The sequence below is a fragment of the Amphiura filiformis genome, chromosome 2 (genome assembly GCF_039555335.1).
Source record: "Amphiura filiformis chromosome 2, Afil_fr2py, whole genome shotgun sequence".
In the NCBI taxonomy this organism is placed as follows: domain Eukaryota; kingdom Metazoa; phylum Echinodermata; class Ophiuroidea; order Amphilepidida; family Amphiuridae; genus Amphiura; species Amphiura filiformis.
The window spans coordinates 87,535,631-87,607,719 of record NC_092629.1 but is presented as its reverse complement, the minus strand read 5'-3'; the positions used below and the strand labels follow the sequence as shown (position 1 = coordinate 87,607,719).

At 37.7% G+C, this 72,089-nt stretch overlaps 2 protein-coding genes across 2 annotated transcripts; both read right to left on the bottom strand.

The window, feature by feature from the left end:
* Window positions 1-13,751: 13,751 nt before the first annotated feature.
* LOC140144345 (methyltransferase-like protein 27) lies at window positions 13,752-30,218 on the bottom strand. The gene is made up of 5 exons (XM_072166173.1): window positions 30,119-30,218; window positions 28,978-29,090; window positions 26,252-26,387; window positions 22,839-22,931; window positions 13,752-16,228 (listed from the first exon to the last, which is right to left on the bottom strand). The coding sequence occupies exons 1-5, from the start codon at window positions 30,216-30,218 to the stop codon at window positions 16,062-16,064; spliced, it is 609 nt and encodes a 202-aa protein (XP_072022274.1). The 3' UTR covers window positions 13,752-16,061.
* Window positions 30,219-48,122: 17,904 nt separating this feature from the next.
* On the bottom strand, window positions 48,123-49,441 carry LOC140144335 (probable G-protein coupled receptor Mth-like 1). Its single transcript, XM_072166163.1, has 2 exons — window positions 49,178-49,441; window positions 48,123-48,320 (listed from the first exon to the last, which is right to left on the bottom strand). Exons 1-2 carry the CDS (start codon window positions 49,439-49,441, stop codon window positions 48,123-48,125), a joined length of 462 nt encoding a protein of 153 aa, XP_072022264.1.
* Between the last annotated feature and the right edge of the window lie 22,648 nt (window positions 49,442-72,089).

Genomic DNA, 72,089 nt, shown 5'->3' with positions numbered 1-72,089 from the left:
AATGGGGCTGTCGGCCCTGTATCTTCGCCAGCCTCGTACGTCACGTGTTGCGCTTCCTATGCCGCCTGCCAATATTTGCAAATAGTATATCCCCGCCTACGTCAGAGCATGATGATACAGAGGTGAGCAAACGTCCTTCCCAAATTAAATACATGTACTATGTCAATGATTTTGTCATGGTAAATACTGTTCTCTTTGTCACTCAAGACAAGACAGACAGATATTGCACACTCTGTTGTAAAATTAAAATCATGTCACCGAAATATTGAACATCATAATAATGCGTTTGAATTTTCACACTAAAAGAATTGAAATTCATCGATAATTTTCATCAAATCATAAGTACATTTCCGTGTGTGCAGCAGCTGAATTCAACATTGCTTGAAATCAACAGTTTAGTCCATACAGTAAAAGTGGCACAATTGTGATTTTACCCTTTAATTGTTAACTAAACATATCTCGAGATTAAAACAAGTAAATTGAACAGAACAAACAGCATTTGAGATACGCCCTTGAAGTTGATGTAAGCATCTTGTCACAACGGTATTTTCTAATTGCCAAAGAGGGCGCGTTTCACTTGCACAATTTTTTTTGAGACAGGCTGTAGTCGTGGTAGTATGATTAGCACGTACAACACAGGTTTGGACATGTTATTATGTTATAACCCACATGTGCGATCATCCATGACGAACACAGTGTAAAGTCGCCAGACCAGTGCTTAAGTTCAACAAAGCTTACAAAAATCAATAGAATACAAATAAATACATTTTATGACCTTTTTAATTGTTTCAAATGTTTACTCTATCATTGTTTATATATCCGATATGTATACGATCCAGATGGGGACACACTTTTGTTTCCAATGGACATGTATTTGAATATTTTGTTAGAACATCAGAATATCATAGCGTTTTAGACTAGTTGATCGCCATATTTCTAACAATTTACACATGGAGGGAATGGTTGGAAACATCTAGACGACTATACCGACATACTAAACACAGACACAAAATGGCAGACAGTAGTAACCAAATTCACCAAACTAATACAAAGCCACACGAGGGTGGCTGGGGCTACATGGTTATCGCCAGTGTTTTTCTAATGTGTTTCGTAGAGTACGGTTTTTATCAAACTCAGACTTTCTTTTTCGTCGAATGGCAGCGAGAATTCAGTACTTCATCCGCAGAAGCAAGTGTGATGGTATCTATAAACAGCGTCGTCATGGGTGTTTCAAGTAAGATTTTAGATTGTTACACAATCATGAAAATACATAATGCTAATTTGTGACGTGTCATGTCAAAAGGAGACACTTTTGGGCAGGATCGTAAATGGAGAAATAGCCAAAAATCTTTTAAAGGCCGATATCTCAATTTCCAATTTTATAATACCATAAATTAAGAACTCAATATCTTCGCTTTTTCCGATGTCCGATTTCATTGGGAAAACGGCGTTGTGGAGCAAAATATCTCTATATTTTAAAAAGATATGTGAAAACCTCAAAATTGTCTCCTTTTGACATGACACGTCACAGTTAGTTAATTGGTCCTATTTCCCCAAAAAAGGTTAGATGTAGATTTTTGAAAATAATCTAAGTTAATGTTAACAAATATAAATATCCTTTTCATGACATAATCTATGTACCCTCTACTAGTACCCCTGTGAATGTCAAGTTCACAACCTACGTACTTAATCCGCATTGCACGCATTCCTGAGCAAGCTATTTACGTGACAAAATGCAACACGAGGTTCATTATTACCGTCGCAGCCACCGTGTATTTGGCGGGGCACTTGAGTAGTCCCAGCCATAGCATGGCAGATGCAGTATTTTATTCTGATTAATAAAGAATAGAACTTGTTCAGTTTTATTTCAAGAGTGCAGTCAGAAATGTAAAAACAAACTGCTGCGATTTCAAGTCAACAAAATCCAAACAAGGCCTAAATCCAAAAGATTGTTAATCATTTCACTATGTTGATAACATGAGATACAGCGTGCAGAACTGCTTTCACTAAAAACGTGTTCTTCTCTATTGACCACCTTCCTTTATTAAATTTTGTAACCACCAAGAGTCAAGAAGTTCTAAAACCGATTTCTTTTCAGTGTACAATATTGTATTTTTCAATATGTTTCTGAAAACAAAGGTGTGCGTGTGTTCAACTTTCGTTGTGCGATATTTTGATGGTTAGCCACTCTTGATACCCCTATCATCTTGCGCTCATAAGTTAAGTTGCTTGTAAGACACGGAATTAAAACTTAGCTAACTTTTACAAGAAAGATCAATAACATCTGAAAACATTACATTGTTTTGTTGTAACATCACAAAATGCGGTTCATTTTCTACATGTAACCATTTTATGGGCCACCTTGTATAAATAACACACACTAAAAAGACTTAGCGGTGGTGCAAATAATTATGTGTTCCCCGGTTTGGAAAGATGTTTTGGCAAGCTAAAAATGGAAGGGGATCATTTTTTTTGCTGGTCAAAAGAGGGAAGCAATTTTTGACAAGAACCTTATTATGTTTTAAAATGACAAGGTAATCTTATCAAATTTGATGAGTTTTTTGTAATTCTGATGAGAAATTCCGATTCATGTGGGAAATCTGTTATGTCCCATCCGAATAGTCATCATGGTCATAAATGTCAAAAAAATTGAATAGATTCTATTCATTTATGAGGATTTAATTTTTAGGGTGTAGGGGTAAGAGCATCCCCCTTGGCAAAGTGACACATAATAGGTGAGCCAGATAAGGGTAACACATTGCGTTTTTCTTTCAGGTCCGATCAGTGGTATACTCGCTACGATATTTGGTGCTCGTGCTGTAGTCATGACCGGTGGGTTGCTTGCGGCTGTAGGAATGATTTGTACGATATTAATGGAGTCAACTCTAGGAATTGTACTGACTTGGGGAGTAATGATAGGTTTGTACATGATTGTTGATTGCTATAATAACCATTTACAATAACTTTATTCCATAAATGACGATTTGAAACACTATATATATATATATATATTAGCATGATCGGCCGAGCAAATTTGCATTCAGCTGATAGCATTTTTTTCTCAATTTCTCGATGGTGCACTTATAGTTACATACCACTAAATAGGCCTGGGCGATACATGGAAATACGGCGAGTAACTATTTGTTTGCATCCCAGCAAACACAAAAACGTTTTAAAAACGTTTTTAATAAGTTATATTCTGGCTTTTGGTTTACATAAAACGTTTTAATAACATTAAAATGTCGGGTTATATAAAGGTCATGAAAACGTTTTAAAACGTTTTGTATGAAAACACACTACAACAATGTTTTTAAAATGTTTCCAAAAATGTTATTATAAACTATTTTTGCAAACATTTTGTGCCAAATATTTTGTCAACACTTAAATAACATTATGTTAAAATATTTGCACTCAGCAAACACAGAAATGTTCTTAAAATATTTTTTCAAAACGTTTTAATAACATTTAAATGTCGGGTTATATAAAGGTCATGAAAACGTTTTTAAAACGTTATTGCAAAATATTTTGGGCAAATATTTTTCGCAAAATATTTTTTCAACCTCAAAATAACATTCTGTTTAGAATGTTTTGTATCAAGTTTTCAAAATTGTTTTTGGAATGTTATTAAAACGTTTTATACCCTTTATATAACCCGACATTTAAACGTTTTCTCTAAAACATTTTTGTTTGCTGAGCAGTAGATTATCAAAAAAATGATTTTTAATGTTATGAAAACGTTTTATACACTTAATATACCCTTTATATAACCCGACATTTAAACGTTTTCTGGTAACCTTTTATAACCTTTTGCGAATGATGTCGAAAACGTTTTGTGTTTGCTGGGATGGCATCTGAAAAGACTGCATTAAAATCGCTGAAATTGATCAAGTTATATAGCCAAAAAAGTACTTTTTAGGGTTTGATGCTTCAAAATGGTATATTTTCTCTCATTATATGACATTTTTGTTGTAATCATTGTAATAGTACCACAATTCATACGCACGGCTTCAGTTTTTAGTAAATATTCGCCCTACCATATTGTAACTTTCAGCTTCGAGGGCGCACTGCCATTTTAATGTGTTTTCGGTTCAGTGCGTAAATTAAAACAGGAAAAGTCTCAGGTCAACCTATGTTGAGTTTTTGATCATTTGGCATCTAAATCATATAGTTTCACATGATATTAGTGGCAGTTAACTGTGAGAGTTCTGAACAATGAGAAAATTCCACCCGAAATTAGCCATTTTCCCATTGAAACCCGTGTAATACATAATTTGTGGTATTTTACCTATAATGACGTCATAGAGGAGACCTGTTGCTATCCTTTGATACCAAATAGAACAGTACTAAACAGTATAGAGCGTTTGGTGTGCAAATATAATAGGGGGTTTGCAGTAAAAATACATTAATAAGACAACTGTCTGTATGACATCAACCAAAGGCCAAACGTTTTTACATTTATTCATGGTTGCATGTCTATATATAGCATCAGTCACGTGTCATCGAACACACTGATATCTACTGTGCACAGCAATGGTCATCTAACACCAAACACACACTGCTGTCTACTGTAGATAGCATCTTTAATATACCATCAAACACGCACTGCTGTCTACTGTAGATAGCATCTTTAATATACCATCAAACACACACTGCCGTCTACTGTAGATATCATCTTTAATATACCATCAAACACGCACTGCTGTCTACTGTATAGCATCTTTAATATACCATCAAACACGCACTGCTGTCTACTGTAGATAGCATCTTTAATATACCATCAAACACACACTGCTGTCTACTGTAGATAGCATCTTTAATATACCATCAAACACACACTGCTGTCTACTGTAGATAGCATCTTTAATATACCATCAAACACACACTGCTGTCTACTGTAGATAGCATCTTTAATTACCATCAAACACACACTCTGTTTACTGTAGATAGCATCTTTAATATACCATCAAACACACACTGCTGTCTACTGTAGATAGCATCTTTAATATACCATCAAACACACACTGCTGTCTACTGTAGATAGCATCTTTAATATACCATCAAACACACACTGCCGTCTACTGTAGATAGCATCTTTAATATACCATCAAACACACACTGCCGTCTACTGTAGATATCATCTTTAATATACCATCAAACACACACTGCTGTCTACTGTAGATAGCATCTTTAATATACCATCAAACACACACTGCCGTCTACTGTAGATATCATCTTTAATATACCATCAAACACACACTGCTGTCTACTGTAGATAGCATCTTTAATTACCATCAAACACACACTGCTGTTTACTGTAGATATCATCTTTAATATACCATCAAACACACACTGCCGTCTACTGTAGATATCATCTTTAATATACCATCAAACACACACTGCTGTCTACTGTAGATAGCATCTTTAATATACCATCAAACACACACTGCTGTCTACTGTAGATAGCATCTTTAATATACCATCAAACACACACTGCTGTCTACTGTAGATAGCATCTTTAATATACCATCAAACACACACTGCTGTCTACTGTAGATAGCATCTTTAATATACCATCAAACACACACTGCTGTCTACTGTAGATAGCATCTTTAATATACCATCAAACACACACTGCTGTCTACTGTAGATAGCATCTTTAATATACCATCAAACACACACTGCTGTCTACTGTAGATAGCATCTTTAATATACCATCAAACACACACTGCTGTCTACTGTAGATAGCATCTTTAATATACCATCAAACACACACTGCTGTCTACTGTAGATAGCATCTTTAATATACCATCAAACACACACTGCTGTCTACTGTAGATATCATCTTTAATATACCATCAAACACACACTGCTGTCTACTGTAGATAGCATCTTTAATATACCATCAAACACACACTGCTGTCTACTGTAGATATCATCTTTAATATACCATCAAACACACTGCTGTCTACTGTAGATAGCATCTTTAATATACCATCAAACACACACTGCCGTCTACTGTAGATATCATCTTTAATATACCATCAAACACACACTGCCGTCTACTGTAGATAGCATCTTTAATATACCATCAAACACACACTGCTGTCTACTGTAGATATCATCTTTAATATACCATCAAACACACTGCTGTCTACTGTAGATAGCATCTTTAATATACCATCAAACACACACTGCTGTCTACTGTAGATATCATCTTTAATATACCATCAAACACACACTGCTGTCTACTGTAGATAGCATCTTTAATATACCATCAAACACACACTGCTGTCTACTGTAGATAGCATCTTTAATATACCATCAAACACACACTGTCGTCTACTGTAGATATCATCTTTAATATACCATCAAACACACACTGCTGTCTACTGTAGATATCATCTTTAATATACCATCAAACACACACTGCTGTCTACTGTAGATAGCATCTTTAATTACCATCAAACACACACTGCTGTTTACTGTAGATAGCATCTTTAATATACCATCAAACACACACTGCTGTCTACTGTAGATAGCATCTTTAATTACCATCAAACACACACTGCTGTCTACTGTAGATAGCATCTTTAATATACCATCAAACACACACTGCTGTCTACTGTAGATAGCATCTTTAATATACCATCAAACACACACTGCTGTCTACTGTAGATAGCATCTTTAATATACCATCAAACACACACTGCTGTCTACTGTAGATAGCATCTTTAATTACCATCAAACACACACTGCTGTCTACTGTAGATAGCATCTTTAATATACCATCAAACACACACTGCTGTCTACTGTAGATAGCATCTTTAATATACCATCAAACACACACTGCTGTTTACTGTAGATAGCATCTTTAATATACCATCAAACACACACTGCTGTCTACTGTATAGATAGCATCTTTAATATACCATCAAACACACACTGCTGTCTACTGTAGATAGCATCTTTAATATACCATCAAACACACACTGCTGTCTACTGTAGATAGCATCTTTAATATACCATCAAACACGCACTACTACCTACTGTGAATAGCATCTTCAATCGGACACCAAACACACTGTTATCTATTAAACTGAGGACAGCATCAGTCATCTGACACAAACACACATTGCTATCTACTGCAGGCAGTATCAGTCCTCTAACACCAAACACACTGCTATCTACTGTATTCATCATCAGTCAATTTAATGTATTCCTTGTACAGTGACATTTCACAATAAAATGTCCATTGGAAACAAAGGTGTGAGGCCCACCATAGGTTTCTACAGTAAAATCCATTATTTTCATTTCGCTCTTGTAAATGTATTCCAAGAGATATTGACTTTTTACCTCTTAGTTATGTTGAAATAGTCATTTTTTTATATTAAGGAAAAAATTAAGTGAACATTTCGTAGAATTTTTTGCCGAATATTAATAATGCCTATACATTTGCAAGTTCCCAATTTTGCAAGGGTGCTCTAACATTATGACGTCATAGTGACATTATTTGTGGAATGGTACTTATAATGGTAGGAGACCCATAGCTATACATTGGTACCAAATATAATGGTATGACGTTTGTAATTGCAACTCCCCTTTGTAGTCCGTGTTACAAAATATGCCTCAGCAGTTCTAGGGTTAAAATTCTATCTACAGTAGATATCAGAGTGTGTTTGGTGTTATATTTGAGATGCTATCTACAGTAGACGTGAGTGAGGGCTTGGTCACCTTTGTTTCCAATGGACATTTTATTGTGAATGTTGCATCCGAACTAAGTGCGATTAAATTTTTATGAGCCTTTTTATTTTACATGTAAAGTCTATGGGGGTGACGATTAGAAATGGACGGCAATATTGAAAAACCCTCATTTTGGGCCATTTTAGACACTAAAATGCCCATAAAAAAAGAATAGCACTTAGTTCGGATGTAAAATTCACACACAATGCTACCTGAGTGAGTACAAACATAATTAAATACATTTCATTCGGGGGCTATAGCAAAAACAAAAATGTCCTATACCGGAATGGTTATGGAACAAAGGTGCTCACCCCCCCCCCCCTAATAATTTTTAATGGCCGGCTATACCCCCGGGTAATTTACTGAGGTAAACACCCGCGGACGAATAATCTTAGGCTCTCTACTGTAGACAACATAAGTCATTTATCACAAAGCACTCACTGATACATATATACTGTAGATCTTAAATCTAACACTAAACACATTGCTATCTACTCTAGATACATAGATACAGTGGCGTAGCGTGAGTCATCATATTTGGGTACCGACCATGATTGATGGTGGCGGAACCAGACTTGATTTGGGGGGGGGTAGGGGTCACACACGTTTGTCGGCAATTTTCCTATGGGATTTTCCAAATTTTCAAATCGATTTGGGGCACGTGCCCTATGACGATACGCCACGTCTAGAAAGCATCTTAAATCTAACACCAAAACACACTGCTATCTATTGTAATCTTCCGACATCAAGCAGACACTGCTATCTACTTTATGTATAGCATATTTAATCTAACACCAAACACACTGCTATCTACTCTAGATAGTATCTTAAATCTAACACTAAACACGCAGCTTTATATCTACATTCGTATCAAAACACTTGGAATATATAGACCTGCAACCATTATGATTATTACTCTTCCAGATACTTCGTCCACAGTGTTATCTATACTACATCATAGTATGATTAGCACGTACAACACAGCTGTTGATATGTTATTATGTTATACACCATATGTGACTGGACACCACGAATCAGCCGTAAAGTCGGCCCGGTCAATTTTGTTTTATTTCGTGTTTAGAAAATATATAGCATAAGCTTTAAAATGGTATGTCATTTGACTTCAAACGATATTCAGAAGCGGAGTTATGGTTTGTTGAACTCTGTTCCTTCAACAAAATTGTACCTATTTTTCATAATAAATTTCAAACATAATTGGCGGTCATTTCTAATCATCCCCAAGTCAACGAGGTTCAAGAATGTCCTTTCATTGTTAATTGTTGGTAATACAGTACATACCTAGGCAAAATACAATGCTTTCTTATCCACCACTTGAACAGGATTTAGCCAAAGCAAACAAAGGCAAGAACTATTCTACAATAATAGGTAGAAGTTTATTATCCTCTTTAGCAGTATGATTATTGATTGGTTTAAACAGTGCTTGATGAGATACTTGTCGCAACGAATTGAAATACCTATGAATACGACCTTCACGCACATTTTACACTCAGAATACAATTTGCCGAGTTTATGGCTCATTCGTAGTGTCCACTCACATATGTGACCGATATCCCCGATGAACCCAGTAAAAGGTCGCCAGTACTTATTCAGAGATATTGACCAATAAAGCTTACAAAAATCAATAGAAGACAAATTTATGACTTTTTTAATTGTTTCAAATTTTAACTCTATCGTTGTTTATCTCCGATATACGATCCAGATGGGGCGAGATTGGATAATGTTAAAAGATAACTAGAAAGGTCTTTAAGGTTAAATACAATTGATTTTCAAGGCTTGATTCCAGAGGGGCGTAATGGAAACAGCCATGCAGAATATATTGAAAACACGCGTACAATAGTGTATCAATCAGAACTAGGGCCACGGACAAACCGCGGCCCTGAGTCATCCTATATGTTGCAGGGATAGGGAGGGGGCGACCATGATAGGACCATAATGGCTGATGGGGGGGGGGGTGATTGTGGGCAGCCGTTTTCGGCAATTTTCCTTTGGATTTTCTAAATTTTCAATTTTTAAAATTATCCTGGATGATATCTGTCGTGAAATAAATCAATGCTTCTATAGGCTATAATAGGCCTAGTAGGCCTATTTATACCCTGATTATGCAATATATATGCCTACAACAATAACTACAACAACAATAACAAAACCAACAACCAATATTTTATTAATCTAATTTGTAAAAATATATTCAACGGGCAAAAACAATCAATCGCTGCAGTCAGAAAGAAAGAAAAAAGTGAGAGAAAAATAAAATAAAATAAATGGAATGGACCACATAGGGACTCGAACACGTACCAAAAATTTCCAGCTCAAAACTATAGTATTATATAGTCGGACGTAAGTCCGGAGCGCTAACCGATAGAGCTACTGAGCGACGTATGAAATTGATTGATCTCAAACTGACTATATAATTATGGAATAGTGCATAACAGGCTCTTATGATAAACAAGCTCATTACCGCTGTAAATGTGGGAGGTATCGATGGCGAAAAACCTCGTTTTTTGCAAAAGTAGCTTAAATTTGGAGTGAAATTCAAATGGTAAAGTAAGCGACAGACATTTGAGAAATAATGTAGGCGGTTAGAAATCAAAATTAACATTCCACAATCCAGATATCGATAATGTAACATAACAGTGTTTTGTGGTACAAGATTCTCGAAAATTGTTCCCAAAAACGGGCTAATAAAATTTAATCGGTACTGAATTTGGTTCTTCCCCATGGCAACATTATTTCTTTGGTCGATTTGTAGTACAATACAAAAAGGGAGAAAACAATCACTCGGCGTAGTTTTATACGGAGCGAACATTTGAAAAAAACTGCATGGAACGCGTTTTTGATCTTGTGAACATGGTGCGTAAAAATGATTTAAACGAAGGATTTTCAAACGGATTCTAAAAATTTGTATAAACACAAAAATAATGTAAAGATACATCCATGCACCAACATTCGACTCACTGCGATATTTGATTGCTGAGAAAACGCGGTTTTAGAGAACAACTTTATACGTCTTTTATACGTTTTTTATACGTTTCTTCGTGTAACCTTAAAAGGACAACGTCATGGATGAAGTTCGTTTTTCATAATTTTTACATTGACAAGTACTTAAGATGTCTTATAACAACAACAATAACAACAACAGTAACAACAATAACAACAATAATAATAATAATAATAATAATAATAATAATAATAATAATAATAATAATAATAATAATAATAATAATAATAATAATAATAATAATACCGGGCGCTCAACTCGATATATGCATGTAATGTAAAGTATATAAATGTATTTAATGTGTCGTTCTAATTGTTCAATAAGCCTTTTTTGAGTATGGTGGACACAAAAGGAGAGGGCGTACTTTGATTTGGGTAATCTTTTGTATGCTTTCTCAGCTGACAAAAGTTTACCCAAACCAAAGTACGCCCACTCATTTTGTGCCCACCATACTTCAAAAAGGTTTATTGAACTAATAGTGATACGGTATGACGATTCCTGATCGTGGAGTCAAATACAGTACAGTGTGGATCAAAATAAGGTAAACAGTTTCTGCAAGGTGTTCCGTCACAGTTCTCCTTCTGTGTTGAGGAGTACCATTTTGTGCCCACCGAGCACGCTGAAACCTTAATAGCCTGTATTTGAACTCGGTTCACAAAAATAGCCACAGAGTCTTTATTGATGATCACACGTCAGTGATTTTGCAGCCGAAGGAAGACCGTCAGATGTTGGAAATCCGGCTAGTGGCATTTTTCAAACTGTTTACTCTATCTTGATACGCACTGTAGAGAGACCAGGTGCAACTGAAGTATGATACGAATATAAGGCCAAAAAAAGTGTTTGCTTGCCCTCTGCCGACCTACCCAAAATTAACCAAAATAAGGGTCGGCTCTTTAAAAAAAAGTTTTTAGTTTATAATTTTAATGGTTTTTATTACTTATTCTGCGTCTAAATTTTATTTCAAAGATAAATTTGGCCAACAACATTTTTCTTCAGAATAAAATCATTACCATGATTATAACATTTATAACTGTCCATTCCAGCATTAATATTTCCAAAAAACTTGGTGTCACATGCCTGTATTAGTATGCAGTCGTTCTAATTGAATCAATTTCTATGGTGTATCTTGCGGATTAATAAAGGTCTGAAGTGAAGTATTGATGCATCTTTCCACATGACCAATGTACATTGCCTACAGGCCTGTACAGTATACTGAGTCCTTAAAAAAATATTTTTCCGACCGACCGACCCCCTCCAAAATCACATTGGAGGGCAAGCAAACGATTTTTGGCCCAATTGTGTGCTTTTTGTTTGTTTGCAGGATTTGGCTTTGCACTCGTCTACAATCCGTCCGTCGTTATGATTGGTCAGTACTTTGACGAACATTTCACAGTAGCGAATGGTGTGGCATATGCGGGAGGTTCAATCGGTCAAATATGTTATCCGTTAATGACAGGTGTCCTCATTGACAGCTTTGGATGGCGTGGAGCAGTATGGGTACTTTCAGCTGTAACGTGTCACCTAATAGTCAGCGGAGCCATGCTGAGGTCAAAACGTGCAGAAAAATTTGCAAGTGAAAGCGAAACATTTAATTATGCGCATAATAACGCGGCATTTGATCACATTGAACATGTTGATGCCGAACATGAATTGTCTACAATATCTTCAGGCATTCTAATGACGTCACATACCAAACATTTAGGTTCGCGAAAACAACACGCCAATAGTGTTGTTCATCAACCCGATATTAATGATCGAAAAGAAATGAAACTCTTTTCAGAACCTGACACCTCTGATAGTTCTGTGAGGACAACATCCAAATTTCAAGACACGGTAACCATAGCAATAAATGAATTATATAAGGAAACAACGTGTGAAAATAATGCAATACGCAGGCAATGGGGAACAGTTCTCTTGGTCCTGAAATCTATTTTAAAAATATTTTGTTTGACATTATGTTGTTTGTTTTGTTCATTTCTGGTATGATATTCTTCGCACCTGTTAGTCATGCAATACCTCGCGCATTGGAGGCAGGGATCAGTGAATCGGATGCAGGCTTCCTACCAACTCTGTTTGGAATTGGGACCTTTGTTGGGCAAGTTTTACCCCCTTTTATAGCCGATTTTCTTCATATTCAAAGAGGTTTAATCACTGCTTGTGCATTTGTAACGTGCTCTATTTTGAATTTTCTTAATCCATATTTCAATACTTATTGGCACCACACTGTTTATCAGTTTATCTACGGGACTGCTTCTGGGACTCAACTGGTATTCTTATATACAATTATTCAGGTAATCCTTCATGAGGAACACCGTGTAATGGGTGTGGGTTTTGCCATTTTTGTCGACGCAATTGGGGACGGAGCAGGTGTAATGTGCGCAGGTAAGTGTTGTATATTGGATAAAATGCTAAGCGTGTCATTACCATTTAACATACAATACAGTGGCGTAGATTTCTGACATTGGGGTGGGGGTGGTGTTGGAAAAACTTTCTTGAACTACTGTGAATCCATATTCACTGTATCCGTACAGTGGAATAAATTCGCGCTAAGCGCAAAACAGAATTTGCACTTTGGGGGCTAAAATGGCCAAATTTGAGACTAATTTGGTCAAAAACCTACATACAGGCGGCAACATGGGGGGGTGATGATTGTATAGACCATTGGGGGTTTACCCCCCCCCATCCCCGCCGGGATCTACGTCTATGATACAATAACATCTTGTATGTACAACATACACCGAAGTGCAGTCGTACTTGGTGGCAGAATTGTACAAATAAAACAATCTACCAGGGATCGCTACGTGGATGCTTCTGCAATGACAGGGCCCTGAGGTATGCACATCTAATAATGGTCGGGGTGACTAGCACGTACCACCACTCCCCCTACGTGGCAGGTAGTACTGGGTTATAAAGTCTGCACAAAAAGAAACTCAGCTGTTATAAATACGCCTAATAGCTTCAGAACTAATACTTGTTTCCACAATATTTTTATATAGAAAGAAGGACGATTTATTTACGCACATTTTGATACCCCATTTGTCAAATGTCGCTCAATATTAACAACACAGTAGTGCTTTTAAAGAAAAATACCCGAATTTAAAAGTTGCAGTTTACAGCGATCAATGTTTTTTACGCAAGCATTGTGGCACGTAACACCCTCCATTTATCTTCGCGCTGACTTCAAATCAATACAAATAGCTGCAACTTTTAAATTCGGGTAATTTTCTTTGAAAACACTGCTGTGATGTTAATGTTGAACGATATTGGACAAATGGGGTATCAAAATGCGCGTAAATAAATCGTCCTTCTTTCTATGTTGAAATATTGTGGAAACAATTATTAGTTCTGAAGCTATAGGCGTATTTATAACAGATGAGTTACTTTTTGTGCAGACTTTATATACGTCGTACTCGTAGTAGCAAAAAACACGTACCGGACCAAAATATCAGAAAGTTCTTGACCTTTGACCTGTAAAAAAGATAAAGAGTTGTAAGAGATGGCGCAATCTCTTCTTCTTTCATTATCTTATTCAAGTCAAGAGATTGTATGTTTTACTAAAAACAAGTGAGGACTTTATTGTATGGATCTTGATTAGAATCCTCGATATATCACAATCTTTATAGTCGTAACAGTAAAAGTAAAAGGAATGAATGAAAAAGATGCATATTTTAAGAAATAAAGGGTAATGCATTATCTTTACACCCAGGCAGTAAAAACGTACGCCGAACCCATTATTTAAACGTTTTTACTGCCGAGGGCACATTATTTGCGTGTAAAGGATAATGATGCACCCTTTATTTCTATTATATTACCAGAAAATAGTGCGATTTAAAGAGAAAATATCATTTTTGGCACAAATATTTAAAGTTGTTTACTTCAAGGTAGAGCGCGTACGCGTAGGTGACAGCGCGTATGGCGGAAATATTGCACGCGTAACCAAGCGTAATGCTGTGCGTAGAATATGTTACGGCGCTTGACCCATTATTGCAGAATAATGGGCTCTCACGTGACGTGTTCTAACAAATCACAGTGCGCGATTTTGAATAATAATGGGTCGTAAGAGTAAAAGAATTATATAGATTTGCGCACCCACGCACACATTTTTCCTTTAAATTCTAATTAGATTTTGTGTTATTTTCAGGCTGGATGGTTGATGTAACTGGTAGCTATAAGGCAGCCTTTTGGTTCTTCGCTGGATTAGCAGCTATTGGTGCAATCTTAATGATATATGTGACATTTATTAAAAAGACGTGGATTAACAGCTGTTTGTGCAAACGTTAAGGTGTTTGTTTGTGACATTTTATAGATTAATAACTGACTATAACTGACTAACAAAGTTTACGATTGGGATCCTAAAGCTGAATTTCTACTCGATCGCGAAGGCTTTTGCAGAAAAGCGATTCTCACGCATGCTCAGTGTTTACTTCCGTTTTCAGAGCGTCAAGCCTATCAATCGATACAAATCGCAGAAGCAAAAAACGACGTCGCTTTTGCGAGTTGAAGAAATCTCAACTTTCGAGCGATATCGCTTGACACCTGAATGCATTGTCAAAAATCATTCCCGACCAACTGGATCTATTATTTTGCTCATTAACTTACCTTTCTCGATTATCAACTTTCGGTACAGAACTAGTTTAAAGCAATAATTATTGACAACAACAGATTTCCTTAAAATGTATTTTGTAGCATTTAGGATATTTTAATTGTCGTCTGCAATCGCTATGGCCGTGATAAGTGTAAATGCAAAAGCGACAGGCGATGTAACGCTCCACAATCAAGATAATATGACAAAAACATCATATATATTAATTTGTAGGTATGCTTCCCGATAATTTTGAGCTGGCAGGTCTTTGCGAGCCGACGGCGTACCAAAAAATGGGATCTTTTGGAGCTACGAACATGTAAAAGGGTGTCTTTTGGAGCTGCGACCAGTCAAAATCAAGGGTCTTTCTTGGCTTTCTGGTTGACAATCGCTTAAAAAACCCAGAAAGGCTTTTTGAGCCGAAATTATTAAAATCAAGGGTCGTTCAGTGCTCTGTTTTCAGAATTCAGGTGTCATTGGGAGCTGCGTGGTTTTTTCCGGGGATCATACCCGTATGGTCATTATGTTTTATGCCATGCGAAATTCGTCGAAATGTCCCCTTCAAATTGCCAAACTACACTATAATTGGTATTGCATTTAGTTCTGATATAGACGATATTATTACGTTTGGTAGACAAACAATTTATACGTTTTCATGCGTTTCCGAGAGTTTTATTATAAATGTATCTTTACAGTTTCATAATGTATCTCGGTTCATCGTCACAACACTTTATACGCATACTGATGTGCCGGTTCGTTGAACACAAAATCTGGAATCAGCTCGTATGCCTCTTTTACCCATAATCCTTTGCGAACCAGTTCATCCAAATCGGCTTCAAATTTTCCATCTTTGAATTCAGCATCCACATCAAATATAATGGGGCCACCTGTAAATGATAAATGATGTGATCACCAGAGGAGGCTTAAAGGCATTCCTACAATGCACTATGATTGGGAAATTTGATCAATATAACCTAATTTTAAAGGCAAAGTCCCCATTGCCACACACACAAAATGGTAATTTTAAGACTGCAGCCAACGAGCTAATAGTTGATACTTTAGGACTGATATTTGATTTTCTTACAGGAAACATTCATATTGTCCCACTGCATTAATTTTATTCCTAAGTCTCGATGTTTTGAATGTTAAATAATAGGATGAAAACACCAGATATTTTCACACAATCCCAATGCAAGGTATGATCAACTGTACCACATGTGTACAAAAGCCAGACATACAAGGTCAGAAACCCCATTGTGTTGTGGGAATGTCTTTAAACATCCTCTGTGTGATCACCGTACAGGAATGCAGATTGTGATATCTTCCTCAATAGCAACGTGTTGTTATTTTCTTTTTATCCCTATCTTCCCACATCATGACATGACATAATAATTAATATCCTCAATTTTGATAGTCATTTCTTAGGAACGATAATCAAAGCTCACTCACATTTTGCATCCCTGTCACCGCATGGACAAATGGTATGCACATAATTATAAACAGTCGTATAATAAATAGGGCGAAGAGCTTTCTGACACATACGTACTTGCAGTTAGATTTAGAAATCCGTGCAATGATAATTAAAAATCCGTGCTTGAGATATCCCTTTACTTTAAAAGTTTCAACCAGACAAATGACCAGGAAATTAAAGAAGTTCCTCCACAAAGTAAAACTAATCGAGTTGGAAAAATTATGTGAAAAGAGGTATTGTTTTTTGTTATCAGTCAAACTTTAATTTTGCCAATCAATGATTGGATACAATACCGCTCTTGTCAAAGACAATAGTCTTAAAGGTGCGAGTGAAATATATAATACGGTGTCTGATCTCCGCCAAACTCCCCCTTTTATAATTCATCTCCCCAAATTTTCAGTTTTCCCCCTTTTGCGAAATGCTTTCCCCTTTTTCAAATATTTCCCCGTTTAACTTTCCCCTTTTCAAATAGTTTCCCCCTTTTCAAATAGTTCCCCTTTTCGACTTTTCCCCTTTTCAAATAGTTCCCCCTTTTCGACTTTCCCCCTTTTCAAATAGTTCCCCTTTTCGACTTTCCCCTTTTCAAATAGTTCCCCTTTTCGACTTTCCCCTTTTCAAATAGTTCCCCTTTTCGACTTTCCCACTTTTCAAATAGTTCCCCCCTTTTCGACTTTCCCCCTTTTCAAATAGTTTCCCCCTTGTCGACTTACCCCTTTTCACATAGTTTCCCCTTTTCAAATAAATACCCCTTTTCGACTTTCTCCTTTTCAAATAGTTTCCCCTTTTCGACTTGCCCCTTTTCAAATAGTTTCTCCTTTTCGACTTTCCCCTTTTCAAATAGTTCCCCTTTTCGACTTTCCCACTTTTCAAATAGTTCCCCCTTGTCGACTTACCCCTTTTCACATAGTTTCCCCTTTTCGACTTTCCCCTTTTCAAATAGTTTCCCCCCTTTTCGACTTTCTCCTTTTCAAATAGTTTCCCCCTTTTCGACTTGCCCCCTTTTCAAATAGTTTCTCCCTTTTCGACTTTCCCCCTTTCAAATAGTTTCCCCCTTTTCAACTTTCCCCTTTTCATATAGTTCCCCCTTTTCGAATCCCCTTTTCAAATAGTTTCCCCTTTTTAATTTCCCCTTTTCAAATAGTTTCCCCGTTTTCGAATTACCCCTTTACAAATAATACCCTTTTTATTTTCACCCATTTTGTAAATAGTTCCCCCTTTTTACAAATAATCCCTTTTAACTTTCCTCCGCTTTTCACAAATAGGTTCCCATTTTAAATAGTTTATCCCTTTTTAAATAATACTCCCTTTTTGTTTTTATTACTCCCTTTTTGTTTGGTACTCCCTGTTTTCCGTGCGTAGGCTTTACCAGTAAGCCTGGACCCTGGAGAGTACCGTGCACTCACTACAGCTCATTTCGCTACATCCATTATTGGAAAGGCGTTCTATATGAATTTGGATACCAACGTAGGTAGATTTATAGCCTGTTGTGCAAGCGCCGCTAAATTCAATGGGTTAGGGATCCGTCAACTTTTATGCACGTTTAGGGAGTGATCGTTATTTATGGCAGGGGGGAATGGGTAAATTTAGGGGGGAACACGAAATTTTTTTGTGGTCTTGAGGGGGGGACCTGAAATTTTTAGTTGGACCAGGAGGAGGGAGTGTTAAATTTTAAATGGAGAAAATTGGGAAAACAAGGGGGGAACGCGAAAATTTTGAGCGGACGCGAGGGGGGAAAGCGAAATTTTTTGTCGATATTTTTGCCAAAACACCCATTCCCCCCCTGCCGTAAATAACGATCGGTCCCTTATAGAGGGGCTGTACAAAGAGCAAATCCGATATGATTGATAAACCAAATGATGTTCAGAATGTTAAACGGGTGAAACTGGCATGCATAAATATTTATGCTGGTCAAATTCATAGCAATGATGTTTGAAAGTCTGTGAAGAACTTGTCTATAAACAGGGATATGTCAGAGACAACGAACAACTGGCTGCCATTGTTACAGAAGCCTAGATAATAAGAATTGTTTGTCTATATTATTCAAAAGGTTTTTTTTAAGTTAGCACCAAAGTTTAAAACAAGCGGTCTTAACAGTGAAATGACAATAAAAGCATACATTTATAAAACGGGCCTGGACAAAATGGGCATTGCATATTTATGACAAGTGTGGCTGTGTGATTTTATGCAACTTTATTTTTAAGCCAGTTCCGAGTAATTTTCGCTATTCTTTGTTTGTCAACAATTCCGTTAACAATAAAAATGTGCTTTCTAATCAAAGGCTCTATGGGGTATATTCAATTGACCAGACAAATGAACCAGGGACTTCGGTCAGTGGTGCACGCCTCAAAAATCCAAAAAGAATTAGTAGGCCCTATTATGTTAGATGGAGAATTAAGTAGCAATTAAGCCTAGTCTTTTTCAAGTCGAGACAAGTCCAAAATAATAACGATTAATAAGCCAATCGAATTGATTCGAATTCCAAACTCCTGGCCTTTTCCTGGGTCTATATTTAGTTGCATGATATAATTCAGATTATGATTTTTCTTAAATGTAGATCTATATCCTATAGAATTCATAAATTACACAATAAGTATCATTTTATTCATTTTATTTAGAAAAAAAGTAAAAAGGAGGATATTTACAAAACGGGTGAAAGTAAAAGGGGATATTTACAAAACGGGTGAAAGTAAAAGGGGATATTTACAAAACGGGTGAAAGTAAAAGGGGATATTTACAAAACGGGTGAAAGTAAAAGGGGATATTTACAAAACGGGTGAAAGTAAAAGGGGGATATTTACAAAACGGGTGAAAGTAAAAAGGGGATATTTACAAAACTTGACGGGTGAAAGTAAAAAGGGGATATTTACAAAACGGGTGAAAGTAAAAGGGGATATTTACAAAACGGGTGAAAGTAAAAGGGGGATATTTACAAAACGGGTGAAAGATAAAAAGGGGGATATTTACAAAACGGGTGAAAGTAAAAGGGGATATTTACAAAACGGGTGAAAGTAAAAGGGGATATTTACAAAACGGGTGAAAGTAAAAAGGGGATATTTACAAAACGGGTGAAAGTAAAAGGGGGAAATTTAAAACGGGGAATTATTTGTTAAAAGGGGAACTATTTACAAAATGGGTAAAAATAAAAGGGGGAACTATTTACAAAAAGGGGGAACTATTTGCAAACAGGGAAATTAAAAGGGGGAATTATTTGTAAAAAGGCGGGGGGGGGTAAGTAAAAATCGGGGAATTAATAATAAAAGGGGGCATTTGGCGGAGATCAGACACCGTAATATAATGTACTCAGCATAATGTAAAATTTCTATAGAATTCCGATCCCGGTCTTCATCCATGTTCTTTGGGTAATACATTCGAATTCACCGTAGAAGTAGTGATGTAACAGGATTAATTACTAGCGATTAGTGAAAACAATTTTTGAATGTATTGCCCAGCACTATAAGTAGGCTGCACTCATCCAGGGAACTTATGATGATAGCGGGAATTGCTCCTGACGTAAGAAAACACACCGTGACCATGGTGACGTGGTCCATATGTGGTATACCATGTCTATAATAATAACTGACCTTGGCCATCATACGGCAATATCATTGATATAGGCCAGCATACAGTAATATCCTTCCCAACATGCTTAGTAGCCAAGTCGGTAGAAGATATTATTCTTGTAATCCACACACTATGTACACATATATACATTTGGGCACATTTTATTATACGATAAATACGAATTTAGTAAACATGGTAGGCATATTATAACTTCGGGATATGCCAGAATATGGTACGGGTGGAGTTGAACCAGGTTGAACGTAGAGGGCTGGCTTATATACAGGCCTTGCCGTTTGAGGCGAGCGATCGCTCTCGCTCGCCACCGCTCGCCCAAACTCGATTTCTAGCGAGCGATTTTCCACTCGCCATAGACACTAAATATCACTCGCTGCGAATCTCAGCAATCAGCAATTGAATCAGCCAATTCAGCATTTATTCCATTCTGTGCCCTCTCCAAGCGGAGAAAATCACAAATCTTAGCGCGCTTCGCGCGCATTTCGACATAAGTTCATACATACCGTTTTAAGACCAAAGCTGTACTTGATTCACTACGAGAATTTTCAGAAAAATTCAGTGAACGGTTGAAAATCCATGCAAATCTGTGTTGGATTACAGATTTTTCTCTTTTTTTTCAAACGATCACGTATTTTTGTCTCCTAGTGATTATACCTAAATAAATGCTATTGGTGGAAATTCGACCACTCGCCTAGCATCATGCTAGCGAGTGATTAACCACTCGCCTTTAAAATCTAGACGGCAAGGCCTGTATATATGATGACGCTATCTGCGCATGGTCAAAGACGATTCCTTAGTAGCCACAGACCGTCCGCTGGAATTAGTTAGAACAGGAACCATTCGTCATAATGAACAAAATGGCTGTTGGTGGTATGTTTTCGCATCGACTGTGACCTTTAGTCCCCAACATTGCCCCCAATGAACTCACATTCTCCTGATTCATTTCCTGTCATGTCTGTGGGCAATCATTATCCGGTATTTAGCGTATATTAGCGTATAAATACTGCGAAATCTATTGTCATTGCAATATACCCTTTCCGTATTCAGCCACTATAAACCCCCGGGCTATAAACACGCTCATACGCTGGCGAAGTTATGTAATAATCGGATTAATTACCATAGCAATAGGTGAAAACAATTTTTGAATATACCGCGCTGCACTGGTACGTTCACGCGGTACCTCTGCTTTGAACCATCATGTTGATCACTCGCACCTGTAAGATTAGTATCTTTGAAATAACCGGTTTTGTATTCAATCTATGATACCTATTCTTTGATAATCAATGATGCGATTACTCAGTAGCGTAGCCAGCGGGGGGGCAGGTGGGGCAGAGTGCCCCCCCCCCCTGACAAAAAATGAAAGAAAAAGTGCCCTCTGACAAAAAAAATGAAAGAGAAAATCAGGAGGGCAAAGGAAAAGAAAAGGGCAAGGAGCCCTTTTCTAGCAAAATTCAGGCCCAAAATAGTGTTAAATACAAAATTTGTCCGCGCTACGCGCGCACATTGTAACAATAAAGCCCTTTTTAGCCGGATAATGGGCGAAAATAGTGTAAAATACCATTTTTTTTCGCGCTACGCGCGCACATCATCCCAATAAGGCCCTTTTCGGGAAGCTCGAAGACATACACTCTCTAAGTATTGTATGATGCAACTGCAATTTTTTTCGTCTGTGCCCCCAAAATTTAATTTTGCCCCCCATGACCAAGAAAGCTGGCTACGCCCCTGCGATTACTGCTCTTCATTTGACCGAGAAATTTTATTTTAACATGAAAAGATGTAGCTCATAATTTTGCTCATTTTAGCAATGAATTCGATCGGTTCCATGCTTAATTAAATCACTGAGTGAGCCTTGCATAACAATATCCAGCGAGTGACCAGGGTTCTGGGTGTATGATCAAAAACTCAACATAGGTAGACCTCAGACTTGTTCTTGTTTTAACGTACTGAACCGTAAACGGAATAGCTTAAAATGGCAGTGCGCTCTCGAAGCTGAAAGTTAAAATTAGGTAGGGCGCACATTTATTAAGAACCGTGCGGAAGAATTTTGATAATTTCAACAAAAATGTCATTTAATGACATACTGAAGCATCAAACCCTAAGATGTTTTTTTTTTTTTTTGATAACCTACTTTTTTTTTTTTTTTAAATAACATGTTAAAATGTTTGCAGTAGGTTATTAAAAAACAAAACAAAAAAAAAAAAAAAACAAAACTGTATTTTAATGCATGAAAACGTGTTATACTCTTTGTATACCCTTTTATATAACCCGACATTTAAACGTTTTCTGACAACCTTTTATAACCTTTTGGGAATGATGTCGTAAACGTTTTGTGGTTGCTGGGTCCCTTTTTAACTCTTGTCATCTGCTAACAATTCCACTGTATATATAAATGAAAATCTATATAGAAAACAACATGAATGTTTAATACTTTAATATCGAAGTCGACTCACCAGGTTTGACAATGCGTATCAGTTGTGGCATGCAGTCTAGATATAAATGGCCGCTCACAAGAGCTCCGCATAAAATTAAGCCGTCATAGCTATCTGAAATTGTATAATAAATAATTGACACATAATAATTTTATGATCCTCGTACCCTATGAATACAAGAAAGTGGAACATAATGCATACATCAGTGGCGTACATCAAAACATGTGAGTTATCAAATCTGATCAATTCCCTCGTTATACAAGTTATGAGTTTTCGTTTCTCTTTTCTTCAGAATAGGAGCAGAACTTATCCGCAATCACAACATCTAAAGCTGAATTTATACTACATCCCAGTCACCCCGATCTCACAGATAAGACCACAGAGATGATGCAACAGAAAGTTTTGTTCGTCTTTGCACCAACCCCCCCCTCAGACACACCCACACACACCCCAACGCCAAGAAAACTAGCTACGTCCCTGTTTCTCATACACTCCTGGAGATAGTTAATCATGCAACCTTGCCCTATAGACGAATCTAATTTCACGCATTCCTACACCTCAATGGCAGCCATAGCTGGGTCCTAAAATGTGAAATGATGTGGCCTTGGCGGGGATATTAAACTGCTTTCCATCACACCTGTTACACGTAGACAAAAGAATGGTGAAAGTTTGGGACACAATACAATTCAACATCGATTTTTAAGCGGATTTGATCCACCCAGTTGGGCAGTAACAACACCAGTTTGGTGCAGACGGGACCCAGTAATGGTCGACTGAATTCTGACCATCACTTGGCTCGTTGGATTCGTCTATATACATACGAACTCCTTGCAAAAAAGATCCGGCTTCCCATGCACGGTCCACACACCTCATATGCAGTAACCAACATGCTGATATGGAGACACGATTCATATGAAAAACTTTCGGGAATATGAATAATTAATAGCTTACACACTTCTTATGCACAACAATCAGTGTGTTTTTACGGTGCAAAAAAACTTATGCTCCACGCTCGGGATATGAAAGTTAAAACCCTATTTAAAAAAACGCTAACTTCAAAACTTTCTGTGACTTCGAAAAACCCGCGTTTTTTTTATTAAAGATACTCATTCTGTCTGGTTTTCAATGGGAAAGTAGCCAAATTGTCGCATGATTCAGAGGGGCTCGTCAATTAACCTGTTGCTCTTCATTTTTCCCACGGGCGGAACACGAATATTCATACTTTCAGGTTTCCGTAGATACACAACTATAGGATAAGAGAAAAGGCCCACGGTTTTTTTTAAATTTATTTATTTAATTTGAGCTTCTTTTTTTTTAAATGAGCTAAAGCTACAATCAAGCTGGACAAAATCACCAGTGCCCACATGAGTTGTCAATACATGTGCATGCAGTTAGGACGCGGGACTACCAATTCTTTAGAAATGCATAGTCGCGGTAAAAGTCGATCGATACATGTTAAAATCAGCACAATTCAGAGATACACCTTTTTGCTATGCAATTTATTTTCTCGGTCAAATATAAAGCAATATTTTTTTTTTCTTCAGTAAATATGTCAGTTAAAGACATAGTGCTTGGATATACATTTTTTTTAAAATCCTGGTGTTAAAATTCAAGCATCATATTTTGTCTTTTAGTGTGATATTTTTGATTTTTATAGGCCTTTAGTTCGCCCGTGAGCTTTTTACGGAATTCATTTTTTTGCGTCTCAAACTAATATAGTTTGCTAAAGAAAGATTTTTCCCACCTCTGTAAAGCACATCGTGTGGGTCTATATATTATAGTTTTGAAAAGAATTTCCGTTTTTATTTTACCCTTTTTCCCTTCATGCTCCGAAAATGTCAAACTCAGTACTTTATCTCCAGAACAACCAGCAGAAATAATCGATATTTCAATTGTTGTCAACCAGGTCCCTTTTCCATTGAAAACCAGGATTGCCTGACCAGCGATTTGGTAGCTCAAATCCCCAATTCTGGTAAATGAGGTGAATTTTGGAAATTTGCTCCCGTGATAGCCTGCAATTTCAATTTATAGGGGCTATGGATTCCATGATTATGAAAACCATTTTGTATGTTTGTTTGTTTGTTTATTTACCTAGGATGAGGTCCTTGGGAAACTCCACTGTCTAAACCTAGAAAAATTCTATTATTTGAGGGGATTTATTAGAGGGGATTTTAATTTTCTGTCCCTCCTATCTCCAGGTGAATTTTGAATGACCCCCCCCATCGCGGGTTGGCATTTTCATTACACCCTTCAGACTTGCGTTCGGGTTTGTGTAGGCCTATTTGTCATAATTTAGCGCTATAGGACCTACTTTCTAAATGTAGGCTATAGCTATAGCCGTGCTATATAAATATTATAAGGTACCGGTATGTAATATTATGTAGCCCTATGGGGGTGGGGTGGGTACTCAACACATTTTAACCATGACTTACAATGCAAGGCTCATTGTTGCCATAAATGATTTTTCCTTTAGGTCATTATAATAGGTTGTTATAAACTTCCATGTTTAAACTTGTATTGTTTTGGCTGCTTCATTATGACTTTCGGTGGGTTTAAGCAATTTCAAACAAACACAAACAAAAGGCACTATACCCAGTCACCTTCATGACAATTGAAACACTAGGTAATTTCTTTGCTATATTGAAGTTCTGGCAACACTGTATCCAGGCCGGGCACCCAGAGATATCGATCCACAATGCTAGTATTAGCCTAAGATTTCACGCGTGGATTTGAAAATTTTTCAGCTGGTAGTCAAAAATTATGGAATCAAAACGGAAATTCTGAAAAAACTATGATATATCGCTCACGGTGATGTGCATTAGAAAGTTGGGAAAAATCCTTCTTTAGCGAACTATATTACTTTGAAAAGCTAAAAAAAATCCAAAAAAAGGGCAGAGTTGAAGCCTATCAAAATCGAAAATCTTACACTAAATGACTGAATTTCACGACTAAGTTTAACACTAAGATTTGAAAAAAAATACAGTATCAAGCATTACAGTTTTTCCTGACATTTACTGAAAAAATTAAAATTATTGCTTTTCATTTGGCCGAAAAAAAAATTTTTACACTGAAAAGGTGTAACTCAAAATTTTGTTCATTTGAATACCAAATTCGATCGTTTGTATTGCCTTATTAAATGACTGAGTGAGCCTTGCAGAACAATAACAATCGGTAGTCCCGCGTCCTAACTGCATGCTGTGCGCGAAAGCGTGAAGAAGGGCCCATTATTATTATTATGGCACACACTACATGTGCGCTTGCCTTGTCAATCTTTTCGGAAAGTGGGCCAAACTTTTCCATATATGCAACACATAAATTGCCAAAGATCGCTGTGCAAAGTGTGCATGAAGAGATCGTGTGCACTGGTAGCCTGCTTCGCAGCAGAATGATGATGATGATGATGAGAAATTCGTTATAAAAATATCTTAGCTTACTATCTTGTATATCCAGTTTGTTGGTTCCGATGTGAGCACATATCAGACGTCTGTAGATTCCCCTTTCTTTGCTTAATTTCAAACTTTCCGTAGAAAAATCAACCCCATCTATATTTTTGAATCCTAGCTTTGTCAACTGTGTAAGTGTAAAATGAGAACAGGCATAATGATTATACTTTGATATGTCAGTATTTGTGTAAACGTAATCCATCCAAAATCAAACGATGCAATTGAAAAAGAAGTAGAAAAGTCGGGGGGCACTTCCATGACAGAAAGGCATCATGTGCCTCGGGATAAACCCCCTTTTCCAAACCGGCTTGTACCCAATGACCCCCTTTTTTGTGTTATGGTCCTACCTATTACCCAATGACCCCTTTAAAAAAAATTCATGTACTCAATGACCCACTTTTTCTATTTCCTGCTATACCCAATGACCCCACTTTTAATTCCCAAATTTAGGTGGTATTTGTGTTCTCCTCCAGAAATAATGAGATTTTTCACATTTCCAAGGTGGCCAAGTTGTTTTTACGCAGTTTGGCACTTATTTATGTGTACTTACTCTTTTGGCAATCCTGTACTCAATGACTCCCATTTTACTTTTTGTTACCCCAATGACCATCCTTTTTCCAAAGTTTCATACCGAATGACCCCATTTTTATTCAGGTTGTGTACTGAATGACCCCATATTTTTGTAATTGTACATTTGACCTGAATGCCCCTTACTTTTAACATGGCCGAGGCACATCCCTGCCATTTCAGATAGGGAGTGCCTCCCCCGGGAGAAAAGTTTCAAAAAGCGCCAACAATTTTGTTACTTTTTGAAATTTTGGCTCATGATCAGGATGAATATTGGTGTAAAACTGGTACCTTTCCCCACTTAATTTCCTTTGCCTTTCCGATTTTCTCTTTCATTTTCATTTTTTTTTTTTTTTTTTTTTTTTTTTTTTGTCAGAGGAGCATTTGTCTCTTTCATTTTTTGTTCCGTTTTGAAATTTTATATTTTACACCATTTTGGGCCATGCTCGGGGTGAATATTGGTGCCAAACGGGTTCTTTGCCCTTTTCTTTTCCTTTATTTTCCCGATTTTCTCTTTCATTTCTTTTTTTTTTGTCTGAGGGGCACTTGTCTCTTTCATTTGTTGTCAGGGGCGCTCTGTCCCCCTGCCCCTAATAGAAACAGTTTAACATATGACTTCTTTTGTTCCATGATATTTTTGCCACATACAAAATATATCTCAAACCATGGTGAATATGCATTTCTCAATGTCCCAAATTTAATAGTTTAAATACTCATTTATCAAAAAAACTGACACCAATGCACAATCTTCGAATAACAAACATCATTCTTCTATATTCATTTCACCCAGTGTCATCACCAAAATAGTACTATAATAATAGCCCAGTAGCAAAATCGCCTCCCGTATAGGACTTCCATGTTTATTTTGACTTCTCACCAAATAAAGTAAGGCCCCAGTTTATATTGCTAAATTCTGCATATCCAAAACATTTTGAGAAAATTCCACTAAAAGTAAAACAGATGTTGAAACCTTAAGTTGGTCTCATTTTCCCAGTTACATATTGGCGCGCGACCAAACGAAATTCCGAAAATACAACAATCAGTTTTATTATTTCTGTGCGCCAAGAAGACAATAATATAATGTACATTTTTTCAGAGCTTGGTGTTCTTTCATGTGGACTTGATATTTTAATGTGATCTAATAAATGGCACGATAAGATATAAAACCATACGAATGGCTCGAGTGTGCTTTTCATTAAAGATCTAAGCCACAATAACGTGATGCGCCAACGAGATCCCATTTTTTCCCGATCTTGTTACATGACCAACTGAAGGTTAAAATCTGCCTTGCTTTCATTGGGATAATGTTGGAACACAATTTCCCATTCACTGTGAATGTGTTAATAGTTTCACGAGGTTTTTGGTCCAAAATTCCATGAATTTTAACCTCACAAACCAAAATTATCAGGACACTAAAAATTTGGCTATAGTATCTTGAGGTAACATGCTAAAAACTATTTTTTTAATCTATGACCCATTTGTAATACCACATGCTACATTCTAAGCGACAATGACTGACAGAAATTTATAGAAATTGTTGCGCCATGTTAATTGTTTTTGGATATCGGAAAGGAAAAACGAAAAAAAGGGACATAAGATATTAACGACGTAGTTACTTGGCATCTCCGGGATTCGAACCTTAGACCGCTCGTGCCAAGCGCAATATCAACGACCGATAGCTACGGATCTTTTACTGGACCGGCCAACGAATACGTGACGTGCGTATAATATGACTTAGGGTAATCCCGTCATGGAATCACGCACGTGGGTGCATGCATGCGTAGTGATTTTGCTTTGTAACATTGTGCACGATATTTATATAGCAATAGGGTTCATATGAAAAGGTTTGAATACAAAAACGATTCTCTTAGGCCCTGTATCCATAGGCTGTTCCCTTGTGGCGTGTGCCCTTGTTCCGTGTTCACTTGTTCCCATGTGACCTGCCACACAGACAACGAACCTTTGTTTTGCTTAGCGGCCACTAAGCAAAACAAATAACAAGTCGAACGTGGTAAATCTGTTGAAAACTACTAGTATCCAAGCACAGATTTTGACCAAAATTTACGTTTTAAAAGTCAAAACCTCAAGTGTTCCTAACATTTTTTTCAAACATGATGATGGTAAATGACGATGATACATTCTGATCATACCTCGTGTGCCACAAGACCCGTTCCGCAGGCCATATCCATGATTTCTGCATCTTTGTTAGTCAGCAATTTTGCCATAGTTGCTGCTGCCCATCGAGGTCCAGTATAACCCTCTTCTGTTAAATCCTTTAAAGTATTTAACGTGGAAACAAATTTCGAGTAGAATGATTATGACGACAATGGAATGGCAATGTCAACTCACGTATGTGATAAAAAAAACCTGCCAACTTTCATCTTGTGTATATTGGACGAGCGCGGAAATTGCTCATTGAAGATGCCACTAAATTGATTATTCATTCACTGGTGACATCCTGCCTCGACTATTGCAATAGTCTGTTGATGGGAATAAGCATGGAACTGCAGAACAAACTTCAAAATGTCCAGCGCACAACAGCAACACTTTCAGGAATCGCAATTTTACCGTCCATCACTTCATAAATGAACTCCACTGGCTTCCCATCAAGCAACGCATTGATTAAACAATTCGCGCAATTGTATAAAGCACTTCACAGACAAGCTCAATCTGACGTCATTGATTTATAAATTTGAATTACTCAAAGGCAGCTCTTCATGATCAGATGGTGCCTTTCTTGTTTAACCAATAACTCGATGTGTTTGTTTTTGTTACCGAGAGTTTGCTGCTTATGCTCCAACATTAATTGTGGAATAAACTAGCAGTAGACATGTCACTGTGGCCACACTGTGCATGCAAGAATGACAGTTAATTGAAAAGCGCGCGCATCAAAGCTGGATATTTTTGGAAAATATCCATGTCACAAAAAGGGTTGTAAACAACATTTGCAAAGCTACATTAATTTTACAAAAAATATCCATTGAATTTGGACAAGATGTGAGCAGATAAAGAGTTTCCAAAACAACCATGGAAATACTTCCTTTGTATGGCTATGTCTCATGGCCTGTAGCAAACCCTATGCAGTGAGACTGGCAACATTTTAGTGACATATTTGAGAATCTAATACATCAGGTTAAAAGCACATGAGTTTTAAGCTGCTATACTATATTAACACAATCATCATGGATACTCGATAGTGGGTAGAGATCTAAGCACATTTATTTTTAGACAACACTAGGTTCAATTTGAGATAATAGATAATAGATGGTAGATAATAAAAGACAATCTTACCTTCTGGTAAAGTGGGAGCCCATTCATCATAGAACTGCTTTATTCCTTCCTCCGTTTGTGGGAAGTTTCTCTCTTTACAAAGACGAATTTGAGCCGACATGATGACACCTGAACTATGCAACTGTTTGCCTGTGCACTACGGCAATTTCACAATACACTTCTCAAACACAATAGTTGAATATGATTTTATCAGCAGTTTACAGAACGTAACATGACTACTCACTGCTTCTGTTATTGATATCCTTGCGAGGGCCTATTTTTCATGTAAAATGGAGAACTGTTTAATTTCGTGTCTATTTAAGTGTCGGATTTTTTCGTTGTAACTAGGACTTCCCAACTTTTCATTGAAGAACAGAAAGAAAAAAACTTCATCTTCTTGTCAATTTATGAAAATCCCTTGAAAAACAAAACATTAGTTGTATACCGGCCTACAATTCGAATTGCACTTCTGGCGTAGTGATTTAGTGTAGTATACAACCTTGAAACATTGACCTTTGTTTTTTTATTATCGATATCGAATTGATATTAAAGATATGGCAATTTTATATATGAATGTGTACTGGTTATCAATCAATTGAATACCTGGGTGGAAGAAGGGCCCAACTCCATTAAAACAGTTTTTGAGATATTAAGAAAAAACTTAATATTTGGAAAAGTTTTATAGACAGATTGTTTCATCTTCAGGGGACCTTTAATTTAGCAGATAGGCGAGGTCTGCTTGTTTTCTGTTGACAAGGGGCAGTCTTCAGTGAACGGCTCTTTTCAGAGCCACCAAAACTTACAAAATCAGCAGATAGGCGAGATCTGCTTGTTTCTGTCGACAAGGGGCAGTCTTCAGCAAACGGCTCTTTTCAGAGCCACCAAAAACTTACAAATTCAGCAGATAGGCGAGATCTGCTTGTTTCTGTAGACAAGGGGCAGTCTTCAGCAAACGGCTCTTTTCAGAGCCACCAGAACCTTTATATTAGCAGATAGGCGAGATCTGCTAGTTCTCTGTAGACAAGGGGCAGTCTTCATTGAACGGCTCTTTTCAGAGCCACCAAAACTTACAAAATCAGCAGATAGGCGAGATCTGCTAGTTTCTGTTGACAAGGGGCAGTCTTCAGCAAACGGCTCTTTTCAGAGTCATCAGTAGACAAGGGGCGGTCTGCATGTCTCATTCTTAGGTACTTTGTCCTGAAGAAGTCAGAGCTACTCCTGACGAAAGCTTGACAGTTCTAAACTTGTCCGACGGCGAACCCGCTAAAAACCTACTAATTGTTATGAATTCCCGTAAAAGCCTATCCCACAATTGGACCTTTAATACATGAACATACAGTATTACATGCATTCTAAATTATATATGATGTTTCCATGGCATCGGTACAGGTCTTAATACCAGCTGGAGTTGGGCCCTTCTTCCACTAATATACTGCAATTGCCAGTTCCGTAAGCAGAAGTGTTGTAAATAGCAACAGAAATTTGGTAATTATCCATTTATTGTACAAGTTATAAACATGTAATATGTTAGCAAGAAAGTTTAATGTAAAGCAGATTTCATGGATGAACGAAATTCCTCTTTAACCCAATATTTGTGGAAGAAAGGCCCAACTCCATGGAGTTGGGCCTTTCTTCCATAAAATCCATGATCAAGTGTACCTGAAAGACTATTTAGAGAGTGGATTTTGGCTCAACTTTCACACATAAGGAAGAACAGTCTGCTGGCAATAAAATGCTGGGTCTAACTCATTTTTGTAAAAAATTGGAGTTGGGCCCATCTTCCACTCATAAAGAAAGTACATGTTTACCCAATCTTCCTGTTCTGCTTACGTTGCAACATAAGTTAATAGCATACAAACGTGTTAAAAAACTGTGTTCAGCAACACCCCCAACCCCCTCCCCAACCCAGTTTTTAGATTCTTCATCCAAAGCACTCTATATGTTTGTAGACGAGGTTTTACGGTATGGTTAAAACATTTTTAAGTGTAAAGATTATTGTTCGAACATTTTTAATCAAAAGTCCATTTGCTGCGATTCTCTCAAAATCGGTCACTTTCAAATTCCTACATTCTCAATTCTGATGACTTTGTTGGATTTCTTATGTCATTTGGATTCCACATAATTATTTATATTTATTTATGTTCTTTACGACGTTGTTACTTCAATTTAAAATAAGCTAAATGTAGGCCTAATTCCAAACATTTGGTATGCCAAATGTAATATCTTTCCTGCATCTTTAAGAGTTTTGGAAGCATATTCATTAGCGATTTCCGATTTTGCCCAATAGTTTATCTTACACCATGTTTTCTATTCTTCTCACATCCCTTTCATAATAAAATCAAAATACAAAAGAAATCCACTCACAAAATAATATAAAACACAACAGTTTAGAGGGCGGCATTTGTCTTCTCTCTCATTAAAAATGACGGCCTCGCAAAACAATATAAAACAAAAGAAATCCACTCACGTAAAGTTTCTTTTGTTTTATTTTGTTTTGTAAGGCGGTCATTTTTTGGAGAGAGTAAAAACAAAACTTATGTTTATTGTTATTGGATTTTGTTAGTGGATTTCTTTTTTTAAAAAAGCACTCTCCAAAAAACGATGGTCTCACGAAACAATACAAAACAACAGAAATCCACTCACAAAATAATATAAAACATAACAGTTTATGTGTATAGAGACTGTATTGGGCGGATTTTTTTTCTCTCTCCTAAATATGACGGCCTCACAAAACAATATAAAACAAAAAGTTTCTTTTGTTTTATATTGTTTTGTGAGGCGGTCATATATGTGTATAGAGACTGTCGAGGGCATAATTTGTTTACTCTCTCCTACAAATGATGGCCCCGCAAAGCAATATAAAACAAAAGCTTTTAGAATATAAATCCACTCACAAAATAATATAAAACATAAAGTTTCTTTTGTTTTATATTGTTTTGTGAGGCGGTCATATGTGTATGGAGACTGTCGAGGGCATAATTTGTTTACTCTCTCCTACAAATGATGGCCTCGCAAAGCAATATAAAACAAAAGCTTTTAGAATACCATGCATGAATATAAGAAACATGTGGCGAGACTATAGAGGGCGGGTAATGTGAGTGAGGCACAAAATCTTCACACAACAATTACACCCTAAATCGTCACATAGCTGTAGATTTTATGTTACATTCTATGAATGAAAGCAGGGGTGTGTTTGCTTAATTTCTAAAATAAATATGATTGTTTTTTTAATTTGGCTTTTCAATACCAAATATGCCAATGTGGTACAAGTTGATCTATTAATAACTAAAAACTTGATCTACATGTATTAGGGAAGCACCATTATATTTTCTCCCTCAAAGGCGCTAATAGTTTTCAATTTTAAGTACACCTTTATGCAGCCTTGGTTGTGGGTTTATTTATTTGTTTTTCTAGCTGGTGCAGCGGGAAAAGATTTTGTTTTTTCAAACGAACTTCTACGAATTAGACCCTCTGGAAACCTTTCCTAAGGCTGCGATCACATACTTCTTGAGGTCACATTACATTATACAGCGTATATCATTCTAGAAGTAAAGTTACAAGTATTTGATTAGACGAAGGTTCAGTTTTAAAATTGGCAAACATGACCTATACTCGCCTGATCGAATCATACTGCAGTTACTGCCCGTTTTCCTATACACAATACACAGTCCCGGTACACAGTGCTCTCACCATTGAGGTGTGACCTCTACAAATAGTGTATGTTAGAAGTGGTGGGTATGCTCCACCGGAATTTTGAGGTGGCGGTTCTTTGAGAGCTGAAGGCGTACCGGTAAAAGGGGTCTTGTGGGGCTGAGAACATGTAAAAGGGTGTCACTCTTTTGGAGCTGCGAACAGTCAAAATCAAGGGTCTTAAAGGAAGTCTCTGGCAATCACAACATTATTCCTTATATGTTAGAAAATAATTATCAAGCACGAATCACATGGTTTTATTTAAAACAAACTCACAGTGACCATAAAAACGAATAAAAATATTCGTTTCTCAACACGCGATATTCAAAATTCTCGGGCGCCGAGTGCAATGACGTCCCAGTAATACAATGAAGGCTGACGACAATTGAACACAATAACCATTACGTCATTGCACTTAGACAATTTCGGCGCGGGAATTTTGAATATCGCGTGTTGAGAGCCGACTGTTTTTATTCGTTTTTATGGTCAATATGAGTTTGTTTTAGATAAAACAACGTGATTCGTGCTTGATAATTATTTTTCTACCATATAAGGCATAATGTTATGATTACCGGAGTCCCCCCTTTAATGGTTTTCTGGTTGACAGTCGCCTGAAAGAAACAGAAATTGGAAGAATGAGCAATTTAGGGATATTTAAGAGCTGAAATGATCAAAATCAAGGGACTGTCAGTTTTCTGTATTGGTCAAAATTCAGGGATCTTTGGGAGCTGCGTGGTCTTTCCGGTGGAGCATACCCGTATGGTCATTTATGTTGAGTGACCCCCTTCCCTCAACAAAACAGTTTTGTTGCCATGCGAGATTCGCAGAAAAGTCCCATAAAATTGGCTTGCTGCACTATAATTGATACCGCATTTTAATAGACAACCTTATTACATTTGCTAGACAACCAATGTATACGTTTTCAAACGTTTACGAGAGTTTTAACTTAATTGTTTCTTTACAGTCTCGGAATGTATCTCAGTCCATCATCATGATCATCACACTACTGTATACGTATACTGATGCCCCGGTTCGTTTCTCCAATAATCTGGAATAAGCTCGTATGCCACTTTTACCCACAATCCTTTGCGACCCAGTTCCTCCAAGTCGGCTTCGAACTTTCCATCTTTGAATGCGTCAACAGTTTCCCTGGAATCCGCACCCACATCAAATATAATTGGGCCGCCTGTAAATGATAGATAATGTGGTCACAGCACAGTGATGTTATAAATGATACCTTTCTCAGGAGCAAAGTTTTGTTATTTTCTTTTTCTCCCTATCCTTTTCTTCCCATATGAGATGATTTCAGATTCCCGATCACAATCAATTCCGATCGTCTCCGATCCCTTCATAACCGCGCGGCAATTGCCGAGTTCTTTCGATCTATTCATAACAAGTTCGAAAAGTTCCATGTGTGCATAATCATGATAATTTATATGCAAATTTGCATAGTCTCAATGTGATGCATTTTGCTGCTCTGTTCTCCTAATACTCAACTCTCGTCATCTGCTTACACCTCCACTGTATTTATAAATGAAAATCTAGAAAACAATATCTGGTATGATTGTTTAATACTTTATTATCGAAGTCGACTCACCAGGTTTCACAATGCGGATCAGTTGTGTCATGCAGTCTAGATATAAATGGCCGCTCTCAAGAGCTCCGCCTAAAATTAAGCCATCATAGCTATCTGAAATTTTATAATGAATAATTGACACATAATTGATTATAATTATGATCCTCGTACCCTATGAGTACAAGAAAGTGGAACATAATGCAGACATCAGTGGCGTACATGAAAAGTGAGTTTTCAAATCTGATGTCATTCCTTCGTTCCAACATTATGAGTTTTAGTGGGGTTTTTTTGTTCAGAAACCAAAAATTAGGGGATTAAAAAGAGGAGCAGATCTTGTCTGCAATCATTACATCTAAAGCTGAATTTATACCACATACCAGTCACCCCGATCCCACCGATAAACCGCAAAAATGATGCAATAGAATTTGTTTTTCGTCTTTGTCAGTATTTATGTGTAAACGTAATCCATTCAAAATCAAACGATGCAATTGGAAAAGAAGCAGGAAGTTTCAAAAATGGTCCAACACTTTTTTTTTTTGAACTTTTGGCTCACGATCAGGATGAATATTGGTGCAAAACGGGTACCTTTCCCACACCGACACCGCCTGGCTAATAATTATTTGGTGCAGGAGAGACACTAAAATGAATACACGGGATCGATACACGTGAATTGCTATGCACGATTTTGATATCAGACGAAAATCTTCGGATACCGGGTTAGAAAATGATGAATATCTCCGTAAATGATTTTTCTCAAGAAACCAGATGTGGTCTCATACTCTTGAAAATACGTGTTGAACAGATATGATGGTCGCTAGAATGCGCTTTGAAAATTGGCCGTGCGCTTTGAACTCAAAATCGGACCAAAACTCTAATTTTATATTGCGTTGGCCCTGTATGGACTACATCGTGTAGTACAGCTGCACTCACTACTAGGCAGTATAAAAGTCGATGACCATTGACCTCAATGGGGTATACAAGCTTATTCACGCACAACCAAGATCAATTACCCGCCTATTGTGAGTAGCCTTAGTCATGTCCCTCGACTAATTATTCGTCTCAAAGAGCTTCGAAGGTCTGAACCAAATGGCCAATTGTGGCTGTGGATTCAACCTACCATGGCGATTTCTGCCATGAAGATATAGGGTCAATGACACTGTGCCCCATGACCCATTTGTATTACCACAGAGTGCTTCGAGACACACAATATCCACACCGGCTCACGGTCTATATCCACGCCGTCAACCCTGTCGGCGGGAATTGTCGTGCTAACTGTTGAGTCCTTCTGAAAGGACTATTACCACATGGTACATTCTTTAGCGACAATGACTGACAGAAATTTATAGAAAATGTTGCGTCATGTTAATGGTTTTTGGTTATCGAAAAGGAAAAAGGAACCAAAAGGTAAAAACGATGAACAACGTAGTTACTTACATCCCCGTGATTCGAGCCTTAGACCTCTCGGGTGCCAAACGCAAGATCAACGACCGGTTGCCACTGATCTTTTACGGGCCCGACCAACGAATACGTGCGTATATATAATATGACTTTCGGTAATTCCGTCATGGGATCACGCACGTGGGATGCATGTATGCGCAGTGGTTTCGCTTTGTAAGGTTGTGCAAGATTATATAGAGTTAGAGTTGACGTTGATGGTGATGATAAATGACGATGATACTTTTCGACCATACCTCGTGTGCCACAAGACCCGTTCCGCAGGCCATATCCATAATTTTCACATCTTTGTTAGTCAGCAATTTTTCCATCGTTGCTGCAGCCCTTCGAGGTCCAGTATAACCCTCTTCTGTAAGATCCTATAAGTGTATAAAGTGGAAACAAATTTCGAATAGAATGTTTATGAATGACAATATCAGCTTAAGGGGGTACTACACCCATCGCATTTTTTTACGGGTTTTTTGCATTTTGTGAAGAAATGAGAAAATAAAATTGGACATAGTGGTATGCAAAATGAAGGGGCAAATCTTCTCGTTCTATTGGTGGCATCGGTATCAATGTAGCTTACATGCTTTTGAAGGTAGAAGCCAAAAGGTGGTACATCACTGATGTTTTAAATTCACTTCATTTTGGAAAGCTTGCTATCAACGGATTTCGTTAAAATTTTGGATATGTGTTGCTAACGCATTAGAGAAATAATGTTGATATGTAAAATGGGAATAAGTGGTTCCTGATGGCTTCATGAACTTGGTGATTTTCAGTGCTCCACATCTATCAAAAACGAACTGGTTAAAATGCTTCTATTTTCAATGTTGAGCTATATTTTGTATTTTTAACTAGCGACATTATTTCACTGAAACTTAATTAAGCCATAGGTGACATGTTACCACAACCATACTACAGCAATGTTGAAAAAAATTGCATTTCTCGTCACCTATACCCACCATATTTCGTAAGTGCGTTAAGCTTATATTTGCGATTTTGGTAACTATTTTACCTTTTGTTTTCTAACCCATTTCAACTAGGAACTCCAAAATTGATACAGTGATAGCATATTTTAAGCGGAGTCATATCATTTGTAACTTACCTATGATTGTCGCTATCCAAGGCAAAAAAATCAAATATTGTGTATATTTCCATAGAGTTCTGCACGATATACGGTAGCCGAATTTTGACACACGACAATTTTGACAAGTGTTCACCCACAATCCATTGCGTTATACGAGTTGCCGAGTTTTGGTATATATTTAGGTATTTTTAAGATTCCGGCGTATGGGGCAATCCCAATACGGAGCCATGGAGAAGGAAAAAACAAATTTTAGACAAGCCAAGACGGGCCGGGCCTGGGGCACAGGAATTTGGGAAAATTTGGCAGATCGAAGGGGGGAATTTTGGCGCACATTAAATGGGACACGACTGATTTTTAAATAACACGCACAAGGCTTTGGAATCACGTCACGGGTATGCCTACAGAATAGAAACGCAGTCAAAATCATGAAAAAAGTCCTGCACGTTATCCGGCACGCTCAGGCCTATAACGTAGGCCCTACGCTCGAATTTAGACATTGCCATCATCCCAGCAAAGTGTGAAAAATTAAAATTGTTTATAAATGTCTAAAAGTGAAGGATAAGTCATTTAAATTGTCATTTAATATTTTTGAAATGTATTTGGCATAGGATCCTAACAGCAGTAGGCCAATTGACAAAGTTGAAGCCCGATATAAATGTAGGTGGCCTATCATAGGCTTATCCCGGCTAGTAATCAGATTCGTGTAAAATGTCTGATGATTTTTTCCCGGGATGAGATTTTGTCTTTAATACTCAGCGTTTGGCTAAACCACTAATAGGCCTACTATAACAACAAACAGGGACAACAAAGGCGATTATGAAGGCCGGGGAAATGGTAAGATTATAAGAAATTCAGTTGGTAGGCCTACACCATTTGGAAATCCCCCAGTGAGCCCCTTATCATGCTTATTTCATCATCTAATATATTAATTAGGCCTATATGACTGCCCCGGGCTATAACCTTTAACTTTCATTTTTCCGTGTTACCTTTAAAATGTAGGCCTACGCCTATTATTTTGCGGAATTGTAGGCCTATAGGCCTACTCGTGCTTTTCACCGCTGATTAAGTTTATATTATCGCAACTCGCCATCTGGGGTGGTGAATTTCTTTCCCCATGCCAACAAATCTTTGTCCTCCCCACTTTGACATGCCAACCCCCCTCTATCGACATAGGCGCGGCCTACCAAAACATTGTCCCCCTAGGCCTACATGGCAACCGGTATACTTTTAGGCAGGCCGAGAAGGGGCAAGCAAGTTTTGGCACGTAGGCCTATATTATTGCAAAAGCCAAGTATTAATATACTCCTTTAAAATGCCTCTTCTGGCACAAAAGAAATACCGGTAGCAGAGTGATGCCACGTGCACATGTGCATTGACATTGGCCAATATCTATGGGGTGTAATAGGTCTACTATTATTTATTATTCACTTTTTCTACTCACTTTATTAGGGCCTACCATTTAAAATGTCTAAAATTGCGGAATTGTTAAAATGTCTTAATTTGCGGAAATGAGCAAATTTCTCATACGTTCAGTGCCGTACATAAGGGGGGCAATGGGGGAAGCTACCCCAACCCCCTGTGGAAAGTCCGCCCCCCCCTTTGGATGCGGTCGCCCTGAAGAATTTTACTAGGGTCTTTTTGTACTTTTGAGCCTATTTTGTTTTGTTAAAGATTTCCCCCTTGAATGAGGGTTCCCCTTTCACTCCTTTCCCCCCCCCCCCCTTAAAAAGTCCTAGCTACGCCCATGATCCCCCATGACGCCACTTCACGGGGAGGGGGGGGGCACAACATACATTTCTGGTGGGTATGCTCCTGGGGTATGCTCCCCCAGAATTTAGTAGGGTCCGGGGACTGAGCTCCCGGGGGTGCTGACGGCGTACCGGGGTAGGCCTATGCCGGAAAGGGATCATTTTTGGAGCTGACAATAAATATAAAAGGTGGTCTTTTGGAGCTGCGAATAGTCAAAATTGGGTCTTTCTTGGCTTTCTGGGTGAATAACGCCTGAAAAAAACCAGACATGTGAAGAATGATCGAGCGATGTAGGTCTTAGAGCTGAAATTGTCAAGTTTCCGTGTTTACGTATGCCTGCGCCTGCGCCTATAGCTCTATTTTGGTCACGGGTCTTTTGGAGCTGCGGAATCCAAAAATGGAGGGGGGGGGTCTTTCCGGGAGAGCATACCCGTATGGTCTTTTGTGTTAAGTTCCAACGCTTAAAATTCAATTTTAATAACACGACGGTCACAATCTTGATTTTATCAGGGATTTTACCAAGAGAAGGTGCTAGGCATACATGCTCATGTTTGAATCTGGCAACTTTGAACTTATGCGGTAGTCTTGTAGCCGTCCGGCCCTGTTCAGTTTTATACACGCATTTGAATAGGAATTGTTTTGCGCACTTACCTAATGTTTATGGAGCACATTTTCTTCATTAGTTTGTCAAGTTGATGTCAAATGTTCTATTCTATATTATTTGGCAATAGTGTTTTTTTTGCCTATAGTATGTCCAAACATGGTCCAATGTTGTAATTTGTTGTTTTTGATCGCAAAGGTCGGATATTTTTATTCCCGATTTAACTGTGCACCCGCCGGAGGGCTTCGCAAGGGTGCAGAATTCGGCGAAAGTTTGACGGTAATTTTGCCTTTTTGACACTAAAACGCATTCGATCCTTAATTTTATTTCAACAAAATTTTTGATTAGGTAGCATATTAATGAGGCGGCTACAATTTTTTTTACCAAATCTTAAAGAATTATTATTCTCAAATGTCTGACCTGTGTATTTCCTATTGGTAATACAAATTGACGTGTCAGCCCTAAACATACATAGGCAGGTCGTATTTTGGACTGGTAGCAAGTCTAATACTGTATGTGAATATCGATGAATGTTAGAAACGGCAGAAACCGGTTGTGACGGAGACTACGTGGTAGCGTCCTTAACAACCAGTCAACTTTAAGACAAATAGGTGAAAAGGACACTTTCACGATGTTTTTCATATTTTTTTTATTTCACATGATCAGTGCATATATCGCCTAGCTTGAAATGATAAAATATTTTTTTAGACCAATCAAACCAATATATGGGTGTAGTACGCCCTTAAGTAATTAGTATGATAAAAAACTGCCAACTTTCATCTTGTGAATATTGGACGTGCGCGGAAAATGCTCAATGAAGATGCCACTAAATTGATTATTTATTCACTGGTGACATCTAGCTCTTGATCAGAGCTCTCGTATCACGGTTGTTTGATGGGATCATTTATTAGTTTTTCAAACAAAACATCATGTATAACCAGCTTAAACAGCTAAAAGTGATATCGTGCTAATGTATACAGATACTTTTGAGTCGTTCTCAACTTTAATTTCCCCTCTTTTACAAAATTATTCACTTTTATAGTATTTTTTACAGCTTTTTCGGATATAAAATGTATGTATTTATGCCAAAATTGGTGGCGCTATTTAGTTACCGGAAATTACCCTTTCAAGCTTTCAATACAAATAATTCCTTTTATTGTTTGATAAAATATGTTTATAAAATTTCCTCGTTGCTTGTTTCACCTATTCCAGCTGTTTTAATGGCGGTATTAATCACCTAACCCTTGCAAATAAAGAAATATGATTTAGGATAAATAGCACCATCTATAGTTTGCATTTAGTTAATAATGAAGCCAATTCTATATACATCAAACAGCCGTGATATTACCTTAGAAAATCCAGTGATCCCTTAGTAAAATAAACCCAAGCAAGTGACTAGTAAAGAAAATGTAAGGCCAATCCCTGCCTGGCTAGTACCATGAGTACAGAGCTTGCCGAAGGCAAGCTACACTATCACTAGACAAGCTACATAAGCATGATAAGTCACCAACCAGCACGTCCCTGTCGCCAGCAAGTAGGACCACTATGCAGTATTACTGTCTACTCACAGATATTGACCCCACCCACCAACCGCCCAAGTCCACTCACCGAGGCGCCCGCCTACAGCAGGTCTTTACTATAGTGTCAGAGGGCATATGGCATGGTTTTTCATTTTTTCTTTCAATTGGATGGAAAATATGTTGGCTTTGGAGCAAAGCTAGTGACATCCTTCCTGCCCCGACTATTGCAATAGTCTGTTGATGGGAATAAGCGCGGAACTGTAGAAAAAGCTTCAAAATGTCCAGCGTACATCTGCAAGACTGCTCTTCAGGAAACGCAAGTTTAACATGTTTACCTTCAGATCTCATAAATGAACTCCACTGGCTTCCCATCAAGCAACGCATTGATTAAAAAATTCTCGCACTTGTATAAAGCACTTCACGGACAAGCTCCGTCTGACATCATTGATATGCTTCAAATTTGAATTACTCAAAGGCAGCTTAGATCTTCATGCTCAGATGGTACCTTTCAAGTTAACCAAAAACCCGATGTGTTTGTTTTTGTGACCGAGCTTTTGCTGCTTATACTCCAAAGTTGTGGAATAAACTACAAGTAGGCATGTCACAATGGCTGCACAACAATTTTGCCACACTCTGCATGCAAGATTAACAGTGAACTGAAAAGCGCGCGCTTCAAAGCTGGATAATTTTTGGAAAACATCCATGTAAAAAAATTGGTTGTACTTTTGCAAAGCTACATTATACAAAAAATCCATTGAATTTGGACAACCAGTTCAAACGATGCGAGCAGTTAAACAGTTTCCAAAACAATCATGGAAATACTTCCTTTGTTTGGCTAAATCTTAAAATCAACCAATCAGCTAAATCAGTTATAACTCAAGTAGCCTTGCAAACAGTACGTACGTGTCTGTAACATATAGGTATAGTGAGACTGGCAACATTTTAGTGATATATTTGAGAAGCAAATACATCAGGTTAAAAGCACATGAGTTATAAGCTGCTATACTATATTAACACAATCATCATGGATACTGGATAGTGGGTAGAGATATTTTTAGACTTCGTTCAATTTGAGATAATAATGGTAGATAATAAAAGATAATCTTACCTTCTCATAAGTGGAAGCCCATTCATCATAGAACTTCTTTATTCCTTCCGCCGTTTATGGGAAGTTTCTCGCATAACAAGCACGAATGTGAGCCGACATGATGACACCTGGACTATGCAATTGTTTGCTTATGCACTACGGCTGTGTGATTCATCCAACATACACTTCTCGAACACAATAGTTGAATATGATCCAAAATGAGCGTTTATTGCGTTTCGACAGTATTTTTTGTGGGACATGAGAGCACCTCAGACCTATCGAATCGCATTTTGAATACGAAGCATGTCTTTCTGATATCAAATAATTTTCATTTTTTAAAAATCACAATATAACTCAAATTTTATGACAAATTATAAAAATTTGATATTTTTCAAATTTTGATATATAACAGTCCTCGAAGTAAATTATATCAATCTAATGATATATTCTTAAAGTGTATGTAGTAGGGAGGAAAAGCCGACGGTCAATTGAAAATTTTGACCTTTCATATTGAAGATATGGATTTTTTTCCCAAAAAGACCTAATTTTTTTTGGTGTTTTTGGAAAAAAAATCCATATCTTCAATACGAAAGGTCAAAATTTTCAATTGATCGTCCGCTTTTCATCCCACCTACATACACTTTAAGTATAAATCATCAGATTTATTAAGTTTACTTCAAGTACTGTTAAATATCAAAAATATCAATTTTTAATGATTTGCCATAAAATGTGTATTAAATTGTGAATTTCAAAAAATCAAAATTATTTAATATCAGAATGACATTCTCCGTATTCAGAATGCAATTCGATAAGTCTGATGTGCTCTAATGTCCCAAAATAAATACTGTCCAAACGTTCATACCCCAGCCCTTAAGTGACCAACGTCTTGTATTATTTTGTTGCAACTAGGACTAGCCGGCTTCATAGAAAACTAAATTTAATATAATATCGTATCGTCGAGCAATTTTGGAAAAGCGAACAATGCTAACTGTTTTATTGAAGAACAATAAAAAAACTGCTTCTTTTCCTTCCTCTGCAATAATTATGAGCCCTGGGGGAGGTAAAATTGGGGGGGGGGGGCAAGACATTTTTGGCGAGCCCAAAGGGGAGGGGGGCAAGCAATTTTCGGCAAGCCGAGAGGGGGGGCAAGCGATTTTTGGCACGCATTCACTGGGCGCCTTTTAATAAAACGCTCTAAAAAGGCTTAGGAAAACGGTACGGAAACGCTTAAATATGCACATTTTCCTCCTCGCTGCGCTCGCAACATACATCTAGACCATTTTAAGTTTGGAATTTGGGATCCCAAAAATTTGGCATGTTCAAGGGGGGGGGGGCAAAAAATTTTGGCGGGCCGAGAGGGGGCAAGCGATTTTTGGCGAGCCGTTCGGAAATTTTACCCCCCCCCCCGGGCTGATAATTATTGCACAGCCCCTCATCAATTCATGAAAATCCCCTGAACGAGAACCAAAACATTAATTTTATACGGCCTAAAACTCCGATTGCACTTTGGGGTAGATATTTGGTGTACATACGTCCTTGAAACATTGACCTTTGTGTGTTTATTATTGATATCGAATTGATATTAAAGATATGGCAATTTATATGAATGTTTACTGGTTTATCAATCAATCATGTGTGCACTATTAATATTGGTAAAGAAAGAAAGTACATGTTGGCCCAATCTCCCATGATGCAGTCATGTCTACAGTAGAATTCACCACGACCTTTGCAGGACTTAAACCCCATTAAAAGCTATTAAACCAAGATAACACTCATTGAAAACAGCTCAACTATGTTAAATCAGATATTCTCTGGTTAAATCCACACTACACATGTTTCTGTTTTACCTGTGCAATGAGCAATGAGCTGGTATTATAGTTTCAGTTGGGTGAACGATTATAAAGCAAACGCAAGGTAACTGTGTGGGCCTTTGTTTACGAAATGAGACAATAGTCTGCATATTGTTAACTAGCATTGTGTGTTTATTATTGATATCGAATTGATATTAAAGATATGGCAATTTATATGAATGTTTACTGGTTTATCAATCAATCATGTGTGCACTATTAATATTGGTAAAGAAAGAAAGTACATGTTGGCCCAATCTCCCATGATGCAGTCTTGTCTACAGTAGAATTCACCACGACCTTTGCAGGACTTAAACCCCATTAAAAGCTATTAAACCAAGATAACACTCATTGAAAACAGCTCAACTATGTTAAATCAGATATTCTCTGGTTAAATCCACACTACACATGTTTCTGTTTTACCTGTGCAATGAGCAATGAGCTGGTATTATAGTTTCAGTTGGGTGAACGATTATAAAGCAAACGCAAGGTAACTGTGTGGGCCTTTGTTTACGAAATGAGACAATAGTCTGCATATTGTTAACTAGCATTCTTGAAAATGAGAAACATAATGGTTGCAGACTTAACACGGTTTGTAAATAATTATTTCATATTTTTTGGGGGTATCTGTCGTTTACATATCCTTCCTAAAACACCAAAGTGCGAATATTTCCAAACACCTAAATTAGCTAACATGTTACAAAACTATATTTTCTAGAATTTCAGAGAGAACTTTAAATATTGGCCCGTTATTTTTCACACAGTGACGTTAACTAGGCAATGCTGTATTACCTAAAACATACACTAAAACACCAAAGTGCGAATATTTCCAAACACCTAAATTAGCTACTACATTTAGGACATGTTACAAAACTATATTTTCTAGAATTTCAGAGAGTACTTTAAATATTGGCCGGTTATTTTTCTCACAGTGACGTTAACTAGGCAATGCCCATATACCTATAACATGCACTGTTTGTAGAGGTCACGCGTCAATGGTGAGAGTACTGTGTATTATGTATAGGAAAATGGACAGTAACTGCAGTATGCCTGTTTACGTTGTAACATAAGTTAATAAGTTAATAAACGTGTTGATTTTTTTAATTGCAGCAACACCTCCAAACCCCCTCCCCTCACCCTCCCCCACCCCTAGGAAACATAAATTGGGGTCAACAATTCACAACTTCCGTCGGTAACAATATTTTTGAAGGTACATTAAAAAGTTTCTGCTCATATCCCCCTACCCCGCCATCCGAAAACTTGGCTAAAACAGTTGGATTAAATTTTGATAATCCCTATGCAAACTAATTGGCCCATTACTCAGAATAGCAATTTGGCAAACATATCAAGGTATCATTTACAAAATTATCAATATCTTGAAAAGTATGGCTACAATTAATAAAATTTGGGGATCATTTTAAAGCTTATTATAAATGATAAAAATTTTTGTTCAAATCATGCATCATGAACTGTCAAAAATGTGACTTGTTCCTGGTTTTGTCAGAGCGGGTCACATAGAGGAACGACCTATCCTCTTTCACACAATGTAGAGGATAGTAAAAATATAAATTCCTATCGTTTATTCGATATTTATAGAATTCATAGCATTAAAATTGCATGCGAGGCCTGTACCTTGGACCAAAGCAAACGACAGTATCTGATAATACTTACCAATGTAGATACTATGTAGATACATGGGACGGCATAATGTGATATTTGTGCCGGGATTGAAAAGGGACAGACACCGAATTTAGAATTTTTTATATATCTTTCAATTTTGAATAATTTAATGACTTAAAATAAAAACATTCAACATATTCAAGAAAATATTATTTTAATGTGTTTTTTCAAGATAAGTACTTCCATAAATCATGGCATATAAATAAAATCTGTGGCAGGAACCCCTCCTTTTATTCTTTCACATGCGATTGTGAGCACACCAACCCACCCCAACCCACCCCCACCTACCGCCCATACCTAGTATCACACACACTCCTCCACATGGCCACACACATGCTCCAAACACACACTGCAAATCCTTCCCACATACACACCCCACACCCACCCCTAAATACTTGTGTGTGTGGGGTCCAGCATTATGTGGGTATAAAGTGGGCCAGTAGTTATTTGTGGGGTATCTTACCACACCATTCTTGTGGGGTACAAAAAACTTACCGCCAACAATTTGTGAGGAACGTGTTTTTTTTTCACACAGACCCACTTTACCCTCTCCCATACCTCTAAAATAGCATTTTTGTGCGTTTCAGGCCTGATGAGGGGTCCTATAGTATAAGCTACTTTATGGAAAGTAAACCATGATTTATACCCCACAGAGAAATTGTACCTATCACAAGCTATTGCTGCATCTTACACAATACTCCACAAGAATGCTCACACCTGAGCAACCACACACACCGACATCGCCTGGCTAATAATTACTTTGTCAGCAGAGATACTAAAATAAGTACCCGGGATCGATACACGTGAATTTGCTATGCACGAGTTTGATATGAGAAGAAAATCTTTGGATACCGGTGTAGAAAATGATGAATATCTCCCGTAAATGATTTCGTATAAAGAAACCAGATGTGGTTCCTTGCACATGAATATTTATTTTGAACAGATATGATAGTCGTTAGCTTGCGCTTTGAGACAGTAGCTTGCGTCTTGAGTCAAAAACTGACAATAATTCTGATTTATATGTGCCGAATTCATATAGCGCAGTGTATAGGCCAATCGTGAAGGTTGTCTAAAAGAATATGACCTATGGCATACCATGCTTGAATGACACACAGCGAGGTCAGTCACCGAGGCAATCGGGGCTAATTGTCAGTAGCCTTAGTCAGATGTCCTTCGGCCTATAAACTATTAAACAGGTCGATATGTATAATGGCCATGTGTGGCGGTGGATTCAATCTACCATGGCGATTTCTGCCATGAAGATATCGGGGCGATGTCACTGTGCCACACCCACCTACGAACATTTAAAGGGTAGATTGTGTAGTCCAACATTTTTGGATACAAAATACTATGCATGGCTGCCTCATGTAGTCCATGTGGGATACACAATAGGTGTTCAAAATAATACGCAATAAGGAAGATATGGAGAATTGAATTATTGAGAATTATACATGAACTTTTTGAACAAAAATTCAAAAGTCTGTAATATTACATAATATTAATAATTTTGATAACTCCGAACCGAAGGTCGCTGGTAACGACCAAAATGTCTCTATACTACTTTATCAAATACACGTCACTATACTTTATGACAATTTATCATATATATTTTGAACATTTATCGAAGCCCTAGAACTGACTCAGTAGTGTCTGGTACCATATCCCGTAGCGTCTGGTACAGTACCCTTTAAAATAGCACGCAAATTCGTTGATGAAGCAATATTTTATAACGTTAACATTGTAGTATAAGTTCATGATAATGATTTTGTATCTGATTTTGACAATTTAGCCTTGAGAAGGCATCTGATTCGGTGATTAAACCCGAACGCCATGAAGATAAATATCCCCTGCATAGAGTTGATAATGACGAATATCCAAGAGTAAGCTTTCACATCTGTCGCACCTTCGATGAAGCCTAGTGCCCATGTGAACCCCATCACACTGGATATCTGCAATGTAATGGTTAAAATATCACTTATATGACTAACATTTTGACTAACCCCAATAATACGCCACCTGCACCATTATCACCGTAAACACGAACACCGCTGAAAACACCACCACAGCCACCCCATCATCGTCATCATCATCGTCAACAACTGTGAATAATTGCCCGATTGAATATTCAATCAAAAAGATTGAATTTTCAATCTTGCCGTGCCGAATTAGGAACAAATCGTTTTCGACTTGTCGGGTTATTTGAAATTTACAAACTTTTTTTTCAATCAAAAGGAGTGATTCTCAATCTTTTATCGATTAAAGTTAGGGTCAAATCTTTTTCGATTGAATTTTCAGTAGAAAGGATTGATTTTCATTGTTTTTCAATCTTTTGCCGTCCCAAATTAGGGAGAAGCCACAAGTCCTTTCCAGTTGAAAAAAAAGATTGAAAATGTTCACTCTAAAACAGTTTGAAATCTCATTCCAAACATATGCAACACATGTCATTTGGCAGTATATTAGGAGTAACACTTGAGTAGATAGTGAAATAAGTCTCCAAAGAGAGTTAGAGTGAAAACAAAAAACATTTCAATCTGTTTTCAATCTATTTAGATTAATTCCTATCAATCGGTTATTTAAGAGAGAACAACAACAACAATAACGACAACAAAAACAACAGCAGCAGCGGCAACAACAATAGGGAATATATCCAAACTCGACCGGCGGTTACCGGTTGTTGAACCGCGTTCCATTGATTGTTTTTTATAACACACTAGAAACTGACTCCAACCGGAGGGAACCGGCGATGGACCGCCAGTGGAGTTTTGATTTCATCCCTAACGCAATATCTGCTATCACAATTTCTTACCTTTAAACACACAACAAGTTCCTCCCATCGTTTAGCATTTGAAGAATTTCGAAGTTTACGTGACATCTGACCAGCTTTCAGTAAAGAGTATGCCGTTTTGGTAAAGAATACAACATTGACACACAAATGTACACCGATAGGTAGACCAAATGCGAACAGGTTAGCAATACCGTTGGAAATCCAGCAAAAATCTCCAGAACCATACGTCAGGAGATTCGTAAAGAAATGGAATGCCAAACATGTGGAGACAATAGCAAGCGGCATGACCCAACCGATCAGAGGATGACCGACAAGATTCAGAGTGTTGTCTTCCGTTTTTTGCAAAGCTTTAAAGACCAATGTATTCATCAAATTACCAGCAATAATCGACATCCAAGTAAACGATGATAACCAGAAATAGTGGGACAATACAGCCAAAGAGATGCAAGCCCGTCGTGAAACGTCCAATTTATCGGAAATTAGAGATATTATCTGAGCAAAGAATAGGGATACACAGAGGGACATAACACCACGTCCATGGGCGTTCCGAATATCAGAAATGATACAATGAATGAGAAAAGTGAGAAGTAGGGTGAGAGAAGACAACACTATCCCGACTGTGTTCACAATATCTAAGGGTCCAGAAAAAGGCTTCCATTTCCTATTGCTACCTGTAGTATCTGGGCTCAACTTTAAGAGGTGATCAGATATATTGAAAAGTCTTAGATTAGTCTTTTCATCACATATTTGTGCTTGACCATTTGGTAATAAGACAAAACTATCTGAGCTATAAGACCTGCCGTTATAAGTCAATGAATAATCACCACTCTCACTTATATTAAATTCATCTGTATTTAAAGTCAAAAGTGGGCACTTTAAATATGGGACCTGTGTTCCACAAAACACTAACAAGTCCCTTTTGGTAGCCTTGGCTAATGGACTTCGGTAGCTGTACTTAGCATGGTACATCACAAAGTCGGGAATGATATATTCATCATTTAAATGGTAAACTGTTCCTAATTGGGTGTTGTTAACAAGAGTTACCTGCGAGGGTGCTACTTCGTACCACGTTTCAGAACATTTTCTTTTAGAATGAACATTTTCATCTATCCTTATGAGCTCAATCGGCATATTTGTATCAAAACATCGCCGTATTTTGCTTTCGTTCTGCGCTGAGAGCATCTCGCGTTCGAAGCTTTCTAACAATTTAACCGATTTTGTCCTACTAATGATAATAGATATTCCAAACTTCTTTACCCCGTTGTTTCCTAAGCTTCCTATTGGTGTAGACTTTACGGTAAGACCTACATGGTTCAAAAAAGTCGCATTAAGTGCTTCGGTTTCGTTTCGCGCGCTGCCCATTAGAACACGTAAAAAACAATCTCCGTTAGTGTTGTTATTCTCAAACAGTATTTCAGAAAATGTGTCATCAAAATTTTGGTGAGTAATTACCCATTGAATTTCATTTTCAGGTCGGCATTCTTTCCCCTGTAATGTAAAACCACGAGTACAACTCAATGCATAGCAAGCCTTTGTCAAGACATCATAAAACTCATTTTCTAAACAGTTTACAATTTGATCTTGTTCTGATTTTTCAATCTGTCCAGTAGTCTGAAAATTCCACATTCTAATCAATGTCGAATCAGAAACTGGATATATAAATTCTGCGGGGTGATGCTCGCACTCAAGAGTAATACTGTCATTGTCGCAAAGTTGGCAAAAAGGATTTTTGTATTCAATAACGTCATGTGTTGCGAGTATCGATTCGGCACATCTGACTGGTGCTTGAAAAGCACCACATGCTTCTCTCACTGTAGCATTTTCATAGAAATTAGGGCACTTTTCCCGTGTTGCAGGATTGCAAAATCGAAGGGTATTATCGGTAAAAAACTGAATTGAACCTGAATGTTCTAATCGTTTCATAGTTACACTAATCAAGTTAAGCTTAGATATTTGAATTTCATTGCAGACGGCACAGAAAATATTTTTGAATGAAAGCGAAGACTGGTCATCAACAGGCCAAAGAGAGGAAAGAGTAGGTTCTTCATCAAGCTCGCATCTCTTTTTAATGTAAGAATTTGTCCACGTTGAAGGGCATTTATTGACCAAAACGTAGTCATAATTCCATTTAAATGGATCTAAACACGAGAACAGATGTTGTTCCATTATCCGAGTTTCAATCTTGTCGAGCAGACTATAATTGTGGAGACAGATTGATACATAATCAAAACAACAATCAGAAAATACCTGACACAAATGATCGCAAGAACACGTTGGATTAAAATATTTTGACATGACTCCACGGTACAATTTTGTAGTTGCATTGCCACATCGATCAGAGCAGCTATGTATTTTCTCCAAAAGAATCACGCGAAGGCCAATGTAGCTTTCAACTGTGGAAATAAAAAGGACATGTTATAAAATAGAAGACAGAGATAAAAAAAAAAAGACTAATTTGCGTCTGAAGACAGGACAAAGGCGCATTTTTGGTCCGGTTGACAGGACGTCATACGCAAACTAATCTTTTCTGTGGTGAGATGTCGTGAAAAGATACAAACAAGATTTTAGATAAATAGCGCCACCATTGTTCAACTTTTTTTTAAATGACTTAGTTTTACCATTATGGTTTTACATGCCATCAAACAACCGTGCAGCATGTCGGTGAAGATAAACACGTAAGCCCTGTGGGCAAACATCGAATCCGCAATTGACGATCTTCATTGCTTAGAGGCTGCTTTAAATAACCCGATTTGCATTAACATTAATAGACGTGACAAGGAAAGACAAATAAGCTATAAATAATCCAAACTCAATTCCATTAGGGATGAAATCAAAACTCGAACGGCGGTTGACCCCCGGTTCCGTCCGGTTTATATTGTTCTAAACAATAGAAACCGGGCGGAACCGGCGGTCAACTACCGGTCGAGTTTGGTTTCATCCCTTACTGTATACAAAACTAAAGGTCAGTTCAATTGCTTTGCGGTGCAGCATCGTGCAGTATTTTGCAGTGCGATGCTGTGCGGCAACGCACCGCACCGCAAAGCAATTGCGGCGTAGTATGAACGAACCTTTAGTCCGATGAAAACTGGCGTTGGTGTTTGCACAACGCTCAGCAAACATAAACTTTTACCTTTGTGGCAAATAATGTCCCGTATCTCTGTGCTATACACCTCTGGACATATATTAGCTCTCATTACAAGAAGTGAAAACAATTTCCTCTCATCGTCATAGTCATCAATTAATATCAAATGTGTGTCATTTGTAGCAGTCATATTCAGGTACACGGATTCGTCATGTGGAACAAGAGGTCGTAGATAATCACAAAGGACGTTCAATCTCTCCGTGATAGATGATGAAATACATGATGTAAGCCAAGTGGTGGAATCATAAAGTGACATTTCGACATTGCCAGTAAATTTGTGGTCTTGGAAAATCTTCAAACCTAGTCGTCGGGTGACGAACCTTACAGCTTTAACATCTTCCTGAAGTATTTGCTCACGTGCTGTGATTTAGAAATACATGATATAACCGTTAATAGAATTTCATAAAACAATATTGCAACAGTTTCAAAAGAAAAATAATTTGTATTGGAAATGTTCTGAACCGATATGTTTTTTTGTTTGGCATCAAATTATAACTTTGGTTTGTGGTAGAAGTGCTCACATTTATTCGTGCATCGTGTGATAATTTGTTATATCATATTCGTCTTTTATACAACCAGTCACTACCTTAAAAACTCGATACCTAGCATATGTGCTTACTATCGAGCGCTTTTAAAACATGCAAATATGAAGAGCCCCATCCACAAAAGTGTAAAGGGTTTTGAACAAATCATCGATACATATAGTTATATACGACCAAGTAAATCTGCAAAATGTGTCTCAACCCCATTAGCTCAGTAGGTAAAGCGCCGGACTTTTGTACATTTTTTTTCCAAAGCGCTCGATAGTAAGCACATATGCGGTATAATATTTCACTGCTAAGTTGAGTTACAGGTTGTCCCTGAAAGAATTGTATCGTCGGAAACGTTACGTCACAACTAAACATAACCAATAACTGGAGTGGTTGAGGAATAAATCAGCTATCAGATTCTTTTTGAAGTTTTACATTTGAAATATAAATATTTTACGAAATTCCTTAATTTACAAACCTCTACACGGATTCAATCATCAATCAATGATTTGTATTCGGAGTGCTAATCACTGCGTATCATCAGCGCACGAGGCGTCTATCATATTGATAGATATTTGATTTCGTGGAACGGATTGAAAATCCCTGGTGGAAAATAAGGTAGTTCAGTAAAATTCTTTCATTTCAAAAACGGTCCGATCAATGGTCAAAATTCAAAAAGTAAATCATAGCTGATATATTCTTTAACCATATCGGTTATTTAGTTATGTTTGGTTTATGCGTTAAAATACACAAAAAAATCAGTTCATAGGGGCACGGTGGCGAAGCGGTACAGCTTGTACCTCGTAATCGGAGGGTTGCGAGTTCGAGCCCCGGCGCGGCGGTGCCATCGTGTTGTGCACTTGGGCAAGGCGCATTACCTCACCTGCCTCTCTCTACCCAGTGGTAAAATTGGGGAGCTGTTAGGAATATTGTCCATTGAGCACAGCCTAACGGTATGAACATCATTGCCTTGGGCATTGTATGGCAGCTGACATATTCTAATGACAGCGGAATAAATGTAAAGCGCTTTGATACATGTGAAAGGCGCTCTATAAATGTCAACATTTTTTTAACATTTTTCCCGACTACACATTTCTCTCAGGGACACCCTGTATAATGAAAATGCACGTCTACACCAAAAACTACAAATATACCTGTACCTCGTTGTTTCCACTGCCCACGGACATTGCACTGCGAAAGACTACTTTTATATACCTACTTTGATCAGCTGACTTCTATAACTTAGTTCACCTAATACGTGCGTATTTCGCTCGCCGCAGTATCGAATTGCGCGGGTAAAGTTACACGTGCTGAGTGTACACGCACGCGTACAGGGGCGATTTGTCGGCACGCTTGCGGCGTAATCGCGAAAAAGCATTGACGTCACTACCGAACTTGAGGTGAATCAAATTATAACAAAAATATCTGTGGTCAGACGACTAAAGAGAAACTACAAACACCTTCCAGTTTTTGGACAAACATAATAGACGGAGAATGGGACACGTACCCCTATATTTATGGGGTACGACCACCATAAACATATCCTAAAGAGACTCTAAGAAATCTACTTAGAGCAATCGGCTAGAATTACACTGCCCAACTTCATTTTAGCCCAATAAAAACACGCTTTGCTCGTACTGACCCACTAAACATCAAAATTCATCTTAATTTTTGAGCTAAAATATGAAATTGAAAATTTCTTCCGGGGAACCGGTCCAACATTTGCTCGTCCCCCTGAAATTTCAATACTTCCGCCGCCACTGGTAACAAAAGTTTAAGCTATTGATATGATAACAAGCTACGACAATGGGACACAAAAATTAGGATCTTGAAAGGGCCCATTGTTTTCCAAGGAAGAACAATATTTGCTATTGACCTTTTCGGTAAATCCCATAAGCCCTTGCGAGTACACCTGAGAACTCGTCATTTTACGTCACGCTGACTTGCAATGCACAGTAACGATGTTCGATAAACGATGTGCGCATCGGCGCAGAGCGGCGTGACGCAGAATGACGAGTTCTTAGATGTACTCGCAAAGGCTTATGGGATTTACCGAAAAGGTCAATTCGTTTACATATCGTGTATTGCCCCAGGTGTATTACTAGAGCAGACATTCATAATTTACATGATAAACTTACGTACCTGCACATGAGAGCGAGACATCAGTGTGATTTTGGCACACAATTGTATCTGTGTCATTCAAATCGTGCAATGTCACGTAGCAGTATTTCAGATGCGGCCTAGGAAACCAGGATCTCGGGCAATCAAAATCGGTTATGTATATAGAGCAATCACTTTTGCCAAATCTTGATATATGTAAGCAAAACATTATTATTTGTTCAATGAGATATTGTTTAATTGATGTTCAAAATAATGGTGTCTTTGGTGTCTTCAATTTTGTTGTTAAGAGATGGATATTAACGTTTGCACAGTATTTTTTGTAGACATGAGTGCACATGAGACATATCGAATTGCAAGGTCACATCTTCTGTGTTTAAATAACCCCACTTTTTGTGAGTCATTTTACGAGCTCTCAGTCTGTTGAGGCATCTCCATTCAGCCCAGTTTGAGTCAGCAGACTCGGCACCATGCAGGGAGAAGGTCTTCTTTGGCATTGATGGACATGGGTATTGTTTGTGGAAGATTGGCAAGCCTCTCTTTCCATAAGTGCTAATTAATTATGCAAATATGCAAATTAGATGGCGGCTTCACTATATAATATATTAGAACATAATAGAAACACATTGACCATGTTTCAAGGAAAAGTATGCAAATAAAAGTACCCTGAACACTTATGCATGGGTTTTTAGTAAAAATATTGGCGAAAATTATATATTAATGAGCTTCTCCAGTCATTGTAGCTCATTAACTTTAAAACAATAAGATACAAAGCAAATGTAAATTGATATATATATTTTAAAAACCTTATGTCCGATTTGCTTCAAACAAAAGGCATATTGAAAAATATGCTTTGCTATACTCAATTAATCTGTTTAAAATATGTTTAGAGCACCTCCATAATGCCTCAAATACCACCTTAAATTAAAGCAGACCTGTTTAAAGTAAGTAGGCATACCTAGTAGAATTTGGTTTCCTAGCCGGTTTATGGAATCCCAGTGCAGCGCACAATCCAGCCCTCTCACGTTCTAGGAGGAAATGTCCGCCATTCTGACAGCTAGCAAACCGTTGCCAGACACCAGATCCAGTCTGTAGTCTCACCTCAAGTCGCCCTTCATATTCATATTCCCCACCTTGTAAGCGCCAATCAAGTTGGTCTGTAATCCGAAACAAAATATAATTTGATCAAAGACAAAAAGTGATTTATAGTACACTATACACAGGCACAACGCCTAGACGTTGATCCACAAGCCTCAGCACACTTTACCGGCCGTGTCGCTGTCCACTACGGCCCCATATCATTCCACAAACCATTAAACAACCACACAGGGACTTGCAGCTACGAAGTGCACACCCTAGACATTCTACAATTGGCCATCGCAGCCAGGATCAGCTCCCTGAGTTTTCGGGTTGCAATAAGACATTTATCAGTAAGTTCCTTGTCCAGGGGAAACTCACTTTTACACGAGAGTATACTAACCAACGCCAACTTAAGGTTCGAACCCGCAACCTCTCGCACTATAGTTGAACGCTTTATCGATTGAGGTAACTGCGATCAATATTGGAACACCTCAATTTATCATGGTCTTTTTCTTCGATTACCTTTCAATTTCATTTTACACGGTTGGTTTTGTCTTTTTTTTTCAGTTTGTGTCTTTTCTGTCGGCTTACACTCTAAATTTCAAGGATTTGAAATCCCAAGGGAATGGTGTTAGCGACTAATCAAGTAATAGATTTATAATTAAATCTTACAGATTTAAAATCAAAATCAGATTAATTTTAAATCGAAAATTGATTGGTCCCTAATTGCAACATTAAGGATTTATTTTTAAATCATTGTAAATTAGAGTATAGTCATCACCAACAAAAACGTCCTGCAAAGAGTAGCATAACACTACCACCACAATCACCCGCACCAGGAGGGGTTCTTCGAAAAAAATTTGTACGAGGCGCGAGGATGTGCCACGCAGACTTTTGGATGCCGACTTTCTCTACTCTACTTACTTTTTGATGATTTTGCTACCCATTAATATACCAATTTTTCACAAAAAGCACCCAAACTAACACCAATTTGCCCTAGGGAGCACTTTTGACCAAATGCGCAGTGGTTTGAACTGAAAACCCGCGCATCGATATACCGAAATCGCTGAAAAGGTAACCTAAACAGTGGCACATCCCCGTGTACCTTCAACTATATAGGGAGAATTCCATGGCAAATAGTACCGCCACTGGCCACCACCACCGCCACAACCACCACCACCACCACAACAACAACAACAACAACAACAACAACAACATTTTAACAACAACAAAAACACCATCACAATAAAATACAACAACAAAAACCAACAGTCGACATCAAAAATAATGACATTATATATTTTTTGTCTTTTACAGTTATTTTACCTGCTTGTAGATCCGCTTGTCCAGCATTAGATACCGGTGAATTCAATAGAAAGCTACAAATGTAGCCACAATAAACAGACACACCTTTGGATCCCACATACTTGCTTTACATGCTTACTGTCATGTGCCAAACTTCTGCCTGTTGCGAGCATTCAATTTTGTGTCTCGCCCCTCCCTTCCTTTTTGCTTTTATGCCCACATATAATGCTAGAGGCAATTCGAGTACTGTTGATTTTATTTTGTTTATATAAAGAATTGTATTAGGCTAATCCATTTAAAGTCCGTCCCCCTGTGGAAGACACAGCACGGCTGTTTGATGTATATAGAATTGGCTTCATTATTAACTAAATGCAAACTATAGATGGCGCTATTTATCCTAAATCATATTTCTTTATTTTGCAAGGGTTAGGTGATTAATACCGGCATTAAAACAGCCGGAATAGGTGAAACAAGCAACAAGGAAATTTTATATACATATTTTTTAACAATAAAAGGAATTATTTGTATTAAAAGCTTGAAAGGGTAATTTCCAGTAACTAAATAGCGCCACCAATTTTGGCATTAATAGATACATTTTATATCCAAAAAAGCTTTAAAAAATACTATAAAAGTGAATAATTTTGTAAAAGAGGGGAAATTAACGTTGAGAACGACTCAAAAGCATCTGTATACATTAGCACGATATCACTTTTAGCTATTTAAGCCTAAAATTTGGTTATACATGATGTTTTGTTTGAAAATCTAATAAATGATCCCATCAAACAACCGTGACAGAGGAGTATGAATATCAAATGGAATTAGCTCTATTTGAACTCACCCTTCCTCTGCGTAAGATGCGGGTTGAATCTTTTTCAGAGGGTGTATGAATTTCAAACGGAGCTCTCTAATTCCGTTTGAAATCCATACTACCCCCTGTGGAAGATATTTCCTAAATCTTCTACAGAGGGAGTGTGGATTGTATATGGAACAGCCTATTCTGTTTTTCTAAGTAATATATAGTATTTGTTTGGCTAATTTCAACGCTGTATTTTACAATGAATATAACGTGATTCAACAGTAGTCAGACGAGTAGGACCTTTTTTTTAGTTACCAGACTTAATCAGCTCAGACTATGATCACTATCTCACATTGCGCAAGAAAGACGAATCGCGGAAGTCCAAAGACCGCGCCGCCCGAAAAAGGTCCAACAACGTCGTTGGTGTACCGGGATTCCTGTACAAGTTAACTTGACACCAGTGATGACCTCACAACTTGACGACCAATAGAAAATCTCAATTTTTTCCCGGCCAGGGTGGTTTGATTTTCGTGGTTAATCTTTATTGAGCGATCAGAGTCTGAGAATAGTTGGTAACTAAGAAAAAAACAGGTCCTACTCGTCGGACTATTCAGCAGTTCAACAAACTGACCAAGCTGATTCTCAAATAACAAAAAATAAAAACACAGTATCTGATTTGGTATCCCGAAATCCCTTTTGATTGGACTGTGAAGTAACGATGTTCATCGCTATAGCGATGAGAGCATCTCCGTAGACTCCGTGACGTATAACGGGCCAAACTGCAAAGGCTTTCGGAAAGCTTACCGCAATGATCTATGACTAATGGGTTCGATAGCGTTTCGTATTTGGCAACAAACTGACCAAGGTGATTCTCAAATAACAAAAAATAAAAACACAGTATCTGATTTGGTATCCCGAAATCCCTTTTGATTGGACTGTGAAGTAACGATGTTCATCGCTATAGCGATGAGAGCATCTCCGTAGACTCCGTGACGTATAACGGGCCCAACTGCAAAGGCTTTCGGGAAAGCTTACCGTAATGATCTATATGACTAATGGGTTCGATAGCGTTTCGTATTTGGCAGAAATAAAAACAAATAAAATAAACAAACGAAGAAAAAGTAATGCACTATGCCTATATTGTCATGATTGTGAATGATTGATGGATTTCGCTTGAAGCATTCGATAGCATTTCGTATTTGGTAAAAATAAAATGTCAAATAAGACAAAATAAAGAAAAAGTAATGCAATATGCCTATTGTGAATGACTGATCAGTTTAGAAATCATCTTAACTGATTATATACGGCAGTTTACGTATATATATTAAACGTTGTTTCACCACAGAATATAGCCTAAATATGATTTATTACATTACACTGCATTACATTGCATGGCATTGCATTGCATGGCATTGCATGGCATTGCATTGCATTGCATGGCATTGCATTACATTGCATGGCATTGCATTACATTGCATTGCATTACATTGCATTGCATTGCATTGCATTGCATTGTATTGCATTACATCGCATTGCATTATATCGCATTACATTACATTACATTACATTACATTACATTACATTACATTACATTACATTTCATTACATTACATTACATTACATTATATACATTACATTACATTACATTACATTACATTACATTACATTACATTGCATTGCATTGCATTGCATTGCATTACATTATATACATTGCATTACATTGCGTTACGTTACATTACATTACATTACATTGTATTACATTACATTAGTAATTATATACGGCAGTTTACGTATATGGTCAATTCCAGCCAAAGCGGGCCAAAATTCTCTCTGGGGGCGATTTTGAAAATGTTTTCCTTTTCAATTCTAGACTTATCAAATGAGACGATCATGTCTAGTGAATCATCAGGTGGAAGTGCCATCGGATTGAAAAATAACTTTTCTTGCTAGACCAAATAAAGTGTTAAATGCGCATATGCATGTTACCCACGAATTCAAGCATTTTTCACCTGTTGTACGCCATAAAATTTCACTTCCTTTAATATCTTTCAATATTTTATGTGTGACTCATATACACTAGAAATCGGTGAAGACTTTGAACATAAAATAGAATTTTATTACATATATCTACAAAGAAATATTTTGGTTATTACAAATTTTAAGAAAGAACCAGGTGTACAGTTAAGATTGTGTCAATTCTTCGAACTCTTTCCAAAGTGGCTGTCATTTAACATTACTGTATTATTTCGAAAGATTAGAATAAATGCTTCATATAAATATAAAGTTAGATTTTGTATCTCGTCGCAGGATGAGGATCTCGGATGGATTCGTGGGTAACAGCGTCTGGAAAATAGCAATTCCTATTAATTTTTTTAAATAAAAATAAAAAATACTTTTCCGTATGTCAATAATTCAGGCTGCAATGGCACTAAAATGAATTTTAATCAAAATACAGACTACATGGAATATTTAGAATGGATCATTATGGCATTTTGGGTATAAAAATTTTGAGAATAATGAAGTTGCCAAATTTAAATAGACAGAGCAAACAGTTTTATATTATTATTTTAGTAAAATCATTCCATATTTTCATGCAGCAATATTCTATTAACTCGTGTTTGACAGTTCCAATGAACTAAAAACTATCAATACATTGTTAACTATAATTTAAGTAGGGATTCGTGGGTAACCAAAATGTTCGTGGGTAACACATATTTGAAGGTATGTATTGGTAAGCGGCAAAATAGAAAATATTACAGAAGGTTGGAAACCACCATGCGGTTATTCCTCCATTGTGTTTCAATGATTCCTGTTTCTCTAACCAATTGCATTTACCCAAAAATGGTAATTTAGGATAATCAATCAAAACTTCATGATGCAGCTTCAGTATACCTTCAAGAGGACGCTATTAAACAGGACTGTTTTGGAACCTATTTCGCATGTTTTCAAAATGTTAAGATGCATAAGAAACATATAATTTACGAGTAAATCCTTGGATTCGTGGGTAACGCCGAATTCGTGGGTAAAGCTATAAGTACTATAGTACCGTTTGGGGTTTGTGTTTCTTAGGTGTATAAACTGTAAGTACTGTCAAAATTATAGCATACCCATGGCTTGAATATGTGCTGATTTAAACTTAAAATAAACAATCTCCTTATTTTTCAAGGTTAGCATCTATTCGGGATTCGTGGGTAACAAAAGTTTAAACCGTCGTAGATTCTTTTTTAAAGCGGTGAACGTATTTTTACGATTTACAATTTTAAGCGCTTGTCAAACTAAATTCAGTGTCCAAAGTCATTAAATGTTAATTTAAGTTATGGCAATTATATTTGCTGGACTCGTGGGTAACAGTTGATACGTGGGTAACGTCAAATTTGATTTTATGGAATTTTATGGGTAAAACGTATTTGCATAAAATAATCACTTGGACCTCAGAATTATAGAACGAAACTTCATTTCATGATATAGTCATTTATGGCATATTCACTTAACATTTTCAGAACGATCATTTTATTTTTGATACGCGGGTAACAAAATTATTAGCCAAATTGACTTAATGGCCTCTAGAGTCCACAAACTTTGGTGGAATTCAATCGTTTTACACATGATGAGAGATCATGCAAACGTCTTTCTAACGGTAATAATTTAATTTTGATTGAAGGACATTCAATGACATATATGGTGCTTTATCTTTGAATTCGTGGGTAACGCCAATTCATTTAAGCTATCATAACTTGTCCCCTGGCATGACTTGCTAGTAAAGGCCTATATGCACAAAGAGAGCACATTGGACGTGACATGATATGCTCCATCAATAACGTGATTTCCTTTATTAATGACATTTTAAAGTGGAAAGTTAACATAGAGAGAATTTTGTCCGCTTTCGCTGGAATTGACCATATATATTAAACGTTGTTTCACCACAGAATATAGCCTAAATATGATTTATTACATTACACTGCATTACATTGCATGGCATTGCATTGCATTGCATTGCATTGCATTGCATTGGATTGGATTGCTTTGCATTACATTACATTATATACATTAAATTACATTACATTGCATTGCATTGCATTGCATTGCATTGCATTGCATTGCATTACATTATATACATTACATTGCATTGCATTACATTGCATTGCATTGCGTTACGTTACGTTACGTTACGTTACATTACATTACAGTACAGTACATTACATTACATTACATTAGTAATTATATACGGCAGTTTACGTATATATATTAAACGTTGTTTCACCACAGAATATAGCCTAAATATGATTTATTACATTACACTGCATTACATTGCATGGCATTGCATTGCATTGCATTGCATTGAATTGCATTGCATTGCATTGCATTGCATTGCATTACATCGCATTGCATTATATCGCATTACATTACATTACATTACATTACATTACATTACATTACATTACATTACATTACATTACATTACATACATTACATTACATTGCATTGCATTGCATTGCATTACATTATATACATTAAATTACATTACATTGCATTGCATTGCATTGCATTGCATTGCATTGCATTGCGTTGCGTTGCGTTGCGTTGCGTTGCGTTGCGTTACGTTACGTTACGTTACATTACATTATATTACATTACATTACATTACATTACATTACATTACATTACATTACATTACATTACATTACATTACATTGCTCTCATTGAAATTGATGAAATTAAGATTTAATTGAAATCTGGTCAACCAGACATACCTATTTTTGACGGACGAAACGATGTTGCGAATGAAGCCTTCAGTCCTTAGTTGGGTTGTGATGCAAATGACCTTGAGTAACACTAACGGTATTGGTGACAATCGGCGAGGACTACCTTTTATGATTCTGTCCAAGCCATGCGAAAAGTTTGGCCCGGACACCTCGTCCACGATTGAAGAGATGGTTGCTCAGCCCTTACCCAAATCGCCTCTTTCACACCACGCTCAAACCAACGCTTCGCGCGATCTAAAAGTTGGACATCCTTTGGTGTCAAAATGATCCACTGGCTTTCAGATGTGAGAAAACCGATGAATCGTTTCCACTTGAGCGTGCTCTCCGATGTTGCATGTAACATACTATTGTGAAGCGACTGGGTGGTTTCTCTTATATAAGAGTCTTGACAGGCTTGACACGCTCCTGAACAGTGGACTCCGTTGACCAGTCCGCTAATCCTTCACTAAATTTGTCCTTGGGACGGACTAAGGACTGGCGGATCGTGGTCGTAGGTTAAAGTGGTGGTGATCGCGATAAATTATTTTGAGTCTTTCAGATAAGTCGCCGTGACACGGGATGGTGATGCGTACGCGTGTTGTTCTCCTCGTCTGGTTCGTACAAGTGGCAGTGGATTAATAAACACGGCCTTAAAAGGCCTTGTTTATGGTCCAGTCATGGTAACCACAGCTACCCAGAGCTTTACGAAGATGTTGATATTCAGCAATCTTGTTAGTGTCTTTGGTGATGATCGACTCAGCTCTTGGAACAGGGTATTGACCACGCCGAATTTCTGAATGAGCGGGTGATTAGAACCGAATTGTAAGTACTGGTCCGTATGTGTCTGTTCTCAATAAACAGACACGGTAAGGGATCGATATTCTTTCACGGACACTAAACAGTCAAGAATAGCAAGTTCATTGTCTGACAATTCTTCCTGCGTGAAATTTATATGGGGATCAACTTGATTGATGTGGATGATAAACATATCAAGTTCATTTGATTTAATTATAATCCAAGTATCATCCACATAACGATACCATCTGGACGGTACTAGACTGGGGGAAAGTTGACAATGCAATTCACTCGAATCTTTCCATTAGAAATAATCGGTGAAACAGGCGATCCCATAAAACATCCATGGCATTGATGGTAAGATTTTCCGATGCACGTAAAGTAGATGTTGTCTAGGCAATGACTACTGTGGTATCCTGGGTCAGAACCGCTAGGACAACATCCTCAAGAGGAATGCTGGTAAAGATGGCGGTAACATCGAACGGCCGGGTTAACGATATTATTATTATAGTCTCGTTACATTAAGGTTATACGCAAGGTTTTAACTTTAAGGTCAAGTTAAAATGCCAATTCCTATCCCCTGAAGGTTACGCATTGTTTTGGACCTTTTTTATGTCGAGCATATATCTAGACAATAACAGTTGAAATCTAGGAGATAACGCTGAAGAAACTTCAGCCAGGCACAGGTGACCTGGTGAAGGGAGTCGTCGTAGATAGCTGATCGGGGTATTTTTACAGGACAGGCAAGTGTAGCCTCGGGCATTACCATGATCGGAACCGACTGTAATGAGGTCTTCTATCATGGATCATCTGCCCGCTATTACCAGATGAACCATACCATGGGGAGAGCGGAGATCATTTTTGGTCCTGCAGGGAATTGAACCCGGGGACCTCTCGCAGCAAAGGCAAAGACCTTAACCAGTGTGCCACGGTTATCCTCATAACTCCAGAACGAAACGTCTAGGGCTATCTATATAACAATGGCTGAAACCTTCTTATGACCAAAGGAATATTTTGTAATTAGTTTTGAACAATGTTTGAACAACTTTGAAGACTTGCTTGATGGAATGGCGCAAAGGGCTAACATATATTGGCCAACGTATTATTCCTAATGAGTGGCTGCACAAGGGCAGTATTATGCCAAATATGTTGCCGTGGGCTCAAATGTTGATTACTCTGCAGTACTACTCGTATTTATTGAGGTAGGCAAATAAATCCGACATTATTATATTTTATTTTACAACAGTTTTGAATATCGTTCAATTTAGGGCAACTCCATCTCAAGCAAATGTTGTTTTAAAGTTCGTTAGATTTTGCGTCACATTGGTCAATTATCTTGCTGATACGTTCGTTTCATACGATCGACCACAAAATCCTGTACATCACTTAAATACACCACTTAAGTTCCACCCTTCGGAAAAGGAATTCATTTCATTCGGCTGAGCAGTAAGCGACTACAAAGTTTCTCCATGTACTACTATTTGAAGCCAAAGTGGTAATTGCATAGCAGTAAAAGGAAGTAGCTCTGAAACAGTTCCATCCAGTTGTCAGAGTTGTGTATACACGGTATACAAGACATCAAATCATGGTCTACAGCAAACAAACAGTCCTGTACAATGATTTTATATAGTCGATAATATATTATCGAGTAGAGCTCATGGAGGCAGCCATTAGCAGGCCACCCATTGTCAGATGGCTGGGTGATTTTCAGCTGCACACACAAATGAATGACCTCCCGCAGAGCTTCAAGCCACATGCCAGACATCCTGGCGCCAACTGCAAATGGTTGCGCCCATGTGATGTAAGTCGATAATATATTATCGACTTTATAAAATCATTGTACAGGACTGACAAACTGCATGAGTTTAACGATAGTAAAATGAGGTGCTGAGTTTTCTTTCCTCTGATTCGACTTGATGTGTTTTTGTGCCCTCGTCCGTTGGATTCGCCATTACCTTTTTTAGCAACTATTTTAAACTGTTGCGATCGGGTAGTTCATGTGTACAGCATTTTGTGAATGGTATAGCTTTAACAAAATGGTAAATGGCTTGTAGAGACGCGCAATTCCAGCTTGCTTTTTTCTTTATTTTCCACCTCTGTTTCATTTCACTCCTGCATTTCTCCTTGCATGCCTTCCCCTTTTTGCTCTTCACTCTAATTTCACTTTAACTCTCCCAGCTGTATGTACTGGTGGCTATTCCATCAGCCCACTTGTCCATAATCGCCTCTCTGCTCGCAACTCAACCCATCTCCTAGCTGGTACCAGGCGGAAACAGACGGTGCTCTGGGTGTGGGAAGGAAAAACCTAATTCAGTTTCAGTTTAGATTTTATTTGTACATATAGGCCCTTGGCCCTTTGCACTACAAATATAATAATTACATATGAGGAAGACATATAAATAACATGAAGAAATAATTACATAAATTCAATCATTTCACGAAGTTTCATAGCGTGAAAAACAAATAATGAGAGACCACTGATGTCAGATGGTGTATCTGAACTCATGAGTGAAATGAATTTTGGGGACTCGGTTCCGATCCATACCTGGATGGGAGATATTTTTGACGAATCTTATCAAAAAACTTGCAGACCATGACAAAATGATATTCATCTTCAATATTCCCATCCCTGCACAGATCACAAACCCGGTCCTCCAAATCCAATTTCAGTCTTCTACCTGTTTCAATCTTGAGAATATGACTGGAACACCTTAATTTAGCTAAAAAACGCCTATATGAGGCGTGTTTTACATCAAAAAGATATTTTTCAGGAGTCAATTGACACTTGAAAGTGCAATACGTGCGTAGCTTATCAAGTGAAGTTACATCAGAATACCAGTTTTGTTTTGCAACATCTTCAAATCTTTGTTTAAATATGTACATAAAAAGACATTCATTTTCAACACCTTGATTGTACCAAACGTGGCCAAAGCCATGCATTAAAAGAATGTTTTTAACATGCATTACCCAGGTTGATTTACCTCTGTCATCAAGATACAATAACATAAGGTAGCATTTTTTGGATACCTGTTATTGTCCATATTTAGAAGTTGGAACCAAAATTTAACACAACGAATCATACAAGTAACATAAATTGGAAGTCTACCACATTCACCAACAGCAGCATTATTGAGAGTGTTTTGAGATATCTGTAAAAAATGTTTACATGCTTTGAAATGAATTTTTCAATGCAATCATATTTTTTGTAACCCCAGATTTCAGAGCCGTATGTAAGAATAGGCAAAATTGTTGTATCAAATATCTTGAAGTATGAGTCATAAGAAATATTTCCAACGGCAGACATCGTTTTTCTAAGTGCGTTCAACGCCTTACTCGCCTGATCAGCCAATGCTCGTGTCGCTCTGCCCCATGCATTACCAGTAGACAATTGAATACCCAGGTAACGGTACGATTTAACAACATCAAGGCGATTGTTTTGATAAAACCAAGCTTCGTCTCTTCGAATGCGCCCTCCTTTCCGGAAAATCATGATTTGAGTTTTATTGATGTTAACCTTCATTTCCCAGTTCAAACAAAATTCTTGGAGAGAGGCTATGTGTTTCTTGAGTCCACCGACTGTATCAGCCATAATAACAATATCATCCGCATAATAAAGTGAGTTGATCTCTGTGATATCAGTGTACAATTGAAATCCATGAGCACCGTTATTATCAAGAAAGTTTGACAATTCAGAAATAAAAAGAGCAAATTGTAATGGGCTAAGTAGACAGCCTTGTTTGAGTCCAGTAGTACATGTTAAAAATTCAGAGATTGTATTTCCTTTGCGAATACAGGCTTTGACGGTTTTGTTTAAGCCTGTCAAAATGTTCTTCATTTTACCTCTGATTCCAACGGAGATTAATTTCGCCATAAGTTTTTCTCTTGAGACGCAGTCAAAAGCTTGTTTGAAGTCAACAAATAAACAATAACATTTCCCTCTTGATCGGAGAAGTTTCTTTTGAATGACACTGTATAATGTGAAAATGTTATGCACAGTCGAATATCCTTTGATTTTCCGGAATTTTATTATTTTGATCACACCAATCAGCGAGTCTTGTATGCAGAATAGAGGTGAAAATTTTCCCAAATACATCAAGCAATGTTATTGGTCTATAGTTACCAGGTTCTTCCATAGAACCTTTTTTATGTATGGGTACAATAATTCCTCTACTCCACGCAGTTGGAAAAACACCGTTATTAAACAAATGATTTAACAATGTATGAATAAGTTCTAGAACATCACTAGAAACATGTTTAAAAATTTCACTAGGTAGGCCATCTAGCCCAGGTGCCTTATTTGGCTTCAAAGAAGAAATGGCATTTGTTATTTCTTCCATACTTATAGGTGAATTCAAATCAATATCACATTCCTGGTCATCATCAACTTGAATCTCCATTAAATCATTGTATGAGTTCTCATTGTTTTCAGCACCATTTAGGTGGATGTCATTTTCAACATGGTCATTGTGACTAAAAACACACTTGAAATGGTGATACCAATCACCCATACTCAACGAGGATTGAGCAACAGTCTTATGTGGATTCAGGATACTTTTCACAGTATTCCAGAATAGCTTTGGATTAGAAATTACATTCTCTAACTTCTGCTGGAGATTTTGTTTGTACTGAAATTTCTTGTTTTTACACAAACTTTTATACACACTTTTAACATTTTTATATCTGGTAAAATCACTCATGTTATTTGTTCTTCTAAATTTACGGAGCAAAGAAAATTTCATAGCTTTCGTTTTCTTACATTCATTATCAAACCATGTATTTTTGTTCAAACCGACTCTCTGAGGGTTTTCTTTATTTACAAGCATGTTTTTGAGCAGCAGACTGGAGCGCCTGCGTAATCAATTCAACGGCCAAATCAATATTTGTTACAATACAACCTTTAGCCGCTGCAAGTATTTCTTGACAAATGTTTGACTCAAGATTTCTACTAAATTGAGCACCGTGCCAGCAAGGGTTCTCTCTTGGCTTAATTTCTTTAAGAACACAATTTAAAGCATGTTTACAGCAGTTTGTCCTAATTAAGGGAAAGCAGCATTCCCCTACCCAAAGATCATCCAGGCATAGGTTGTTGCGATAGGCTAGTGTCCCGTCCAGTGTAAAACAACTTTCACTACGAAACCTGACGAAAGAGAAAGAAATATGAAAGCCACCTCAGACTTTGCCAGTCGCTGATCAGCTGTAGGAATGATGTCCATATCTGAAACCTGCACTTGGTAGCCACGCCGATCGAGTGCTGAATGATAATGGTATCCGGCTTCTGTCTCTCTGTCTGGAACACAATCTCATTGTTGGATCATCACTCTTCCCACACAGGAAAATCCAAATTAACTTGGAACTCTCCCGGTTGAAGGACGGTCAATCAAATTGACCATACCTTAATCATCCGGAGATGGCGTAACTCCTTGAAAGACGTTAGAGTGTTTAGGGGAGCTGATGTTGGAAGCGACCACACAGTGTCATCGCTCTGATATCTTCATGGCAGAAATCGCCATGGTAGATTGAATCCACCGCCACACATGGCCATTATACATATCGACCTGTTAAATATAATAGGCCGAAGGACATCTGACTATGGCTACTGACAATAACCCCGATTAGCTCGGTGACTCACCTCGCAGTGTGTCAGTCAAGCATGGTATGCCATAGGTCATATTCTTTTAGACAACCTTCACAATTGGCCTATACACTGCGCTATATAATTCGGCACATATAAATCAGAATTATTGCGGAATTATTGTCAGTTTTTGACTCAAGACGCAAGCTATTGTCTCAAAGCGCAAGCTAACGACTATCATATCTGTTCAAAATATATATTCATATGCAAGGAACCACATCTGGTTTCTTCATACGAAATCATTTACGGGAGATATCATTTTCTAACCCGGTTTCCGAAGATTTTCGTCTGATATCAAAATCGTGCATAGCAATTCACAGGAATCGATCCCGTGTATTCATTTTAGTGTCTCTGCTGCACCAAATAATTATTAGCCAGACGATGTCGGTGTGGACCTTAACCTGGCAATTACTACCATCCAGGTATCTCTAGCAGCTAACAAACAACAGAAGAAACAACCAAAATATGACACCAGCAAACTGCTAGAGAGCGATGTTTTGACATGGTTTAATGCTATCGGTGGAAGGTTCCATGCATTGCCTGAACTAGATGCTAACACTGATGTTGATGAAGAGTGGAATGCTTTTGTTGATACCGTCACCGCAGCATCAGTAGAACACCTTGGTTTCAAACAGAAGAAGAAGGCGGACTCATACTGGATCTCAACTGAGACAAAAGAGCTTATTGACAAAAGAAAGGAAGCCAACCCAGCAATGGATAGTGGCTACCGTGAACTCAACAGGCAGACAAGAACTTGCTTAAGAAAAAAAAAAAGGCATGGATGAATGACAAGATCACTGATGACTTAAAAAGTAGCCTTAAGTGAAAACAACATGAGAGAAGTCTACCAGCTGAAGAATGTTCTCATTGGTGAAACTACCAGAAAGACCTCACAGATACGAGATGCCAACGAAGAAATACTTAAGGACGAGGCTGCTCGACTGCAGAGATGGGCTGAATATTTTGAAGATCTACTCAACGCTGAAGAGCCTAGTGACTTACTAGACTTCTCAAGCTTCAATCAATGTGAAGAACTGAACATTAATATAGAACCACGTACCGACTAGAAAAGAACTTGACAAGGCAATTAGCCTGCTCAAAAGAAACAAAGCACCTGGTATTGATAACATCCCCCCGAACTTCTTAAGGATGGTGGCGACAACCTCAAAGAATGGTTGCTGAGAATTTGTAAATTGATATGGCAAACTGCGAAAGCACCAAGAGAATGGGGAAAAGGCATTATCCTTCCACTGCCTAAGATGGGAGACCTTTCCTACTGCCATGTATCACCCTACTGGACATTGCAGGCAAAGTTTTCTCCACAATCTTACTTCTAAGAGTGAAGGATGACGTTGACGCAAGAATGAGGGAAAACCAAGCTGGTATTAGAAATGGACGCTCATGCCAGGATCAAAATATTTGGCCTAAACCAAATCATTGAGATATGTCTGGACCAACAGCTATCATGTCTAAATAACTTCATCGATTTCAAGGCTGCCTTTGACTCGCTTCACCGACCGACCATCTCTATGGGAAATCCTGCACATCTGTGGAATCCCAAGAAAGATCATCAATATCATAAGTAATTATTATCATGACACAACATGTGCCGTCAAATCAGAGGGTTCCCTTTCCAAGTTCTTCAGTATAGTCACCGGTGTAACAGGGCGACATTTGGTCGCCACTGCTTTTTGACCTTGCCATCGACTTCGTAATGAAATCAGCCGTAGATGAAAATAAGAAAGGTATAACCAGGGCCGTTCCTATCGGGTTTGCCGCCCTAGGCAAAGCCTTTCTCCCTGCCGCCACCAAAGCATACCAAAAAAATAAAATGTAAGAGATGGCTGCGACGGGGGGTGTCTGAGGGATGTGCCCCTGAGAAGTTAGAAACTTTTGGAGACCCCATTGAAGCTATTTGGTGGGCCATTTTGTTACTATTGTGTAAAATTTGAATTTGAAAAAGCATAACATGCGAAACGACGGCCCAATTGCAGCCATTCGATGACAAGTTTGGACTTTTATTGTATAAATTATTACTTTATAATTATGTAACCATGAAGTTCAGAAACTTTTGCAAAATGAAGCCCTAATTGAAGCCATTTGGTGGGCTCCCGGGGTGGGCTATTTTTGCACTGTTATTGTGTTTAATTTTAGTGTGAAAAAAGCCTAAAATTTGCGAAATGACGGCCCAATTGAAGCCATTCTTAGACAAGTTTTGACCTTTATTGTATAAATTACCCGGTAATGCTTTACATGATTGTAAACATAATCTTTCTTGGGCCATCCTTGAACGCAAGTAAGTCTTAATCAGCTTTAGCGTAGAAAAGCCATGTTCTCCACTGGTATCAGATACGGGAAGGGTCAGAAAAATGCCCCGTTTCTTTTATTTTTCTCAGGTCCCCCTTTCCTTTTCCGCCCTGTTTTCTGTTTATTTTTCCTCCCATTTTCTTTTTATCCGCCCTTTCTTCTCTTTTCTTTCTCCATTCCCGTTTTCTTCTTTTTTTGGCGCCCCTCTGCGTTTGCCGCCCTAGGCGACCGCCTTACCTGGCCTAATGGTCGGAACGGCCCTGTATATCACTCGTGCATAAATTCTAGACAGTTCATTGGTTGATTACCATTTGTCATTTTTACCATCACCCACTCCGTGTGATATAATTAAAGACACAGATAAAAAGAATTTATCGCGTCTGACGTCATCTGTCAATCAAATTCGAGCACGGTTTGTTTACAAGTGTCGTGATGATGACTTGCTGAACGCGGATTTATAACCGCGCGCCTTATTGTTAATTTTGC

Coding starts and splice junctions, on each gene's coding strand:
- LOC140144335 (XM_072166163.1), bottom strand. CDS start 49,441: ATGCCGCTTGCTATTGTCTCCACATGTTTGGCATTCCATTTCTTTACG. Junction 48,321..49,177: donor AACTTGTTGTGTGTTTAAAG/GTAAGAAATTGT, acceptor ATTACATTGCAG/ATATCCAGTGTGATGGGGTT.
- LOC140144345 (XM_072166173.1), bottom strand. CDS start 30,218: ATGTCGGCTCAAATTCGTCTTTGTAAAGAGAGAAACTTCCCACAAACG. Junction 29,091..30,118: donor GGCTCCCACTTTACCAGAAG/GTAAGATTGTCT, acceptor AGGATTTAACAG/AAGAGGGTTATACTGGACCT. Junction 22,932..26,251: donor CAAACTGGATATACAAGATA/GTAAGCTAAGAT, acceptor ATACAATTTCAG/ATAGCTATGACGGCTTAATT.